The sequence below is a fragment of the Homo sapiens genome, chromosome 9 (genome assembly GCF_000001405.40).
Source record: "Homo sapiens chromosome 9, GRCh38.p14 Primary Assembly".
Lineage (NCBI taxonomy): Eukaryota > Metazoa > Chordata > Mammalia > Primates > Hominidae > Homo > Homo sapiens.
Genome location: NC_000009.12, coordinates 24,497,550 through 24,569,638, shown reverse-complemented (window position 1 = coordinate 24,569,638; position 72,089 = coordinate 24,497,550). Strand labels below are relative to the sequence as shown.

Below are 72,089 nucleotides of genomic sequence, written 5' to 3'. Positions count from 1 at the left end.
CCAATGAGTACTAGAAAAGGTGCTCAACATCATTAATTCCAGTGAAATGAAAAATTAAAACCACAATGAGACACTACTTTACTAGAATGGTTAATATTTAAAAGATCATTAATGCCAACATCAGATCTGTTAAGAAACTGATACAAATAGGATATTTTCCTGATAGATGTGCACAATTATACAAAAACTCTAGAATAAAATTTGCAGCTGGTGTCATGAATGTATCCCATGACCCAGAAATCTGCTTATTTAGATATTGACCCAACATAAGTAAAAATGTATGTCCAGAAAAATACATATACAAAAATATTTATATCAGCTTCATTCCTAATAGCTACAAACTATCAATCATCCAAATGCCCATCAATAGTATGAATATTCAACTTGTGGTACATTCATGCCATTAAATACTACTCAGAATTTTTAAAAAATAAACAGGCCAAAAAATAAACAACTGACATACACAATAACATGTATGAATCTCAAAAATATTTTGATCCACAAAAGAAACTAGGCATAGAAGAGCATGTAATCCATGATTGAATTTAAATAAAGTTCAGTTAACAGGCAAAACCAACCTATGGTGATGGAAGTCAGACCAGTGCTGCCTTGGTGTGGGAATGAAGATTGGAAGGGGTGCAAAGAAAATTTCCAAGTAGGTAAGTGCAAATGTTCTATGTCTTCACTGAGGCATAGTTACAAATCTATACACATTTGTCAAAAATCATAGAATTGCACACTTAAGATCTGTGCATTTCTATGTAAATTTTACCTCAATATTTCAAAAAGACACTGAAATACCAAAATATGTGATATGTACTATAAGAGAAATAGGAATTCAATAGTAAGTGCTAATATAATTAGGAAAGATTCAATGAGCGAAAGGAACTATGTTTTTCAAGCATACTTATAAGACCTAGAAGTTTTAAAAAGCCACACTAGAGTACGGTATGGACACAAATCTATTTTTACTGCACAAACAATAAAAATAGATGTCCAACACTCACTTTAACTATGGTAGATTACTTTATCAGTTTGTTTGTTGAAAAATACATTATTTATATGAAGAAGATTCAATATAAAATCTAGTGGAATAAAAATGAGTTGAAAATTGCTAGGTGAACATCTGTCTTTTACAGAGGCGGTTGTGGCATCAGGGGTGCACACCAAACAGCCGTATCTTCACCTAACTGTTGACCTGCTCCTTTAATAAAATGTTTTGCATCTGAACCCTGAACCAGACCATCTAGAATAGAGTCAGCAATAAGCTTAATCTAAATATTCCTGAGATTTAGGCAATGTAAACAGCTACAACACAGCTTATGTCCACACGGCTGAGCTTTTATCTAAATGCCCGTACCGAGCCATCTTGTCAGTTTTTGGAATTTAATCTGCTAAACTAGATCTCTGTTAGACACTGCAATTCTTCTGTGGTAGATCAAATTAGTAGCCTCATGATCATATGCACCCTTTCCATGGCACATTATTGGGCTTGGCCATGTAACTTGTCAATGGAGTAGAGTAGAAGGGAAAGCATGACACCTTTGAGATATGGCCTTAAGAAACCTTGCAGATTTCTGCTTAACTTTATGCACCTTTCTCATCACCCTAAAAATATGCCCCAACAATGCAGCAAATTCCATGTGAGGAGTAAGAAATACATGGAGCAAAGTTGCCTAGCAGAGACCAGCCAGGTGAGCTATCCTCCAGCCTCCACAGCCTAAAGCAGACCCATGATAATAAATTATTGTCATTTAAAATCACTTAGTTTTAGAGTGGTCTGTTATGCAGAAATATTACTGCAATAGTTAACTGAAATATTCTTCCTCAGAATAATGCATACAGCACTTATGCCCATCTGCTGAAAAAATGGAAATATACATCATCTTTCCCCTATTCTATAAGCTAAATTCAAATACAGAGGGATGATACATGATCCAGGAAACTGAGCACCTAAAACTCTGAGCTTTGTTGGTTTAAACTGAGCTTTGTTGGTATACTCTTATGGATATACATGGGTCCCATTTTTGATGTGCTATCTGTAAAGTTTTTGTGAAGTGACCTCCATTTCCATCATACAATTATCTATTTTTATTCTAAAATCACCTACTTCCTGGATTCTCACTTGTAAGATCTTATCTTCCCCAATAAATACTTTTGCAAGAGACCCTGTCCCAAATGAATTTTTCAAACTCTTTAGGAATGTTGTATTTGATTTTTCATAACTTTCTGGGAGGCATCACTATGAGTTTTTTGTCCTAACCTCAGCAGTACAATCTTGTATTTTCTCACCAGCTTTATGAGTGGAGTGCCAGGAACTTTATTCATGAACACATCTCCATTATGGCAACCTGAGCCTGGAAAAATTGAGTCTTCCAGTTATCTTTTGCTTTGGAACGAACCATGTCAAATGTAGTGAAATAAAACAACAATCATTTTATTAAGTTCATGAATTCTATGGTTCAGGAATCCAAAATAGGGCATAGGGGAGATTTTCCATTTCTGCTCTACAAGGTCTGTGGCCTTAGCTAGGAAAATTCATGCCTGGAAGTGATTCATAAAGAGCTCTGTGTTACATCCATCTGGTGTCTTCTTCACTCATGTGCCTGAAACTTTCTCTGTGGTTGGGGGTTGAGAGTGAGGGACTCATCTAGGATTACCAACCAGAGTTTCTATATCTGGCCATTCCGTGTGAGGAGGACTTCTTCACAACATGACAATCTCAGGGTAGTCAGACTTCTCATATGATTCTCAGGTTTGCAAGAATGCAGCAGAGAGCAGGACTTCAGTCCAAGTCTTTTATGACCTGGACTCAGAAGTCACATATTGTCACTTCCACTGAACTCTACTGGTCATTGTCAAAGTAGTCACAAGCACGTCCTGATTCCAACACATAATCTACCACTTTGTGAGAGCAGTTCAGAGCATTTGTGGCCGTGTTTTAAAAACCCCATAGACACTAGGAAAATTGATAGGAGAAAGAGGAAAGAAATTCCATGTAATAAGTCCATAATGGACAAATCACATGACCTGGAGAGGTAGTCCTATGGTTTTACACGTTCACAGGAAGTCCCTTCCCATCCTCAACCATCACTGCCCAGATCTGAGAACAGCACATTAGATTTCCTAGGAAGCTATTTTATATAAAATGATTATACTGCCCTAGTACATTTATTTTGTTAAGATAGGAAACCTTGACTAAAACTTGGTCAATTTATCTTTTGCCCAAGAGCCAGTGGTGTGCTGGCTCAGAGTGTTGATACAGGCTTGTGAGAGTGTACGGCATAAAATTTTCCCAGCTGCATGTTCTGTGCTGTCATTCTGGTAGCCTGAAGATTGGCCATGATAGAAGTATTTACACATGGAAATTTAGAAATGCCAAAAATCAGGCTTTTTTTTTTTTTCATCAACACACCACTGCCAAGATCCATCTCACTTGAGGTGACTGATGTTATAATGAGTCTGAGGCTACTGGAAGGCAGCTACCACATAGGCTAAGCAGAAGAAAAATTCTATCTGCAGTATGTGAGAGAAGATAAAAGAAACAGAGGCTGCTAGAGAATTAAGAATAAGAGACTGAACAAAATACTCAACAAAACTGAGAGGACAGTATCACTGATAGAAAGGAAACAATTAATGAATTCCAGTCTGATGACCTTAACTAGTTTCTGTCTTTCAGCTCACTAAAATATCTCTGAAGACTCACTAAAGATTAATTTCAGAAGACTATACTGGAAGAAGAAACAAGTTACAAAATGTCACTGACTATAAGACCAAAGGAGTTTATTTTATTCTAGTCATTTTATTTATAGCATCTATTATTACCTGACATGATATTATTTGCATATTTGTTCATTTTATTGCTGTCCCTCATTAGAATAAGGGAAAAAATGTTGTCAGACATATTCTCTAAAATAGCATCAGCACCTAGACCATGTCTAGCACACTGTAGTTGCACAATAAATATTACTAGAATTAATGCATAAATGAGAAAAAATTGATTTTTTAGATGGACGTTAGGGTAAATGTTCTGCTATCCAATAGGTCAGATCCTAGAAGAGGAGGAAGTCTGGTCATTGATAAGGGCTTCAATTTTGATCCTGCTGACTTTGAGATATAGAGAGGATAAGTGCTGGTGGAGATGTCACACAGAAGACAGTCAACTCTGTGGCTTAGAGTTTCTGGAGAATACCCAGAAACAGACACACAGATTTGTAGCATAAGTGATGATAGTTGTTGACTGAAAATGAATTTGCCCAACTATTTTGTTCTTTGTTATTTTATTTATTCTTTTATCCTTAAAGAGAATCTTTGGAGAGCCATATCCTATCAAGCCTAGGTTTTTTATCTTGTTTAATTAATACAGAAAAAATATTTTGAGTGTACATTAATTTTAAAAAGTAGTTACCAAATGATTCACTGAAGGAAGCTTTTAAAAACAAGAGAAGCAAGCACACAGATTCATGGAATTACTTGTTTTCAGTGAATTCTGGAGGAAAAAGACTACAATAGAATGCCAGTTATGCCAAAAGTGATTGATAAAATCCTGTTTTGAAACAGGCTGGTAATAATAGATGCTTTCTTTAGCCTCAACTGATATTGTTAACATTCATTCCAGACATAACTTCACTTCTTGACAAAGAGATAATCAAAATCTGAGAAAAAGGTAAAGTCCCCAAATTTCCCAACATTGTAGAATAAGCAATAGCTATTGCTTGTTGAACTTACTGAACTCAGCCTCTCCTGTTCCTCGCTTCCAACATAATCACCTCCATTGTGTATCCCTCAAGAAAAAAAATATTCTACCAAAAAAATTAACCTTATTGACCCCAAGATATGTTTTTGTTGTTGTTTGCTTTCAGTAAAGAGATGTTTATTTCTCCCTGAATAAATCTAAAAAAAAAAAAAAAAAAGACCTTAGAATGGGACCTTTTCATCTTGAAAAAATAAATTGTTAACTTAGACCTAAAATACCAAAATTTTTAGTTGGGAATGTGTGTTTTATTATTTATTGATGGGCTTGTACTTTTCATATAAATCCAATGAAGATGGTGTAAAAAAGTATATCTGGGCATTCATTTTTCCTCTGTATTCACAGTGGTTAAAAGAGAGGGAAACCCTCAATCTCTGTTTATTCTTTCCCTTTATCTTTCACAATGGGCTAGGTCAGAATGAATGCACATTACCAACCATATCCAAGACAATTTCCTAGGCCATTTCATATATGGTAACTCATCCACACCTCACAATAAGCACTGAGGTAATCATTTAGAGATCAAGTCAAAACGGTGGTGCCCACTGTTACATTAGGTTGGTGCAGCAATTACTTCTTCTGCACCAACCTGATATTTGATAAGGAGACAGATGGTACAGACACAGGAACCCTGAAGCAGGGGCCCTGAAACAGAGCCCCAGGCAGATTCCCCTGCTGTTGCCACTGGAAAAACATAGCATACAGTTAAATGGACAATAAAAGAACATGGTATTTCTATCTACACTTTAGCTCCACACTCCAGAATATTCCCAGGGGTGAGCTAAACTAGATCCATGGAGGAAGCCCTTTTGCTTAGAGTAGGTGCAGGAGAAGAGCAAGCCAGAAGGAAAGCTCTATACACATGGGTCATAACTGGATTTCCCTCCACTCCCACATTTTTAGAGCAGCACCAGTTGCCTTACCTACGTATTTAGAAAGGATGAGGCATGAAAAGATACAAAGACAGATAAAGATGGCTCAGCTAAAGAAGTGAACAAGAATTTATTGCCCACTTCTCAAGCAAGATCTTGCTCACTTCTCTACCTTCACAGAATTAAGTAGAGCATCAATGAAGAGGGTAATCATTGTGTCATTTCTAAGAGAGAGAGAGAGAGACATCTCTTACCTCCAGCTTCATTAAAAAAAAAAGCATTATATAGCAAAGACATGGAATCAACCTAAATGTCCATTGATGGAAGACTATATAACGAATATGTGGCACATATACACTATGGGATAATCAGCCATAATAAAGCATGAGATCATGTCCTTTGCAGGAACACAGAGTGAGCTAGAGGCCATTATCCTCAGCAAACTAACGCAGCAACTAAATACTGCATAATCTCACTTATATGTGGGAGCTAAATGATGACAACCCATAGACACAAAGAGAGGAACAACAAGCACTGGAGCCTAACAGAGGATGGACAGTGGGAGGAGGAAGAGGAGCAGAAAAATAACCATTGAATACAAGGCTTCGTACCTGGGTGAGAAAATAATTCATACATCAAACCCCTGTGACATGAGTTTACCTATGTAACAAACCTGCACATGTAGCCCCGAACCTAAAACACAGGTCTTAAAACAAAAGCATTAGAAAAGCTAGACTTATATATGAGCTGAATTCTAACTCTTTTCATTAGTACAATGATATATATAGAATGATTTCAAATTTATTTCACTGAAATATTTTGGGTTGTTTTTATTTTTACTACAAAGCAGCATAATCACTGGATTGTTGACATTAGGAACGGAACATATTAATTCATTGGAAGGACACTGGGTTTTCACACAAAACTAAGATCCATGAAAAGAAGAAATGTGAATTGCTTTTTAGTACCCTAAGACACGCAAGGCCCTTCACAGTCTTACTTTTCCACAGTCACACTTTCTCTCCAGATACCTGGAATTTCTTGAAGCCTGCAAATGCTCATTATGTACTTCCAGCCTTTGCACTAACCTTTGTCCTTTCCTCCTCTGCCTTTTCTGCCTTTCCTAATCCATATTCATCTTTCAAGTGTCAAGACATGTCCTGTTAATATTTCAGAAAGTCTTCTGGGATGTTTCATCTCCAGTGCTCTTTCCCTTGTCCAGTATCACTACGTGTATGCCATTCTTATACAAAAATAAACACCAATGTCAACAAAAATGCAGGCTGACATATTATATGCCAGGTACTGTGATAAACAGCTGAGTCATTTTATCTACTATTTACAGCATCTTTGGGTCTCAATTACTATTGGTATCCCACAGATGTTAAATGACTACCCAAGGCTATGTAGTCAAAAGTGATGGAATTTAGACTCCCAGCCTAGCTGTGTTGGACTCCAGAGCTTAGACTGCCAACTATTATGCTACATTCTCATTTATCACTATGTATTAAAACCTTTTATTTTCCTGTATGTACTAAATTGTAATAAATTTGAATACATGAAATGTGCCTTCGATATTTGAATTCCGAATAGCATGAAAATTACACATTGCCCAATAGGCGACCGTTAAAATGTGTGAAATGAAAAAGTAGATGAATAAATCATACTCTATTTCTGGAGATACCTATGGCTTCAACTATCCCATTACTAAGTGCTAGAGGGAGGTGGTGAGAATAAATGAGAAGAACTTAGGTAAAAGGCAGCAAGATCCAGCATCAAGACTCATATGTAGAAAATCAATATTTAGTGTTTCCTTTGTGCTCATCACTCTGTAATTATACGCTGACGTACTGGTACACTCAAGCAACTCACACATTGGATTTATGCTTACACAGTTATCACCCCCAATCTCTTCCCATTCTCCACTCACAATCGTTTAAGGTTGCTGAAGATCTAAAAATACATTATCAGTCCTAGTAGCATGAGATGGACTCCACTATACACTGGCTTCAGGATAACACATGACTTAAAACAGAAACTTACCCATTACTATTTAGAGAGCAGCAGCAGACAAACAAAAACTATTAAAAATATTTTTTCAGGATTTATCATTATGCCCATCTCAAAGCTGATTAACCCAAGACTGGTAAGAGGTCAGACTACCCGAATGGCACTTGGGGAATGGCATATAGTCCTGCGGAAAGACACATAGTCCTGGAAAGGGAACGGCATATAGTCCTGGGGAAAGACACGTAGTCCTGGAAGTATAACAAATGATACAAATCAATCATAAGTATATTCCAAACACCATGCAAGATGCTCCAATGTCACCTGTAAAATTAGGTATCACTTATCTGTAAACATTTGATAATGTGCTATGTAATTTGAGGAATTTAACACATTCATATTCAAAATATAGCATAATTCCTGCTGGGCAAATTCTGGGGAAAATTTTTCTAAAGTTCCTATATAGAGTGACATAGAATCACTCATAAAAGTGTACAAATTTGACCTACTGTGTGATCTTTAATTATTTATTCAAGCACTTAGATATACAGACATACATTTATCTTTCTGTCTCACCAAGGAGTAAGTTTCTTGAGGGCTTGGATTTTGTTTTGCTGTTGTTGTTGTTGTTCACTGCTGTATCCTAGTGCCTAGAAGACATTGAGTACACAGTAGACACTCTGTAAATATATAACAATAGATTGCCCATCTTTCAGGAAATGCCAAAGTATGAAACTAAATTACTAAATAATTTAGTTTAGTAATTTAGAAATAAATTACTAAAGGACCGGAGGTCCTGAAGGCCAAAAGAAATGAAGACTGAGTCATTGTTAACAATGGGGTATGAGGTCAAGATTAACCAATAAAGGAAGGGGTAGAAGAAAGTGGAAATTTATGAAGAAAGCAAGGAATCAGGGTTGTCATGTATACTTTTGTGTAAGGAATAAGGGTAGTCTAATGTACTTCTGGTGACTGGGATCTTGACCTATGAAGATGTTGGAATGTGACAGATGTGTGTATCTTGTCCTACTGTGTAATATCCAAAGGGATCACCATCTGACCAAATTGATAATGTAAGATCACTATTGAGATTCTGTCTTTTCGATATGGACACTCTGATGACCTATTTTACTCCTTAGTGACTGTCAATCCTTAATTTGTCTAATTGGAACTATATGTGGCCCATTAACCAAATAGAATCAATTTGAGGTTTTTCCCATTGTCTTAAAAGAAACTATCAGTTTTTTTCATTAGTAAAGTTCTTCCTCAATTCCACCTAAATAACCATTCTACTTCCCTCCTCTCCCTTCAATTAAACTTAAAAGAGCGATATCTTTTTGTTTTCATTTATTTACCTCAATATTATTTTTCAGTTTCCCCTGTTCTGGCATCTGATCCTATAACTCCATATAAACCACCATTGCTAAGGTCATTATTGACCTTAAATGATGATCGTCAAGTAACTAAAATCAATAGTCATATTGCAATGTTTGTCTTACATGATCTTACATTGGACAGTAGTAACCATTTCTCTTTTATTCACAATCTTCTTTCTCTTAGTGCGCATGATACAAGCTTCTTTGGTTTTCTTACTATCCATCTGGCCACTTTTTCTCAATCTTCTTAAAAGGCTCACCTTCTCCTACCCAGCTATTAAACAATAGTGTTCTTCAAAGCGGTTTTATTTCCTTTTCTGTTTTCACTATGTTTTCTCAGGGAGTCAATCTCATTTAGTCCCATTTCAATTACCATCTAAACACTATTGACTCCTCAGTTTATCTGCAGTCCAGACCTTTCCTCTGAACTCAGATGTATATATCTAAAAATTTACTCACCATGCCTTTTTGTATAATTAAAATGACCTAAAATTCAACATATCCAGAAATGGCTTATAATAGCAACTTACTAATTTCTTGCCATGGGCCATATAATGTTTCAGGTAAGTAGTTACCATCACAATCTTCTCCATTTTTATAGATGAGAGAAACGGGGAATAATAGGTATAAATAAATTGTCCACGTTCATACAGTTAATACATCTCAGACCCAGTAGTTAAACCCATGCATGCTGGGTCCAAAGACTCATTTATGAACCACTATATTACAGTGCTGCTGAGTCTGCCTTCCTAAACCTGGTCCTCTTTCAGTGTTATTTATCTCTGTGTGTGGCCCTTTACTGGTCACCTGTCATAGAGTACAATGAGAAGCAGCTTCCTTCTTTCTCCATCCCATTTGACTGCCAGTCAAATATACACAGTAGAGGCATTTTTTTCCTTGCTTTCCTGGAAAAATCTTCAGTGTAATCCGTACTTCATCAACTCACTTCAGACACAGAAGAGCCTAATTTCACTAGTTAAAGTACAAAGGCCCATGTAATAGTTCAAAATCCAAATTTTATTCATCTAGTCTCATGGCCACCACTTCCATACCTTGGGTCCCATATACCATTCTCTGGCCTTGACTACTGCTCAAAAGCCTACTGGTTTTTCTATATACACTCTGGTACCCTTAAATGTCTTGTATCCTGAAACTTGAGAAAATTTTTCAAACCTACATCTGATAATATCAGCTGCTGCAAAAACTCTTTCAATCAATTCTCTCTATTCTTAGGCCAAAGATCAAAATCTTTAACCTCTCCTGTGTGTAGTCTAGGGTTACTTTTTGTTCTCTGCCTCCACTCAATTCAAGTTTCTTTCAGTTTCTTGAATTAACTGTATTCCCTCTGGGCCTTTGCACATACTTCCTCCTTTATCTGGAATGTTCTGTCACAATTCTTTACCTTAGTTATGCCTAATTTTTCAGATCTCAGCTGAAATTTATTTCTATTATGAGAAACTTCCTTCTGTTTCCAGTATAAGCGAAGTTCTTGCGCTGTTCTAAAACCAGCTTCTTGTAACTTATGGCCTTTCTCTCAGTTATAATAATTCATTTTCTTGTGTAATTAGACTCTGAGCTCTGCCAGAACAGGGGCTTTGTTTCATTAACTGATATACCCCACCTAACTCAATGCTTACCATATTACAGAAACTAAATGAATATGCTCGTCCAGTGTGTGAATTAACTACGTTAATATGCTTTTTATGCTATAAAGCCTATTAGTATGCTAATATTCTATATATGAAAAACCTATCTTTAAAATGATCCTAGTATTATCTCAGCATGCTAATTATAAAGATAAAAATTATACATTTTCATAAATGCATTTAAGAAAAATATCTGAGTATACAAGTTATATTTTATTATGCTCATAAAATTTGTTAAACATAGACTGATTTTTCTTTTAGGTCATAACATCTTGATAATCCCCACGTGAATCAATCAGTATTATTCTTCAATGACCTCAGTTCACACCATCTGTCCCACTAACACGTGGTGTGGGCCATGGGGAAGATGGAGTTAGTCACTTTAAATGGATTAGCACAAAATTAACTTCCATAAGTTGAAAATCACCGGTTAGTGTTAAATCACATTGCATTATATAGAACCTTATAATAATGTTGCTTCACTCTGTAGAGAGGGAATAGGATGAGCATAGGAAAGTGGAAAGAACACAGGCTTGGGGCTCAGACAGATCTGGGTTTATATCTCACTTCTGCTGCTGACCAACACTGTGACATGAGCAAACATTGTAACATTCATAAACCTGGCTTTTTATCTTCATATACGAGAATTGGAAATACTATCTTCACAGAATTATGAAGATTAAATTAAATATAAGACCAAATGTTATAACTAAGGTTTTCAGCAACCAAAAAATTACACATGGAAATTTTATTGATTCCAAATCAACTAATAATTAGCTATGACTTTGGCTTTATCTCTTATCCTCAATTTTTCCCCATACTAATAATTTCCCAGTCTCCCATGCTTATTCCTTAAGCAATAAAGCTTATTTTCTATCTTTAATTTCCCTAGGTTTTTTGTTCATATTTTTTTTCAGTGGGTTCTTTTTAAAAAATAACCTATTTCTCTTTCTTTGCAGTATATTACCCATTGCTAACAGAAATTACAAGCAGTCTCAATGTCATATTCATATCGAAAATATAGAAATTCCACGTTTGTATTTTCTCAAGAATAAGCATTCTCGTTCATTTGGAATTCATAATTTGAATAAATCAGGTTGTTTGGCTTCTGTGAAGTGATTTCTATTGTCTTTTCTGGCTGGGGAGTTTTACAGCCTAAAATGAGGCACGTTTTTCTTATTTGTAAACCACCTTTTAATTCCTTAAATACATAAAATACTTATCTAGTGTATCAGAAAACAAAGACTGGCCAGTTATTTGTATATCAATCTAATTTTTCTGCATTTCTTATCTTACATAAAACTACCAGTTTCTAAGTAGAAAGGAATTAACTTCCAAAGAAGAATTATTTTCCAATTTAAAAGAAAATCTGTTCTTCAATTCAGGTTTATATATAATTTCCACCTGATGGAGTTAATTTTTTCTTTTTTCTTTCAGATTGATTTAAAATTAGAAGCAAGATTATCAAATGGAGTACTTATAAAGGGACTCAGTTTTCTAGTGTAATTCTCACTATAGTAAACCCCAAATTTAAAGCTAGTTCAAGGAACAGTTTCAATAATCTTCTTCATGCCCTATTATCATTTCTCCTCTTTCCTTATAAAAAAATCTTAGTATTCCGGACATAATTAGTGCTAAATAAATATTTTTTGAAGAAGCAAATGAATGAGGAAGAGAAAGATGCTATAAATTCCAGAATGATCTCTATCATAACTTAACTGGGCTGGATTTGCTTAGTTTGTCCTTAGAGGCTACTTATTTCTTACCAGAAACCTTCAGCCAAGAATGGTGATAAACACTCATTTTAATGTCATCTGATATTGCAGCTCAATTACTTCTATATCAATATCTAGTGGAATAATAGTGTTTCATATAGCTTTATAAAGTTTATCCAATATACTTTGAAGATCACTAATCATTTTGTCATTGTCAAGCCCCATTTGGGAAAACTCATTTTAAGATTAGAATAGTTGTAGTTCTAGGGCTAGGCGATAGATAGAGATTTAGACGTTAAAGTCATAGGAGTAGTTAAGATTCAGTAGAATGAGAAGAGGATTAAGAGGAGCCCTGTGGAACATTTAACAATTATGAGGTAAAAAGAGATATTGCATTCTGTAAAGAAAATGAAAAAGAGCTGGTCAGACAGGAACAGAGAGAAGTGCAGAAATGGCATTGAGAAAAAAGTGAATGATACTATTTTGCAAAAGGTAGTCTTCCTCTCTAATGCTACAGAGGCTAACGAGATGTGGAGTGAGATGACCCAGTGGATTTTTCTAGTGAGGATGTTAATATATCACTTCTTTTAATTTATTATATTTTCTAAAATACAGTAAGTCCTCACTTAACTTTGTTGATAGGTTCTTAGAAACTGACTTTAAGCAAAAGAAGCATAATAAAACCAGTATTTTTTCTGCTCAAGTTTAGAATGAAACAATTTTGAAACAAATAATATTATTCAAAGATTTTAAAGTATTTTCTAAGAACTTGTTGACAATATCAAGTGAGGACTTATTGTACTTTTATATGCATTTTACAGTTTAACCCTCAAAGCAACGTTAAAAGATTAACATGATACTATACGAGAGCCATCTTTATAAATAAACTAAGGCTTAAAGAGATCCAGTGAATTGTGCAATGTTTTATAATTACTAAATGAGAAAGGAAGAACACTTTTATTTGTAACAAAAATAACATCAATAACAACTAACATTTAATGAATGCTTACATTTAATAAATATAAGGTACTTTTTGGTAACATATTATCATCTCATTTAACCCTCACAAGAACCTTATAATGTGTATGTGTATATATTTTTTCCCATGTCTCAGTTGCAAAACCTTAGGTTTCTAAAGGGTAACTAACTTCCCCAAGGTTACACAGTTATTACTTTAAAAGACTAGCTATTTTGATGGGACAGACAAAGCTGTTTTTCCAAATTCCTTTGTCTCTCTAAGTCATTTGTTTGATGCTGTGAGATAGACATTGGTTATTTCACCTTAATAAAAAACTCAATTTTCCCACACCTGAAAGATTGGATGAGTCTCGACACATATTTAGGCCTTTCTCTAGCTTGCTAATATTCTCTAAGCACCTATTCAGGTCAGAGGAACAGCTTCCAGATTTATGCTAACCTTTATCATCAAATGCTGTTTTAGAACTCTACTTCGATATGTGTGAGAGTTAGTTCAACTGTCCCATGGCTTGCCCACTGATTCATGTTTTCTTTTATCTAAACAAAACTTAAAATATGTTTTTTCTTTAATTTTTATCTCACTTTGATTTGATTGGGCTAAGATGAAATATGCATCAAAATGTATAATTGATGTGATCTAATTCAGCAAAGTATAGGCATTAGAGTTGGACCCAAACTTTTGCCCTCATAGGACATATAAGCTTGAAAAAGTAACATTTCCTTCTGGAAGTTCAGTTTCCTACTTAATAAATGGAGTAGATCAGACCCTTGTCCATGGAGATTTCATGAAAATTAGAAAGCATAGTACTTACAAAGGTGCTCAAAACCTGTCAGGAGTTTATTAAATTATTAAGATCAAGCTTTCTTAATATTGTCAGTATATTTGTATAAAAATTAGCTTTAAAATGTGGACCAATATTTCTCCATTAATAATTTATGGTTGTATCATAATTTAAGTATAATTCCTTTCCTTTTGACATTGAATACATTAGATAAAATATTGTAGAATTTATTTCTTTGGTGTTAAGACCCACTACACTTTTATTTCTGCCTCAATAGCATTATATGCCTCCACTACTTCCCCGTTAATTAAAACAGAAATTCTAATTTGACCACACTGTTATTTTGGAATTTTCTTCTATTTTGTCTCTGTTCATAAGCTCAGTGGCTAGTTAGCTAGTTATTCCTGTAGAATGGCATATGTGGATTTACAAATTTTACTGGGGCAACACTTAATTTTACTGGAATGTACACTGCAAATTTGACTGGAGTAAATTTTATAATTGGAATCAGTGCACAGGTCAATACCACATTTTAACAACTTAACCTTTACCACTGTAGGCAACACATGCCTTCAACAACTAAACTGCTTTTTCCAAATTATCAACCCCCTAAGTGCCTGTCCACCAGATGTATCTTGAGAGGCAGATTTACATTTTCAAAACTGTCAATTGTTCTCTTAAGATTCCCAGTACACATACTGTCTTTTTCTGTAACCTCAATTTGCTTTTAAGAATTCTCTTGAAGTAATGCCAATTTTAGTATTCTACCTTCAAAAAATAATGTACATTGTTCATGAAACTGTTTATTTTTTGAAGAAGTTATATGCTCACATTAAATGAAAACTCCAGACCTAGGGCAGGTTTCTACTAAAGCTTGATCTGGTAGTTCAACTTACGGTATCAAGACCTAATTTCTCATGACTCTCTGCTGGTCTCACACTAAGTTTCCATATGACTCCACACTATGGACTCAGAGTAAGCTGGCTATCTGCACCTCCCTTAAAAAAAGGGAAGAAAAAACTTAAAGACCCTTTATTTGTATCATCTGCAATTTCTGAGATGTAAATTCTTCTACCATGGTCAGTTTCAAGCTACCACGTGCAGAATTGATTGTCAAATCAGCCGTCATAAACCACAGATAAGGGGAGCCCCAACATGCCTCTGGCAGTGGCGGCTTTAGTGTTCACATTTTCACATAAGGAGGTTTGGGAAAACAGTCAGAGTTTTCTCTGGTAACTCCTACAAAGGAGACAGTGTGGATTTTTGTTTGTTTTCCCGAAAGCTTCCATTAATATTTGCCAGTATCTCATGGGCTGTGATTGCCTTACATACCCATTCTTGATGCAGTTTCTGGAGAAATAGAATGTATTAACTGACTTAAGTCACCCTTTGATGTGTGGACCAACTCAGCCAAAACTTTCCCTATTTGTTTGGAATGGAGCAAAATTCCCATTCAGAAACATAAAGACTGTTAATTTTTTAAAATAAATATATGCATATATATGCATATACATAATCTGTGTGTGCGTGCGTGTGTGTGTGTGTGTGTGTGTGTGTGTGTAACAAAAATGAATGCTTGGGGGAAAAAGCCACCTCAATACATTAAAAAAAGTTTAGATTAAAATATCAGCCTTCCACTTGATTGCATGCCGTAGCAGAGGTATTTCTCTCCCATCTTCTTTCTATTGTTGCTACTTAGCATGGTTTCTGACAAATAATAAGTGCTCAATAAATACTTGTTGGATGTAAGTTAAATGTAGGCACTTACATACTTTTGACTGGATAAAGTCATACATTTTTAACAATAAGATATTGACTTCTCATTATTAAAATAATCCTTGGATTTTGATACATGGGCTAGTATCAGTGTCAATAGTTTTGTAAACAGCTCTGCTACTTAGGGTAATTCACTCCCCTAAAAATAATTCAGTGCCATCATATTAAATTCTAACCTACAGCAGGTTATACTGAAGTAGTGGTATATTTTTCTGGTTTTTACTCTGCGAATTGTTCCATTATCATTGCACTCAACAATGCTGTTGTTGTATAAGAATTTATTTTAGCATTTTAATAGGCATTTTTGCTCACTCTCACATCCAACCGTCTCATGCAGTTGGATTGTGCAGTTGTCAGCCATACATGTTGGAGAAAACAAAGATCAACCAGATAAAGACTCATTTCTGTGTCTATCACAGAGATGCTTCAACATCAGCAGGTCATTATTAAGAGTTTTTCTATCTTTGGGAGATTTGAAATAATAAAGGAGTGTTGCAATCAGACAAGCATCTTCTTTTTATTTCCTCTCCACATAGCATTTTGCAAATGTTAAAATAGCAACGTGATTGTTTTCTCCCTAGTGTCCTGTGTATTTTGTGAACTATGTGGAGATTAATAGCCGCCTACAATAATCTGTTGTCCCTTGCAGAAAAAAACTACGTTGCTGTTTCTGGAAAGAAATAATTGGTACGTAGCTTATAGAGTCAACGTCTGAACTTAATGGAGCATAAAGGGGTGGTATTTCTCATGAAGGAGGCATATTATCCGTTTAAACAGCTTTCAGTCTTGCACATAAATTAGACCTTCGACAAGCTTTGGAAAAAGAGAAACCACACAGTAATGAATTAACATGCTTGCATATTCCTAACAAAGAAACCTTCCCTTTTGAGAAGAAGAGAAAGCTCCCTTGTCTCTGTTACATTTGGAAATCTGAAATTAATTATTGACTTTTCCATATTGTTTGCAGCCGCTTTGTTTGCTCATTTATTGTAAAATGTGTATATGGTAATTGTTTTATGGGAGCTCATAAAACTCAGACTGCAAATGAGATAATGTATGACCAATTTATCGCATCTGCCCTTCAGACATAGAGCTAAACTTGGCAAAAATAAAAAGTGGTCAATGTATACTTTGTCAAGGTCTTAAATCATCACAGAGCAAAAGAATTTGATGAAGTATTTATGGTGAAATTCTTAAATAGCTACAATTGGAAACCATTTTATATTTTTCTAGAAAATATACCTCTTACCACTTAAAAAAACTGATTTGTAGTGTTTTTTAGAATCCATCTTGGTGAATGTGTTTAGGCAAAAAATGACTTGATAATGTGTAGAACTAGACAAATTCCTTTTTCATCTAGTGTATGTAGTACCAGAATTTTCATTTTTCAAAAAAATTATACATATATATAATATCTGCTGTTATACTTTCATTAAATTTAAAAAATAATATAAATCAGAAACTTCTCATGGTATCATTCTCTAAATACTCTAAATATTGTAACAGCTATGTCAGCTAGGAGGACTTCCAATTCAGTAAAGCCCAAACCTTGAGGGAGGACTGCCCAACACTGACTGCGGATTGAAAGAATGGAGATTCCACACCTTTTATAGCTTATTCCAAATATGGAAGTTAATGACATTTCATCAAGATTTTCTTTTCTCCACTGAACTGAAACCTTCCTGCCTCACCGTTGACCTTTTTGGTTTCCTCATTTATGTTAGTAAATAGGTAGATAGCAAATTTTGTTGAGGTCATTTTTCAGAAGACACTGCAAGATATAATGAAATTTGATTAAATTTCCAATGATCTTATAGATAAGCCAACACCTACAGGTGTAGTTTGAAGACAGGTTGTATTACACAGAAAATACTTACTTAGCATATTAGAAAGAATCAAGAGAAAACTATCCTAATTAATACTGCAAAACAAGATGACAAATACAAGTCTGCAAATAAAGGTCCAAATGCAAAATTTTATACTAAAGAAAAGTTGTATAATGTAAAAAAAAGTTAACAATAAAATTAGTTCTTGAAGGGTAGTAACCATTAAGTTCAAATTCCACTAAGAGTTCAACCCCTTGACTCTACACACTGCAAAGAGATCTTTTCCTACAAGGATCAGAATTAAAATTGAATCTAGTGCCATATATTAGTCCACAATGTCTCACCTACTAAGTATAAGTTTATCAGAAATAAGCCAGTTCATTACGTACAGGGAAAGGGTACATTTTTTCCTCTTGGCTACCAAAAACTGAGAATTTGATGGTTTAAAGAAAATAAATAGGGAATCATTCAAAACTATACAAATCCATGCTCTACTGCCAGAGAGCTCTATGGTCTGGTTGAAAATACTTAACCACTCAGTCTCAGTTCTCTCATCTCTAAATGGGTAAAATAGGACCAGCCTTTTAGAATAGAGATTTTTATAAGATCATGCATGTAAGAATTATAAAACACTATTTGACATAGACTTTTTGTTCAATGAAATTACTTCTTATTGGCTACTGGGTTCTCATTATTGGTTTTATTATTGTGTTTTTATTCCTTTTGAAGGTAGGAAAGGAGAAATTCTGCATGTACCTGGTATTTATTTATGGCGAACTAGGTTAACATCTGTATCTTTTATATGTGTCATTAAAGAAATTAGGTACTTTAATCAACAGGCAATTCCTCTATAGAAATAATTGGGAGGAATGGAGAAAAGAATTGGCTATGGGGAGAAAACTAAAAGATGGTTGAATTACAGACTCCATAATTTTTAAATAATTGAATGAAAAGAACACAACATCTTTCTATTTTTTTCAAATATAATTTCATAAGAGTACCTATTCTTGCTACTCTGAGGCAATGATGATGTGACCTTGGATTAACTCTCTTCAGAAAAGAAATTTTGGTGTTTTAGAAAGAACATGGATTTGAAGGCAGACAAATTTGTGTTACAACCCCCAAATCTTTATCCGACTAAGTGTGTGACCTTGGACAAGTCCTTTAATGGCTCCAAACATCAGGCTTGTATTTTATAAAATGGAAATAGTCATGCAAGCTTGTCTTGAGAATAAAATATGACATTTATGTTGCAAGGTCACACATTTTTTCACACTGCTCTCAGATACACGAAAGAGACATAGCTTCCTCATAGTCTATTGGTCTTAGCTTTCTCTGAACATCTTTTCACCTCCTTGGGTAAAAAATAAAAAGCAATATTAGCATAATATAATAAGCCTAATCTCACCAAATAATTTAAACACTTTTTTTAGATAACTCCATTTCTTTTGGAAGAATCATTCTTTCACATTTTTCCTCTTGTTTCTTTCCAAACAGGATGTAAGAATGGGGAGGTAGGAGCTGATGTTACCTCATGGCACTGTGTGGTTGAGGGGTCATTGTCTTGGATGTGTCTCATGTAGAAGAAAGTTTTTCACTTACAGTAGCGTTTGCCTACAACATATCAAAACTGTTATGTTTCATGCCAGCTAGCTTTAACCTCCCGAAATTGTTAAGAAACTATGAAGTCTGAGTAACTCTGGGACCCTAGACCTTCTTGAGCCAGGTTAAAACAAATTCATAATCACCAAAATCCAGGCTTGTTTTAACCAACTACAAGTCCAGTCATGGACTCAATCCTTCCTATCTAGCGTGTGAAAATGTAGTAAATATAACCACCATGGACTCCCTCTCCTTCTAGAGAGGGGTTTAAAAACTCCTGATTTTTTATCCTCTCAGTAAATTGTGCAGTAAATTTCTCCACTAACGTGTGTTTTAGTTTTTGACAGTGTGTTGGTATCTTCCAAGGTGAAGATGTAACTTTACCTAATACCATTCCTAAATCTATTTATAGTATTTGTTGAGAAACTCTGCACATGGGGCACTTTCAACCTGTTTTCTCTCAGTTGCATCAGTAACTGGTGGTCTTTCCTAATGATTTGGCCCAACAAGGCCCTGACGCTTGCTGCAGACTCCACTTCCTTTCCTGACCCTGGTACCAGGTCTGCTCTCCGGCTGTTACACAGGGTCCCTTTACCTGAAGCCTTGGTGATATGCCAGCAAAGGTGCCAGTCAGATCCTGAGTTGAGTTGTACATCCTTCCCCAGCACCCAGTGAAAGCATCTTAAGACATTCCATGCCACATAGGAACTGACATCGTCTCACGAGCCCTTTCTATTAACCTATTCTGTAAAAGCCCTTAAAGGGAACAGGGCAAAAGCTCATGGAATATGAGGATTTAACTCAACATTTCTAGTATAGAGAGAAAATAAGCTGTGACACATATCTTCTGCTTCCGCTACCCTCCTCCCCTCATTCTTCCCACAATCGCCTTGATGTGTTTAGCTTTTTAGTTCATTTCCTGTTAAAGATTCATTGTAAATCTTCTAGTCTACCCTATAATTTACCCACCCTTATGACTATTCCTAAAGGATAAGTGAAATATGAGGAAATAAATTAGCTTAATGACAATGGAATATAAATGGGGAGGTATATAGAAAATTAAACTTATTCTACATGTGGAATGTCTGGTATATAGTAATTATTTCAAATACGATTATTACACTACCTAGAAATATAGCTTATAACATGGCCAAATGTCAAGTAATGGCTTCTTGATCTCAGATTACAGTCAGGAATGTAGTTAACTGCATGTGACTATAAAAGGTATCTAAATTATTTGCCAAACTTTTAAGGAATCCTGTGAAGTGATAGGTAGGGATGGGTAATAGAGCAGAGCTCAATGGCATAAATAATCCATCAGAAAAATGGCTGTAAGAAGCTTGAGGATAAGGATTCATTATTTTTGTTAATAAATCTGAGAAATCAGATCTACCATGGGATGAGGGAGAATTTCTGTAAAAATCTTGCTCTTTATGAAACTTGTTCTTCAAATTTCAAACCTCAGTACCTTATGTGATTTGTAACAAAGGCCAAATGGTACCAAACAACTGATTCTAGCCCTTAAAGGAGGGACTCTCTAATTGCTAGTGTTTTAGTATAAAAACAACTACCCATGAATATCTATGTTACAACTACAAATGAGTCATTATGTAGTTGGTAAAAATATTATGAATGTATGTGCCATTATTTGTCTCATACTATTTTAAACAGAGTTTAGCTAGCTAGTCTGCAGATTTGTGCTGACTATAAATCATAGCTCTTCCTGCCAAGCCAAACCATATACTAACTTAATTATTCTAGGGTTTGGGTGTTAGCCTTTTGCTTTCCAGACACAGGCATTATTATTTTAATTAAGTAATGTGATCATTACATTATTAATCAATTTCCAGACAGCTCTTCTTTCCCAAAGCTCAAATATTTTACATTTACGAAATTCAAAGTGCTATCCCATGATAATTGTGGTTATTTTCTTATGTTATACATTTCACCATCAGTACTTTTAGAGTGTTCCCCCTAAAGGTTCCTGAACACTATTGGATTCTCACTCATCATGATATATTAATTACTGTCTCTAATCTCCTGGATCCAGCCTTTCTATAAAAATTTCTCTAAACTTAGCTAGTACTGCTCTGTTTTCTCATAAACCTCGATGTGTACCTCTGGGTTTACCATTAGCACATTGTGTTATCTTTCTACTGTTTACTCCATGAGACTGAGATTTCCTTCCTTGTTATTCCTTTTACATGGGATATATGTATTCTTTCAATTACAAGTTCTATCTGTCTTAATAAGTGACTTGCCTTTTTCCAGCCTTTCTAAGACTATCCAAAAGCCATTTTTTTTCTCTCATTCTAAAAACCTGATTGAAATTTAAGCTGGAAGGGTGAGACAATGATAAAAATGATAGATGGACCTCTAAGTCTGGGTTAAAGTAATGTGCCATTGAATTATTCAGTAATGTGTCAGAGGATACTCTTTGAACTGTCTAAGTGAAGGTATGGATCATTGACTGGAAAATATCTATAATGCATATCTTTTCTTGAAGCACAGTTTGTTCTCATACCTTGCCACTTCTCTGCCAAATTTTTTAGCCCCTTTAGTTTTCAACTTTACTATCTAGAGTTAATTTAATCCCATTAGCTCACTTGCCTTCAGACCTCAGCATGTGAAAATCTTTTGGGAAATCCTCTAAAAATGAGATCATCTAGCCAAGGGAATAAAAAAAAAATCTGAGCAGAGATATGCTAATTTAAACCATAAATCAAGTAATCTGTATTGGCCTTCATATTTTGACTTATCAAATTCCAAGAGATAATTTTCTGTGTTATCCCAGCAAGTTGTTGTTGAGAGGCAGTAAAATGTATAGGGTTTGGAACCACACAAGACATGAGCTTGAACCCTGAACTCATACTCTAAATTATTCTTCCAGCGAGGATTCTTTTACATCTCTGAGTCTCAATTTCTTACCAGTAACATAGAAATGACAATCTCCAAAGGATTGCGCGCCATGAGAATTTGTGACTACCTGAAATGTTTAGCACAATGTCTGTCACATGGACTTGGTAGACGTATAAGTAATGGTAATTCTTTTAACTTCCCGCACAACATTCCACTGTGATCACCCCATATCTTAAATATAAATTCTACCACTAACCCTGTAGATTGCCAGTGTTTCCTGGTTTCCAGAAGGTCACAGCCATACAGGCAATGTATTAGAAAAGAGGTAACCAGTGCTCTTAAGAGTCTGAAAAGCAACCTCAATTTATTCAAATAACACAGAATATTTTTATTCAAAGGGCCATTGAAAGGAGAACATGTTTATTTGGACATCTTCCTTGTAGGTGGTCTGAGAGGGAAGCCCATGATAACCACTATGTTTTTATATGTTACATACTTTGCCAGTATTTTAGAATGCACTTGTTAAAGGATCTGAACTTTATTGGATTCATCACTCAGTATTCCTCAACTATTGTTTCTAGTATCTGACTCCACACTCTCTATAAGAAGAATGCTATAAAAAGATTAGAAATCACCAGGCACAGTGGCTCATGCCTGTAATCCCAGCACTTTGGGAGGCCGAGGCGGGTGAATCACCTGAGGTCGGGAGTTCAAGACCAGCTTGACCAACATGGAGAAACCTCATCTCTACTAAAAATACAAAATAAGCCAGGCATGATGGCACATGCCTGTAATCCCAGCTACTCAGGAGGCTGATGCAGGAGAAACACTGGAACCCGGGAGCGGAGGTTGAAGTGAGCTGAGATCATGCCATTGCACTCCAGCCCGGGCAACAAGAGTGAAATCCCATCTCGAAAGAAGAAAAGAAAAGAAAAAAAAGAAAAGAAAAGAAAAGAAAAGAAAAGAAAAGAAAAGAAAAGAAAAGAAAAGAAAAGAAAAGGAGAAAGAAAGAAGGAAGGAAGGAAGGAAGGAAGGAAGGAAGGAAGGAAGGAAGGAAGGAAGGAAGGAAGGAAGGAAGGGAAAGAAAAGAGAAGAAAGCAAGAAGAAAAGGAAAAGATTACAAGTCATGTCTAGAAAATCATCCTAGTGATAAATGTAGCCTGAAATATGTTACTGTCTATTAAAATTGCCAAATATTATTCTAGATAAATGCTCACTCCTTTATTCTCAACAATACTGCCACCAGTATTTGTCAACAATACTGCCCCAGTAGGGACCGAGACCCGCAAGAAACTCAATATTCTTGGCTTTTCTTACCTCTAATGTAGAAGCAGAGTTTGAGTTAAGCAATCTCTCAGGTTCTATAGGATCACTTCCATAACCCATCTCTGATGATAAACATCTCTGAAGGTCAGGAGGGGGTTTAAGAGTCTCATGAGGATGCAAGTCAGGGAGAGGGCTAAAGAAACACTTTTTCTGAGACATCTCCCTGCACAGAACTCTGCTTGTGTGAGCTCAAGGCTTCTCTATCTCTTGGTGTTCTACACTCAGAACTCAGGTATCCGCTCCCCAGCTGGCAGTTCCCTCTCCTAGAATGAAGGATAATAGTCAGTAAACAACTAAAGATCATTAAACTAAACAACTAAAGATTGCCCGATAGTGGGATGGAAACAGCGGGAAAAGTGGAGTCAGACTATCCAGAACCAGGCTCTCATTCCCGGATTTTTGAAGGAAAAGGAACTAAGTGAACTAGTTGCCAGGACAACCTGCTGTCGGGGAGCGGGGGTGAAGAAAGAAATGGGTGACCTGTGGTTATTCCTGCTCCTGCCCCTCTCAGCCTTCCATGGAGTCAAAGGCTGTTTAGAATGTGACCCCAAATTTATAGAGGATGTTGGCTCCTTGCTGGGAAATCTGATACCTTCAGAAGTCCCCGGCCGAACTCAGCTGCTTGAACGGCAGATTAAGGAGATGATTCATTTAAGCTTCAAGGTCTCCCACAGTGACAAGAGGCTTCGGGTGTTGGGTGAGGGAAGCTTGAGTTCCTGAGAGTCCAGGGGCTTAAACGGAGAAGGGAGGCAAGGAAGAGAACACCTGGGTCTACATAACTTCCTGCATAGATGTAATTATTCCCCTACATGTACCTTTACTCTCCCTCTCTAGCTGTTCAGCAGGTTGTTAAGTTGAGAACATGGTTGAAGAATGAATTTTATAAACTGGGCAATGAAACATGGAAAGGTGAGGTACTGTTTCAATGTTAAAAGTTTGTATTGCTCAAGCAAGCCTCAGAAAATTTGGCTGGGGAAAACAAAGATAAAAACAGACATAATTAACTTCTGAAGGGAAGAGCTACTTCTATTTTTTGACACCCCTTCCACTCCCTCTTAGGTGTCTTTATCTATCAAGGCAAGCTTCTCGATGTCTGCCAAAACCTGGAATCCAAACTGAAAGAATTACTAAAGAACTTCTCTGAAATTGGTAAGTAAAACTTTCTATATAACAGCACTGAAGTTATATGAAGGGAATAGAAAATGCGGGATGAGGGAAGAAATGCAAGTTCATAATAGAGTTATTTAGAATGGGTGGAGAGGTAACTGGAACTTAAAGGGTAAACAAAGACTACTTGGGTATAAATATGGCAAACTGTAGCTGGTTTTAAACTCATTAGAACTTTCTGATTCTCTTCTAGCTTGTTCTGAAGATTGCAGTGAGTACAGTACATGTGACGCCTTGAGGTTTCAGCCCATATTTTCCCATCTCCTTTGCTCTATATGGCCCTATCTCTCCCACCTGTTACACTGGGAAACCAATTCCTAGAGCTGTGGTTACAAGGGGTAACGTCAACAATACCTGATAACGAAACCTAGCTCATGAAATCTCAGACACCCCACATATTTTTGAGGTACTAGGAGGCCTTCTAACATATGGTTTACAACCCATTGCCCCAGTATAAGCTGAGGCATCCTTTTCCCGCTTTTTCCTGGAGATCAGACTTACAGATTTTGATCCATCAAGAAACTTGATTTCTAGGAGAAGAAGAAATTCACAGCAATGCAAACTTGAGAGTCCTGGGAATGCTTGAGATCAAATCCTCCACACTTGATGTATGACTAAGGAACCCTCGTGCCATGCCCTCTTTCTGATTATCTTTCTTCTCCTCTTTATCAGTTGTGGTTGAAGGTCCCATTCTTGATTGTTGGACGTGTCTTCGCATGACTAACAGGTGCTTCAAAGGAGAATATTGTGGAGGTAACAAAGATCATGGTATGGAATTTTGAAGGGACAGGGATTAAGGAGCAGGGTTGCTCACTGATTTATTCTACATGTATTTGTTGGGTCACTACATGACCTTTAATGGAGGTCATGGTAGTGTTACAAAATGGAGCTAGGGTGTTGGGTGAAATTTTGACCAGTATAAATAATTTGGCACTGAATCAACTGAAAGGCTGAGAAATGAAGAGGCTAGGCTTGGAATGAAGAAATTAGGCTGGGAAGAATTTTGCTGACAGCTATCAGCAACAGTTTTGTAGAACCTAGGAGACTAAAAGTAATAAAGGTCAAAATAAGCATGGAACAGTGATGAAGTAGTAAACAGGGCAAACTGAGGTTAAAAGAGTTTTCTATTCTGAATAAATGTCACAAGCTATTTCTCTTCTCCAAAACTCACTTTCATATTTTCCTGTTTCTCCTTCCAGACGAGGATCCAAGAAAGGCTGAGAATCGAGAGATTGCTCTATTTCTCATATTGCTGGCAACAGCTGTAATACTGGGAAGTGCTGTGTTACTGTGAGTTTCTTCTCTCCAAATAAACACTGGGTCAAATATTCCTTTTGCCAAGAGACTGCCCAAATTCCCTCTTCCTCCAAATGGAAATAAAGCAAAAGAAGTCATTTTAAATTCTGGGATACTGAAAGGAATAAAATGCAAAGTTTGACGGGATAATAGTTGGAACAAAAGGAAATGGAGAAGTATCCAGCAAAAAAAAAAAAAAAAAAAAAAAAAAAAAAAAAACAATGTATAACTGGCTTAAAGAATGGGGCTACTGATATTGAAGTTGGAATTATTTTCTTTTCCTACTCTAGATTCCATTTTTGCATCTTTCATCGGAGGAAAATGAAGGCAATACGAAGGTCGCTAAAGGAATATGTGGAGAAGAAACTTGAAGAATTAATGGGGAAGATAGATGAGAAGGAGGAGAAAGACTTTAGACTCAGAAAATAAACACATCAACATGGACAAGAAGTCTTTCATGATTCTCTTAAGTGTTGACTCTAAGTACAAAACTGGGAGGTAAACCCTTTCTTGGTCATAAAGTCATAGTATTTTAAAACTGAAATAGAACTTAGAGTTTCTCTAATGAAAATGCTTATTGATATCCTGAGACAACGGAAGTAATGGGAGAGCAAATAATTTGGCCAGAGTTGTACAGAAAGTAATGCTGGTATGTTGCAATGCACAGGAAAGATAATATGCTGGATAGTAATAAATAATGCATCGTTAGTAACTCTGATTAATGGCTGTAACTAGGATAACTTTCACATTTCTAAGGCTGTTTTTTATTTTATTGTTTTGTTACTGTTTTCATATTTATCATTAGGTTCAAGGTGGACAATTTTCCTTGATAATACACAACACTTAATCTTCATTATTACACACACACAGAGGCAGAAAAAAAAAGGCCCAAAGTATTAGTCCTGGGTAGCTGAGGTTTGCCCCAGTTATTTCCCCCTAGACCTATGTTCCAAGGCCACGTTGGATACGATTTTTTTTTATTATTTTTGGTTGTTTCCACTGAATACTTTTTTAGTATGTGTAGCACTCTAAATAGTGCTTTACGTGTGTTATCCATCTGAATTCTCACAACAGCCCTATGGATAACATTGCTATTATATCTGCTTTGGGGATGAATAAACAGAAGAATCTCTAACTCAAGGTCACACAGGTAAGTAATCTAAGCTATGACAAACTCCTCTCCTCTAGTGGCTGACCTCTGATCATCCAAACCATTTGACTGGTATTGACAGTTATCAGCATATAGTTATGACACATTAATGGAGAGATAATTGTGGCTTTATTGTCTTTATATACCCTTCATTACACAGTTGGTATGTGGCAAAGCCTGAAATAAAGCTGATGCCCAGTTAACTGTAAAATTCATGACCTTTTCACCCTATGTTGTTTCCTTTTATTCCGGAACTTATTTTAGAAGATAAAAACCATCATTTAGCAGCAGGAAATAGTTTCGAGAGTCCTGCTTCAGGGGGGGGTACAGGTATTTGTAAATCTTTCACACATAGATCTCTGAGTGCTTGCTTACAGTTGCCGTTATAATAATGAGATAAATGAGAATGCATTTGATGAGGACCTGAACCCAAATATCTCTCAAGTGCTAAATTTAAAATTCATGTAAAATTCCCAGATAAGAGTGTTTGTCAGGCATCTACCATTTCCCAGTGATTTAACTTTAATCTCCTCAAATATCTTGTTGAGATATATTAACTTCATTCACAGTCTTAATTATTGCCTTTATATTGTTTTTTTCATTATAACTATATGTAAATGGAGTAACATACGTTCTAGATTTTTAAGATATTTTTGTTCCGTGGATTTTTATTTATATACTTTATTTTATATCTAATTTTATTACTTTGTTATACATATATTTTATTTTATATACTGAAGGTATTAACATATTGGCTTGTCGTTCCTTTTCCCCCCTACTGCTACTCCACACTCCTCACTCCTTTCTAGCAAATATTGGATAACAATTTAGGATAGATCTTTCATGGTTTTTGTTAAAGCCTAAATAATTAAAAGTAAATAGACATACATACATATGAAAACATTTATGGATGATTTTTTTTGCAATTAAAACAATTATAAACACTTTTTCATATGTTGATTTTCATACTTAAGTACTTTGTGGAAATTATTTAAGTGATGTAAGTCTAATTCACTGTTTTGGTAGTTATGTACAACACCATAGTGTGGGGGCACCGTAATTATTCCAATATTCCTCTACTGATAGGAAATCTCTTAATGTTCCTTTTTATTACTATGAATAATGCTGCAGTAAATATCTGTGTACATATATCTTTACTTACTAATAATTTTATTTATAAGAAATAATGTTACAGAATTGGGATATCAAAATGAAAGTTATATGTACTTTGAAATGTTATGACTGTGACAGAAATGATGTAATAATTTGCATGTATATCAGTAACAACCAATTGTTCACGTTTGCCACATCCCCACCAGCAACAGGTAATACAGCTCTTTTAAATTTTGCAGTCTGATAAATATGATAATGAATTTACTTATATTCTCTAGTGTGTCAGCATCTTTACATAGGATTCAGTGCCATTAGAATTAGTCCCACAGTGAGTTACCTATTCATACACTCTGCTAATTTTAATCTGAAAAATTTTTGTCAATTTAAAAGAGGTTCTTCCATAACATAAATATTAACTCTAGCATCTCTTTTGCAGATGTATTTTTCCCCAAAGCTATCACTGGACAGTTGAATATTTAAAGCGTTATTTTATCTATCTATACATGTAACCACTCCAGGTCTTTTTACCCATATTACATAAAATAAAAACCCATTTATTTTCACACATTCACTCTATAACCAACTTGTTAAACTTGTTTTTAAATTTTATTTTAAAGTCTCTTGCATTTTTTAGATATTCAGTCATATTTCTATCCAAAACAAATGTTTTCTATTTTCTTTTCTATGAGTACCAATCATTTTACTTTTTTAATTATAGTGTATTTGTAAGAATCTGAAGTCAGTCCTGAATAATAACATAGTTATTATTTTAAAAAGAATGAGAAGTCAATCATTATATAACTGTAAGTCTATAAACAGCAAATGCAGAGAAAGTTAAAACATTAACTCTTAAGCAAACTGTAAATTGTTATATTGGGATTATTTCATAAAACCTAAAATTATATTAGAACACCCATTATGGTTACTTTGAGGTTAAAAAATTCTAGTCCTATGGAGAAGAATTTTAATGTTCAAGTTTCTTTATATAATATCACTGCCTTGAGATGGTTGAATATTAAAACCCTTCATGAACTGGTTATATTTTATAATAAATTAGTTCAGTCCTTATCAGTAATATCATTTCTTTGTCTTCTTCATCTCCGAATATACAAAAGATTTTCCAGGAACCAGAAAAAGAAATACCTTAGAAAATAAGAAAGTACCTAGGAAACTGTCACAAGGAAGAAAAATGTTCTCTCCCTCAATCTTGCTTAGCTCTGTTAATAATCTCGTTATCTCTTTTCGTGACATGCGATTTTATGTAAAAGAACAGAAAGAGAAGCAAAATTGCCAAAATAAAACAAACCATATTATGATTAAATATTGACTATAAAATCAAACAAGTTTTGTGTCCAAAAATTAAGGGGAAATAATTACATGCCTTAAGAAAAAGGAAACTAAAAGTGGATGAAGGATAAGTAAGGGAGTTTAGACAAAAGCAGTAGATGCCAAGGTCCTCGTCAAACATACATGTACATGCATACATATGATACCTTTATTCTTTGTTATGAAATATTGGAGTGTGACTCTTTAGGGATGAAAATACAATATATGACATCCATAATTTCAAGAAGAAAAGGAGGGGATAAATCCTACTGATTCAATAAAAACAAGAAAGAGGAAACAAATCAACAGAGCAAAATGTAACACAATAAGCATAACAAACGTAAACGAAGTAAATATATTAATCAGAAGATCAACTATTAGATTGGATATTTTAAAATCTAATCATAGGCTACTTGTAAGATAGCAACCTAAAATAACATGAGAAGCTAAATGTGAAATGAAAGAATACCTAGCAAAACTTACCCAAAATAAAGCAGGTGTTTATTGATATTAGCCAGAAGAGAATTTAAGCCAAAGAACATTAACAAGAATAATGTGATAATATAATATGAAATCATATGAGCCTAACAATATAGTCTTCTGATTTTAAAAAAGGAAAAAGATTTTCACATTCATGATGGGAAAGTGTAGTCCTCTCATTTAGAATCTGATAAATCGAAAGAAAAAATGTTAATAAGACTATAATTCATAGAACACAATGAACAACTTTAAATGACATGATGCATTAAACCCCACAATCAACTAGTAAATAGATTTTTCTTCTTTCTAGTGAAGAAGGAACATATATAAAAATTAACAACATGTATGGCTTGAAAGACACCAGCTGGTTTTCTCCTAACTACATCCCTTTCCTTTTGGACACATGGTTAAACTACATTTCTCAGTCATCCCTACTGTTCGATGGGCTATGAAGCTGAATTCTGGCCAATGGACTGTGGGTAAAAGTGTATTAAACATTTTCAGGAGCATCTAAATTTAAGGGACAATCCTCCAGCCTCTTTCTTCCCTGATTAGTGGTAGGATGCCAATATACAGCAATATCTTAGAATCCTGAAGATGCCTCTTAGTTGGAGCATGTGTTTTAGATTTCATGAGTGAAAAATATTTATTTGATTAAGCTTCTGATATTTTTAGAACTAGCATTAACTGATCTAATACGTAGGCCAAAAAGGAAATTTTAACAAATTCCAAAGAACTCATAAAGAACAATCATTCAGACCATGAGCAACAAAATTAAAACCACAAAGGATATTCCCTTATTATATATATTGGAAACTGAAAAATTCTATCTCTAAATAATTCCTGAATTAAAAATGAATCTATAAAGCAAATTATAAAACACTTACAGCTAAATAACAATAAAAATATTGCCTATCGAATCTTGTGAAATGTGCTAACTATGCGTTTAACAATATAACATTCTAATCATATATAGCAAAAAGATTTTAAAATACATACATATTTATGTATTTATATATATATATGTATATGTATTGAACAGGGTGTTTAAATTAAGCAGATAGAACGGCTGGGTGCAATGGCTCACGTCTATAATCCCAGCACTTTGGGAGGCCGAGGTGGGTGAATCACTTGTGGTCAGGAGTTCAAGACCAGCCTGACCAACATGGTGAAAACCTGTCTCTACTAAAAATACAAAATTAGTTGGGGGTGGTGGTGCACACCTGTAACCCCAGCTACCTGGGACACTGAGGCAGGAGAATCGCTTGAACCCAGGCAGAGGAGGTTGCAGTGAGCCGAGGTTGCACCATTGCACTCCAGCCTGGGCAACAAGAGCAAAACTCCGACAAAAAAAAAGTAATAATAATTAAGCAGGTAGAAAAAGAACAAACTAAACTCAAAGCATGTAAAAAAGGGAACATTAGACTATATCAAAATGAAATGTTAAGCATAAAAAGGTAACTAACACTGAATGCTAATAAAAAAGTTTTCATCCACACTGAACAAAATTTTTAAAATAAAAGATAATTTTTATAAAACAGAAATTTTTAAGTAGCAAAACTTAAGATAGATTTGTTTTTATATCTTAACAGACTCTTTTAAGCTAAATTGCAAAAATATTTAAAACTTGGGTGAAAGGGCTATTTAAAATAAAAGTAAAAATTACCAATATCAACATTGTAAGATAAAAGAACCCCCCCACCAAAAAAATGTCAATATTCTTTAAATAAATTTTAAAATGAGTCAGGCATAGTGGCTTACACCTGCAGTCCTAGCACTTTGGGAGACTGAGATGGGAGGATTGCTTGAGCTCAGGAATTCAAGACAAGCCCAGGCAACATAGTGAGAACCCATATCTACAAAAATAATAATAAAAATAAAAATTTGGCCGGGCGCGGTGGCTCACGCCTGTAATCCCAGCACTTTGGGAGGCCGAGGCGGGCGGATCACGAGGTCAGGAGATCGAGACCATCCCGGCTAAAACGGTGAAACCCCGTCTCTACTAAAAATACAAAAAATTAGCCGGGCGTAGTGGCGGGCGCCTGTAGTCCCAGCTACTTGGGAGGCTGAGGCAGGAGAATGGCGTGAACCCGGGAGGCGGAGCTTGCAGTGAGCCGAGATCCCGCCACTGCACTCCAGCCTGGGCGACAGAGTGAGACTCCGTCTCAAAAAAAAAAAAATTTAAAAATTGTATTAACACAATTGAAAACAAATGCCATGCTTAGAGAAAAGCCCAGAGTAAAATAAAATATGTTGACTGATTTTACCTTGATGGTGGAACTATGGTTTTCTTCCAGTTTAACTCTTTTTATTTGGTTGTGTCCTTCAGTAGGAAATACAGGAGGACAAATAAGTTTCACAGAAAAGGTTCAAGTTCAGTTTTGAAATATTAAGTATGAATCCTGCTGGGATATTTAAAAAGATATGCCTTCAGCGTTTGGACTTACATACATGAACATAGCTAGTGAAACTCATTTCAAAGGCACTAGAACACAATAAATAGCAAAGCTGAAAATATGACTGAGGCCACCTAGCTAGAGGCTGGTGAAGAAGAGATACAGACCAAGGACAGAATACTAAAGATCATTACATCATGGTAAAATCAAAATAAAACTCTAAGTGAACTGTAAGGCAAAGCGAGCAAGATAATAACCATTAAGATACTTATAATATTAAGATAACCCAAAATCCAAGCTGTTCTATGCAAACTTATTCCTTTCAATGACTTTGAGATGATGCTGACTTTGAGTGAGAATAATGAAGAATTCCAATCAGCTTTGGACTATGTGGTTTTTTAAAATTTTTCATTTCCATAAGTTTGGGGGAAACAGTTGGTATTTGGTTACATTAGTAAGTTCTTCAGTGGTGATTTGTCAGGTTTTGGTGTACCCATCACCCAAGCAGAATAAACTAAACCCAATTTGTAGTCTTTTATCCCTCACCCCCCTCCCACTCTTTACCTCAAGTCCCCAAAGTCCATTGTATCATTAGTATGCCTTTGCATCTTCATAGTTTAGCTCCCACTTATAAGTGGGAACATACAATGTTTGGTTTTTCCATTCCTGAGTTACTTCACTTAGAATAATAATCTCAAGTTCCATCCAAGTTGTTATGAATGCCATTAATTTATTCCTTTTAATGGCTGAGCAGTGTTCCTTCATATATATATCACATTTTCTTTATCCACTCTGATGGAGATTTGTGCTGGTTTCATATTTTTGCAATTGTGAATTGTGCTGCTATAAATATGCATGTACAAAGTATCTTTTTCATATAATGACTTCTTTTCCTCTGGGTAGACACCCAGTAGTGGGATTCCTGGATCAAATTGTAGTTCTACTTTTAGTTATTTAAGGAATCTTCGCACTGTTTTCCATAGTGGTTGTATTAGTTTACATTCGCACCAGCAGTGTAGAAGTGTTCCCTTTACACCACATCCATGCCAGCAGGATATGATGCTATACTTAGAAAACCCAAAAGACTCCTCCAAAAAGCTTTAGAACTGATAAATGAATTCAGCCAAGTTTCAGTATGGAAAATTAATGTACACAAGTCAGTATCTCTGCTATACACCAACAGCGACCAACCTGAGAATCAAATCAAGAACTCAACCCCTTTTACAATAGCTGCCAAAATTTAAAAATAAAATACTTTTGGAATATACCAAACCAGGGAGGTGAAAGACCTCTACCAGGAAAACTACAAAACACTGCTGAAGGAAATCATAGACAACAAAAACACATGGAAATATATCCCATGCTCATGGATGGGTAGAATATTGTGAAAATGACCATATTGCCAAAAGCAATCACAAATTCAAGGCAATTCTCATCCAAATACCACCATCATTCTTTAAAGAACTAGACAAAGCAATCCTACAATTAATATGGAACCCCCAAAGAAGAGCCTGCATAGTCAAAGCAAGACTAAGCAAAAACAACAAATCTGGAGGCATCACATTACCTGACTTCAAACTATACTATAAGGGCACAGTCACCAAAACAGCATGGGACTGATATAAAAGTAGGCACATAGACCAATGGGACAGAAGAGAGAACCCAGAACTGATCTTTGACAAAGCAAACAAAAACAAAGTGGAGAAAGTACACCCTATTCAACAAATGGTGCTGGGATAATTGGCAGGCCACAGGTAGGAGAAAGAAACTGGATCCTCTTCTCTCTGCTTATACAAAAGTCAATTCAAAATGGATCAAGAACTTAAATCTAAGACCTGAAACTATAAAAATTCCAGAGGTTAACATCAGAAAAACCCTTCCAGACATTGGCTTAGGCAATGACTTCATGACCAAGAATCCAAAATCAAATACAACAAAAGCAAAGATAAATAGGTGGGACTTAATTAAACTAAAGAGCTTCTGCAGAGCTAAAGTAACAGTCAGCAGAATAAACCAACGATCCACAGAGTGGGAGAAATTATTCACAATCTATACGTCCAACAAAGGACTAATATCCACAATCTAGAAGGAACTCAAACAAATTAGAAAGAAAAAAACCAAATAATCCCACCAAAAAGTGGGCTAGGGACATGGATAGACAATTATTACAAGAAGACATACAAATGGTCAACAAACATGAAAAAATGTCCAACATCACTAATGATCAGTGAAATGCAAATCAAAACTACAATGCAATACCAACTTACTCCTGCAAGAATGGCCATAATCAAAAACTCAAAAAATAATGGACTCTTTTTTTCAAATGGGTGCTCTTCTATCTACACAATCTACTGCAATTGCTTCATCATATAAATCCAGAATCTGGACTTTATTATTTCAAAAATCACCAGAATTAGAAGAAGCCTTTTATGTTTATGTGCTTATCATACAATAAAGTCAAGATGATCTAATTAAACTATGTGTTCATTCACTAGGAAAGGTCTTGTGGTACTTCTGTTTTTTAAATGTAAACATGATACAAAATTAATTGCTTACAATTCTAATTTAAGCTTGAGCTAACAGTTAACATAACAAAGCATGGCTATGTAAAAACATCCTTCCAACAAGCAAATGCTCAAGCAAAACCTCATTTATATCAATAAATAATACAAATCATTTTATTCTGAAACAGCTATATTTAACACATACTCCAATGTCCTGATGTCAGTCCTTCATGAAGCTTAGTTCCAAGGTTTCTTGAAGAGCTACAAATCATTAGGGAAAGATATTTATCTGATAACATTCAACCCTAGCACTGATGGTATAGTCTCTGAGATCCTATTTTTCTTGGGGCTACTTTATTAACAATCAGTATTTTCCATGTATATATGTGTATATGTGTGTGTGTGTGTGTGTGTGTGTGTGTGTGTGTGTGTGTGTGTCTGTAGGAGGCAGCAGACAGAGATGAGGTTTCACTTAGCTTTTATTGGGTGATAACATAATAATTTATTTTATCTAAAGATAACATTAAAACATGATAGCAATTAAGGTACTTATGTTATTAGATAAAATATCAACACATAAAGTATCAGATAAAATATAAAAATAAAAGTGAATAGTATCAAACAACAGGTGAATTAATACTGGAAGCTTCTTAATTTCCATTTACTAATATTCTTTCTAAACTTGCTCCCTTACATTTTGACTCAAAAGAAGGTTTCACCTTCTTCCATCTTAGATTAATGCTTCCTGTTTTGTTTGTTTGTTTGTTTTTAGACGGAGTCTCGCTCTGTCGCCCAGGCTGGAGTGCAGTGGCGAGGTCTCAGCTCACTGCAACCTCCACCCCCGGGGTTCAAGCGATTCTCCTGCTTCATCCTCCTGAATAGCTGGGAATACAAGCGCCTGCCACCACGCCCAGCTAATTTTTTGTGTTTTTAGTAGAGACCGGGTTTTACCATGTTGGCCAGGCTGGTCTCAAACTCCTAACCTCGTGATCCGCCTCTTCCTCCCAAAGTGCTGGGATTACAAGCGTGAGCCACCGCGCCCTGCCTCCTTACATGTTTTTTACATCCTGAACTGCAGTCACTTCTAGAGCATTCCTTCATCATTTATCTCCAATCATTACCCCCTTTGCTCGATCCTAGGTCCTTATTATTATTATCTGTTACTAGGAATTCAAGCCTCTTTATCCTGTACCCAGCCCTGTATGACTAACTTCGTACAGGAGCACTGTATTTCTCTTGACTGTTTCTATATTTCTGTTCTCCCCTTAAATCACCCCAATCTGCACTCTTCTCCTAACCATCATATGGAGATTTCTCTCTCCAAGGCTGACAGTGATCTCTTTGTTGTTATATTCAGAGTTCTCTTCATTCCTCAAGCTACTTGTCAGCTATAAGATTTGCCAGAGTGCTAATGGTTCCTTCTTAAAATACCCCTTGTGGTACACTAGGCACATGTTCTTACTTTTGTTCTTGTTTTTTAGATTTTTCTATGTTTAAACCATGTTTTAGTTGATTTTTTGAGCTCTTCCTCTTCTTCTGCATACTTATTAGATACTGCAATAAGAGAACTCATTTCAAACCTTTTCCTGCGTTTTACCTGGAGCAATCACACCCACTGGTGTGATTTCCAAGATCACATAATAATAATATCTCCAAATTCTTAGGCTTCTGTTTGCACCCCCTTCTCAAGTCCTCAGTCCTTATTTCTGAATACCTACTGGACATATCCATCCAGAAAGACAATGCTAATTTAAAAATTGGCATGCCTAACACTGAACTTACCTTAAACCATTTGATTCTATATAATTTATCTTAATTGAGGATTCTTGAAGGATTTTTAGTTATCTTCCCAAGAATCTCTCAAAATTATTTTAAGCCACTTTTGTACAGATAAGAAAACTGAGGCTTGTCACATTTAAGTAACTCCTTCCAAGCCCCATAATTCACAAGTTGTAGAGGCAGGATTCAAACCCCAAATCTTAACCTTTTCACTAGCTAGCAGAGGTCTCATGGATAATATAAATAATCCAGAAGGTAGAAATCTCAGTATTTTCTAGAGTCCTCTCTCTCCTTCATCTGTCCTAGCCAGTCACTCTTCAATTAGCATTGATTTTTCACTCCTAAAAATCTCTTGAATCTCCCCAGCTACTGTTAAATTTGAGGTCCTTCATTCTTCTCTCATGGCTACTACAATGGTCTCCTACTCAGTTTCCCTGAGCCCAGCCTATCTAGGAGCCAAATTCTTCGTTCCTTTTGCACTCAGAAATATCAATCTTAAATCACAAATCAATGTCAAATCCTTGATTAAAATACTCCATTGCCTCTTCTACTTCAAAAAGAGAAGTGTAAACTCTTTCATACAACATTTCACATGTTTTATATTTTACCAACTTGCTTTACATATAATTTCACCTTTGGTCAATTGCCTTCCCAAACCTTAATCTCTACTTAGAGTTTGCCAAACATATTAGGCATTTTTTTTTTTATCTTACAGACAATACTTGCTATATTCTTCCTTGTCTTGATTGCCTGGTAATCTTTGTCAGCCTTCAACATTATTGTCTTTCAAAACTCACATTTAAAGTAATCTCTTTTCATAAGGTCTTTTCTGAGATGGCTAGAATTGATCACCCACAACCTTTGGAATCCACTACAATTCATATGCTTTTGTAGAGGCTTTTTAATAAATGACTGTGATTGGTTTTCAAGTCTCTTTCCTAGACATGAAATTCTCAGGGATAGGGACTATGCTATGCTTATCTTTATAGTCATAGCATCTAGCAATGTATCAGGGAACATTTCATCGCTTAAATGTCACCTACTCAAGGAAGATTTTTCCTGAATCTTCATATTATGCTAGCACTTCCAATTACACTGTGTCATTGCTTACTTTTCTCGCTCCGTAGGAATTAAGGAATATTATATAACTATAAATTAATGTCTTACTTCAAGAGGTCAGAAATCACATCTGCTGTTTGTTCATAGATGTACCTATCCCCAGAGCTCGTTAAAATACCTGGCACAGAAAAGATGAACATTGGATGAATAAAATTATGAAAATACAAATAAAATATTGATGAATTCTATCACTTGAAATTGAGTATAACCCAAATATTCTTAATAGCATCGTATATATCTTGTCTGCCACATTGTCCACTGTAGCAGTCCCACAGTAGACAATGTGGTGGTATTTCATTTTATGTCCTTTATTTAAAGGATGTTAAAAATCCTTTGCAGCTTGATGGCCAACATTGCCATGAAATAAAGGCTATATGTACCAAATTCGCAAATCAAGCACACAGATTTCTAGTGTTTAACCTAGTTCAGGGGCGCGCAAATGAAGTTTTCAGCACCTCCACTTACTTCTCAAGGTAGCTTGGTTGACTCTTCCCCTTCAGCCTGCCTTCCTGCCAAATGGACCAGAAACTCAAAGAAGCTGAGAACTTCCTAGGAGTTCTAAGAACTTTTGGCATTGATCTACACCTGGAGATTAACTCGGAGATAAAGAATCTGCAGCATATTCCCCAAAGTTACCCTTATTATAGGGATAGGGTGGGAGTTGGGTAAGGGACAGTAGAGACGTTGGTATTTATGTAACAAATTATCTCAAAATCAATAAACACAGAAGATTCTGGAACAGGACACCAAGCCATTGTTTTTCCTAACTTCAGGATGCATGTTTTTATTGTTCAACTGTCCTAAAAATAGTTGAATATCAAGACTGAGTGAAAGGACAATAGAGAGAATGAAAATCAGAGAGAATGGAGGCAACTATCTGAAGAATGGACGAAGGACACTTTGCACTCCACTTCATCTCAAGTGGTCTGCCAAACTTTAGGTCCTCAGGTTTGCATTCCCAGATACAGCACTGCTAAATTGTCTGTGTAGTTTCACACTTGGGTGTGCATCTTCCTCTTAAAGAGGAAACACAAACTCTCGCCAATCAAAGGTCAACATGGGCAGGTAGGCATGTTTGTCTAGCATTTGCTTAGGATGGTTATAAGGCTTTCTATGAGGGATTACTCTTGAAACATTTAAAGCCTTTACCTAATGAGGCTTCATGAATCTGCTGATGAGGTGACCCTTCATAATTTCTGCTGAAAGTACTAATAAGCACAGGCTCTTCAAGATTCAGAATTCTTCATTCTTCTTTCATCTTCACTCTCTCCATTGTACTAATAATGTCAGAAAATGTTCAACAAGATTTTCTAGTGAATAAAGAACTTCCTGGCTTTATGTTTGGTGCTTTGGAAATCTATATAAAGAGTACTTTCAAGCCAACAAGACATCATTTATTAAGTTGTTGTTCTACAACAGATAACCTCAGTCTGGGCTATGAAAACAGCCCAAAGAGAGTTCAAAGAAAAGGGTGAAAAGTATTAAATACAGAGTTTGTGATGCAGTGCTTATTAAGGCATACCAAACCCTGGCTAAAAACCAACAATGTTTCCTTGAAGAAAATGCAAGGAAAAATTACAGTCATTATCTCTGGGTGGTATGGGTTACAAGTGATTATTGTTTTCCTCTTTTTGCTTGTTAGTATTCTGATTTCTCTGCAGTGAGCTTGTATTTCACTTATGTAGAGAGAAAGGCTATTTTAATTCAACATGAAGGCAATAAGACTTCCATGGCAAACACAATGTAATACAATTTGTTCCAAACTGTCCAAAGGATTAATCTAATCCAGTTCTTAGCTATGGACTAGATTTGATATAACAAAGTGCCCCAAGTTAATGTTCCATTAGATTTCTACCCTGGGAAATGAAATTTGTTTTAACATTCTTTTTTCTGTCCTATAATTCTAGGAAATCACTTTTGTTTTAAAGGTTATTATGGTAAAATCCTTTATATGTCTCCATGTAAGGCATTTAATACCATATTGTAGGCTGAAAGAAGACTGAAATACAGTAATACTTTTAAAAAATAATTAAATTTGTTATTATTGGCCAGACTGAGTGGCTCAGGCCTATAATCCCAGAACTCTGGGCAGGCTGAGGTAGGAAGATTACTTAAGCCCAGCAGTTTGAGACAAATTTGGGCAGCACAGCAAGACTCCATCTCTATATATTAAAAAATGAATAAAAAATTTAAATTATAAAAATAATTGTGTTATTATTAAAGCAACATAATAATGTATTTGTCTGTCATTGATCATAAGACACTAAATGCTAAAAAGTCACGTTCTTGATCCTGAGCCCTATGACAGTTCAGGAATTACAAGCTACTGACCTGCCAACAGAGCAAGGAGCTGCTTCTCTTTTGGTCCATTTGCTACCCACTCTCACTCTGCTGGCACTAGTTCCTCATTCTGGTCACTATATCCCATCTGTAACCTTGTTACCTCAAATATATTTCCATGTATTTTCCTCTTCTGTTTCCATAGAAATTTAACTTAAACCACATATATAATTTTAAACGTTCTAGTAGCTGTATTAAGAAAATAAAAAGAAACAGGTAAAACTAATTTTAATATATTTTAACCCAAATATCCAAACCATTTCAACATCCAATCTATGTAAAATGACTTAGGAGTTATTTTGTTTATTTATTTTAGCACTAAGTCTTCAAAATCTGCTTTGGGCTTTATACTTTCAGCACATCTCAATTTGAAATTTTTTGGCTGCAAATACTCAATCTGTATTTAGATAACATAAAATGTATTCCTGAAAAAGTAAATCCAAAGTTGTTCCAAATATACTTAAAAGTTTTTCAAACACTGAATCCAGTGATGGTTTTTAAATTTACCTTAATTAACGTTAAATAAAATTTAAAATTTAGTTTGTCACATTAACTATAGTCCAAGTGATCTACACCCACATGTGGCTAGTGGCTACTGTATTGGACAGCAGAGGTTTAGAATTCACAGGCTAGTTTCTGCTTCAGACCTGCATATGCAGGATACTTATTTTTAACAGGAATTAACCTTCAGATCTGGCCCCCACATACAAGCCCAGCAGTGGCTCTTACAGACTTACAGACGACTTCTACGAAGGACATATATGTGAGAATAACCACATCCAACACATATGCATGTGAAAAACGTTTCAGAATACATTCCCTTCTGACAGTGATTCCTGGTATATAATGGCTCCATTTCTAGGGGAACAACAATTGTACTTTGAATTTATATGGAATAATTCCTGGAAGAACACAGTATTTTAAAAATATAAATGAAGAATCTTAGAAAATGTAAATGAAAACATAAATGACCTACTTGGAGATATGTATGCATTCTATCAGGTATTAAAGATTCATTTATTATGAACCCAAAGATAGTCTATTGTAGTACTCCAAAGCAATAAATCCTGAGAGTCACTTATTGTATTTTTCTTGCTTGTGACTGCACTGGGGGCTTTTTCTGTCTTTAACTCATTCCCCCTTTGAAAAACACATCTAAGAAAAGAAAACAGAAGGAGAGAAAAGGAGATGTTCCATGTAGTCTTTGTTGGAACAGACAGAGTACTGTTTTGTTTTGAATTTGCAGGGATAGATGGAAGGGACTTGGGCAAAGATTCTTGCATAAATGATTTGTATTGATTTCTGCATTTAAAATTCATCAGTGAGAAGATAAATTTCCACAAACGTTTAAACCATATAGGGGGAAGAGTTTCCTTTATAATCACAATGCCTCTAATAATATAATAGAAGAATAATGCAGCAATTACTGGTGGAACATATGCTTTATATAAGAACATGAACATACATGTTTCACCTAACAAATGGCTATTCTGCATTTCAGATTTTGCACTGTTATCTATCCACACATTTATGATTTTATATCATTTTTCTTATCGTTTTTAAAATGCATAATATATTTTGAATTATATGGTTTCTTTACAATGATTTATACATAAACTAAAACAAACATGCTTATGGCCACAATGTGAGTAATTTTAATGTGTTTCTGAGGAGGTCAAGATTATTTCTTCAGAATATTGTTTCCATCATCAGTCACTTTATTCATGTACCACAAAAAAACAGCACTGTTTGATAGAAACATAACAAATCACAAATGGAAGCCACATGAGTATAAATATTTTCCTCTCTCTGTTAAAAAGTTAAAAAGAAACCAGTGAAATTGACACATCTCATTAAAACTTATATATCCAAGTACAATATTTTACCTTTTTTTAAAGAAGATAAAGCATAAAAATAATACAGAAATATGGCCTGTATTTTACACTTATAGCCTAAATCAATTCAGATTAACCACATTTCAAGTACTTAGTAGCCACACATGACTAGTGGCTGCCATATTGGACAGAAGCAGAAACAATATTTATAGTGAAACTCGTCCAGTTTTCTGAATATGTTACTTTGTCAAGCAAACTGAACACAAGGCCAGGTCAAAATTAATTTTCAACAATCTCTTCATGGTAAAATTGTACATTTACGAAAACAAAATTTAAAGAAATCTTAATTCTTTCTTTAAAAAAAAAAAGTGTTCCCTGGTCTACAGAACATAACACTTTTCCATTCTTTTCTACTTCTGTTATCAGCAAATTTTCAGGTCCGGCTCACTAGATCCATATAGAACAGACAGTTAAATATCCTTGATCACAGTTTACATCAGTCCGTGCAATTAGTTCACATAATTACCTGTCAGTGGACTATGTCATTAGTTTCTTTTTTTTTCCAAAACATTTTTTAAAATCTAACATCTTCAAAGCTCCCTTAGAAAACTGAATGAAATATTAGAATGACATACTCTGAGTGAAAAATGTTAATTTCTATCTCACGCTTTCTTCTATTCAAATGCATGATTTTTTCCAGTGTTGAAAAATCTTCAGCATTAATGTCTGTGACTTAAAGAATAACCATATTTTACAGCACAGTTCAGTAAGACATAAGATATGCAGCAGACATATTTACAAAAAGAATATATCCACAAGCTATTACACTGTCATACACTAGAGCACTTGTCTGCCTATGTGATATTTTTTCTCCATGTTCAATGGTGCATATCAAGTTAACAACCACAATTTATTATCTAATGTACTGTGTGATTAATGAGATAGCTCATATTTTAATCAGCAATAGATTTCTTCTCAATGAGATCTACTTGCCTTAAGCACAATATAGTCATAGAATCTAAACTTTTTACAATACCTTTTTGCCTACTTTCCTATTTGTTTTTAACAAAAGAGATTTCATGTGAATGCTGTTAACAGATTTAATAAATCATTTCATGATATCCCTGTATTTTAAGAGACCTATTGGTTTAGCTCTACTAGGGTGCTTTGTATTTGGAATTAGCAACAACAATGGTAAAAATAATAACTACAGTTTATTGATTATCTTCCACTAAGTCGAAAGGTATCTCTCTTTTCTTCTTACCACTAGAGAATTTTTTCCTACTTGATTTTACCTATCGCAATTATAACTTATATTGCATTCACTAATGTATTATCAGTGTACCTCTTGCTTGATTAGAAGCTACTTAATAAAAAGAATGACATTATACCTATTTTTAATATTTTATAAAAACTAGCAGAGTAACTTACATAGTAGATGCTTCATAAAATATGTGGGCTTTGTATATGAATCACTGTAAGTAATCCAAACCAAAACACAGAGTTATAATAGCTATGTCAGCTATTGTATGTTATACTACAATAGGAATATGCAGTGGTTACTCTGTTCTAGATATTTTACACATTAGCTGAAGTGTTTCACTTAATTCTCCTGTATAGAGTATTAAACGCCATTAGCTAAGCACTGTGAATAGCCCTGCTGCGTAAATGAAGAAACTGAGTTTCCAACAGAAAAAGATACTTGTTTCAGAGAAAAGAGTGATAAGTCAGAGTTCAGAAATGAGTCTATCTGATAGCAAAACTGGAGTTTTGAGCTACTGTACAGCACTGTATCCTGAGGCCTCCAGTTCTGGAAACCTTAGAAGAGAATGCCTTTGACAATGGAGCTCCTAATTTGGGGGATGCTTCCACTAAATGATATGCATTAGACATGCTAAGCAAATAAAACAATAACATATATCATTCATAAGTGTAAGAACAATAATGGCAAATGTCTGTTTGTCTGTTACTGGTATATAAGAATGCTTGTGATTTTGGCACATTGATTTTGTATCCTGAGACTTTGCTGAAGTTGCTTATCAGCTTAAGGAGATTTTGGGCTGAGACAATGGGGTTTTCTAGATATACAATAATATCATCTGCAAACAGGGACAATTCAGATTCACCAAAGTTGAAATGAAGGAAAAAATGTTAAGGGCAGCCAGAGAGAAAAGTCGGGTTACCCACAAAGGGAAGCCCATCAGACTAACAGCTGATCTCTCGGCAGAAACCCTACAAGCCAGGAGAGAGTGGGGGCCAATATTCAACATTCTTAAAGAAAAGAATTTTCAACCCAGAATTTCATATCCAGCCAAGCTAAGCTTCATAAGTGAAGGAGAAATAAAATCCTTTACAGACAAGCAAATCCTGAGAGATTTTGTCACCACCAGGCCTACCCTAAAAGAGCTCCTGAAGGAAGCACTAAACATGGAAAGGAACAACCAGTACCAGGCACTGCAAAAACATGCCAAACTGTAAAGACCATCAATGCTAGGAAGAAACTTCATCAACTAATGAGCAAAATAACCAGTTAACATCATAATGACAGGATCAAATTCACACATAACAATATTAACCTTAAATGGGCTAAATGCTCCAATTAAAAGACACAGACTGGCAAATTGGATAAAGAGTCAAGACCCTTCAGTGTGCTGTATTCAGAAAACACATCTCATGTGCAGAGATACACACAGGCTCAAAATAAAGGGATGGAGGAAGATCTACCAAGCAAATGGAAAACAAAAAAAGGCAGGGGTTGCAATCCTAGTCTCTGATAAAACAGACCTTAAACCAACAAAGATCAAAATACACAAAGATGGCCATTACATAATGGTAAAGGGATCAATTCAACAAGAAGAGCAAACTATCCTAAATATATGTGCACCCAATACAGGAGCACCCAGATTCATAAAGCAAGTCCTTAGAGACCTACAAAGAGACTTAGACTCCCACACAATAACAATGGGAGATTTTAACACCTCATTATCAACATTAGACAGATCAATGAGACAGAAAGTTAACAAGGATATACAGGAATTGAACTCAGCTCTGCACCAAGCAGACCTAACAGACATCTACAGAACTGTCCACCCCAAATAAACAGAATATGCATTCTTCTCAGCATGTCGTACTTATTCCAAAATTGACCACATTGTTGGAAGTAAAGCACTCCTCAGCAAATGTAAAAGAACAGAAATTATGACAAACTGTCTCTCAGACCACAGTGCAATCAAACTAGAACTTAGGATTAAGAAACTCACTCAAAACCACTCAACTATGTGGAAACTGAACAACCTGCTCCTGAATGACTACTGGGTACATAACGAAATGAAGGCAGAAATAAAGTTGTTCTTTGAAACAGCGAGAACAAAGACACAACATACCAGAATCTCTGGGACACATTTAAATCAATGTGTAGAGGGAAATTTATAGTACTAAATGCCCACAAAAGAAAGCAGGAAATATCTAAAATTGACACCCTAACATCACAATTAAAAGAGCTAGAGAAGCAAGAGCAAACACATTCAAAAGCTAGCAGAAGGCAAGCAATAACTAAGATCAGAGCAGAACTGAAGGAGACAGAGACATAAAAAACCCTTCAAAAAAAATCAAGGAATCCAGGAAGCTCCTGGATAGACTGCTAGCAAGACTAATAAAGAAGAAAAGAGAAGAATCAAATAGATGCAATAAAAAATGATAAAGGGGATATCACCACTGATCCCACAGAAATACAAACTACCATCAGAGAATACTATAAACACCTCTATGCAAATAAACTAGAAAATCTAGAAGAAATGGATAAATTCCTCGACACATACACCCTCCCAAGACTAAACCAGGAAGAAGTCGAATCTCTGAATAGACCAATAACAGGCTCTGAAATTGAGGCAATAATTAATAGCTTACCAACCCAAAAAAGCCCAGGACCAGATGGATTCACAGCCGAATTCTACCAGAGGTACAAGGAGGAGCTGGTACCATTCCTTCTGAAACTATTCCAATCAATAGAAAAAGAGGGAATCCTCCCTAACTCATTTTATGAGGCCAGCATCATCCTGATACCAAAGCCTGGTAGAGACACAACAAAAAAAGAGAATTTTAGACCAATATCACTGATGAACATTGATGCAAAAATCCTCAGTAAAATACTGGCAAACCAAATCCAGCAGCACATCAAAAAGCTTATCCACCACGATCAAGTGGGCTTCATCCCTGGGATGCAAGGCTGGTTCAACATACACAAATCAATAAATGTAATCCAGCATATAAACAGAACCAAAGACAAAAACCACATGATTATCTCAATAGATGCAGAAAAGGCCTTTGACAAAATTCAACAGCGCTTCATGCTAAAAACTCTCAACAAATTAGGTACTGATGGGACGTATCTCAAAATAATAAGAGCTATTTATGACAAACCCACAGCCAATATCATACTCAATGGGCAAAAACTGGAAGCATTCCCTTTGAAAAGTGGCACAAGACAGGGATTCCCTCTCTCCCTACTCCTATTCAACATAGTGTTGTAAGTTCTGGCCAGGGCAATCAGGCAGGAGAAAGAAATAAAAGGTATTCAATTAGGAAAGAAGAAGTCAGATTGAAATAACTTCTGATCTTTCGGAATGTGGTCAAGTTTGTTAGTTTCTAACTGTAGTTGAATTTTGAGTGGCCACTATTGATTTTTTAAACTTGACTAGACAATTCCTGTCTCACTGACCAGAGGCTATTAAGAGTTTATTTGATTAGAGTTACTTGCATTCACTTTTGCTCTGGGTTGAAAGATCACTTACTATCAACCTGGCACAACATCTGTTGAAACATATTCCTGAGGAAAATAACAAACTAAATTAAACAATAATAAAAACACCCATATAGAAAGTAATTCTCCTATACTTTCCTTTTCACATATTTCTCAAACTTGTTTCCTTGGGAAATTGCAAAATGTGCTTCTTTTTCTACAGTCATGTGTGTTTGTGTATGTAATTTGAATTGTTGAACACCAGGTGAGTAATATTATAAAACTATCAGAACATAGGTTAAAAGTTAAAGATCACAGCAAAAGCATTCCCTACATATTATATAGTAATGCCTGGTCTTCATATTATAAGCTCCGCTGGTTTGTTCCAGAGATCCTAAAAGCATGATTCTTTTAAATGCCTCCATCTGGACTAAAAGGAAAACTACAACATCCATTTTCTGCTCTGCCTCTTGCAAGTTCCCAATTGAACAATGCTCTTGAAATCTGTATTCAGAGAGGTTTTTTGTTCCCAAGTACTTTGGTTTCCTTTCCATAATGTAGAGATAGAACTGAATATGGAAACATATTGGCAGCTCTTTGGTATTATCTTCTTAACAACTGACTGTAAGCAAATAAGTACTTTCAAGTGAGTTTATAAAGTGGTTTGCTTGCCAAAGTTCACATTTGTGTCAAATTGGGCTATTATATCAATTATTACCCATACTCTTGAATTGGTCGTCAAAAAATGAAGGAACAAGGGAAGGAAAAAAGGAGAGAAGGAATTAAGGAAGGAGGGAGAAAGGGAGGGAGGGAGAAAGGGAAAGAGGGAGGGAGGGGAGGGAGGGGAGGGAGGCAGGAAGAAAAGGAAGGAAGGAAGGAAGAAAAGGAAGGAAGGAAGGAAAGGCAGACAGGCAATTTGCATTTCTGATTAGAAAACTCCTATCTCTCCTTAAATAATGGCATCTTTAGAATGAAAGTGAAATGAGAAATGAAGGATGGAAGAACCAGTGTTTCCTTAGAACAATTATTTTACCAGAAATGTCATCCTTTCATTCTCAGAAGTCTTTCAGCCAGGTCCATGAATTAGTCCAGTTGCATGTCCCCCTTATTTCCTATTTAATGCTAAGTGATCTGAGTTTGACTACATTGCTCAGCACAAGGAAGCAAGTTCAAGAAGTATGTGAAAAGGAAAATACAGGAGAAATACTTTCTATTTTTGCGTGTGTGTATGTATTTTTACTGATTTAATTTAGTTTGCTGTTTTCCTCGGGAACATGTTTCAACAAATGTTCTGGCAAGTTGATAGTAAGTGATCTTTCAACCCAGAACAAAAATGAATGCAAGTAACTCTAATCAAATAATCTAATTATTTCCTGTACATTCATTTTCCTTTCTCACCGTTAATCCTTTCATAAGACATCATCAGCAACTCCTTTGCATGTAGAAGCATAATGAATTCTATAGAGAAACATGTTCCATATGTATTTATTTCAGCCCTCTTCTGGGGAGAATTTCTTCTCTGCCACTCCTCTTTTATTACACTGCCACTTGGAAGTGCACCACTACAATGCTCTTGGCTAGATATCTTATATGTATTGTCTTGAATATCCACCAAAAATCTGTACCATCGAGTTTATTACTCCAATTCTACATGTGAGAACTAAGTCTCATCCAATTTAAATAGCTAAATATCATGAAGCTCATAAATGAGCATTATACCCTAGTCAGATATGCCACTAAAATTTAGTATAAGTACATCTTTTACCCCCCTTTGTAATCAGGAGAGAAAATAAATGGAATGTACTAGTCTCTAGATGCTCTTCATTGTTTCAGACTGAGCCCCCTGCACAGGAGGGTTGGAATTTAACACAATTTGAGACACACTCCGCAATCACTGCAGTTGCTGAATTCAAAAGGTATCTCAGAAACACAAAACCCACCCTAAGTTACAGTTTATACTACTCTATTTCCCATGCCAACCGATACAACAAACCACCCATGATGTGTCCCATTTCCTAAAGGTGAGTTTAATTTGAATAGAGTAAAAACGAATCCTGAAGGGGAAAAATAATAACCACCACAAAAAACCATGCCACTTAATCTGAATTCAGAGGTGCAGGCTAGTTCAAACAACTAATAAAGAAAATGGGAAGAATACAATTTGCAGCAATTTTGCAAAGGGGGAAAAACCTTACTTTACAAATAGCTTTGGCTTCATATCTAGCCGAGCAAGTAGCAAGGCCGAGGCAGATAATAATGTGATTACTCTGGTAATGATATGCATTAGATACATTATGGGAAACAATAATGCTCCCTACTGAATGCAGTCAATCCAGTTATTGATTTTTCTTAATGTTAAAAGCGCTACTCTAAAACTGAAAAGAGATATCCTTTATTTATTCTCTTTCCCTTTCATTCTCCAAGTCCATAGATCCTTTGATGCAGAGTAGTCTACCAAGATAATGGAGTAATGTATATCTAATCTGACACCTACTGGGCCAGGCTAATGTTTCAGATAAAAACGTCTAGGTTACTGCTGCTCATGGAAAAAAGCAACGTATGATAAGAAAAAATATCTGAACTTTCATTTTTGTTTGGCTTTGTTTTCTAAGGAATCCTTGCAGACCAAGCGTATTTTCCTTTTATATCAGAATAACATATTGATTAGTCCACAGATGAAGTTCAGATGTACATTAAAATGGTCTTCTTCTGAGAATATATGTTTCCTTTATTTAAGCTTTTAATACATTATTATTAGAAACAAAACAGATGCATTACACATGCACCTGGATATAGTTCATTTCTTCTATCTTCTACACCTACTGTTCAAATCACATTTTTCTACATACACCCACCTCTGCCCACACACACACACACCTATCCTATCTTGCCCTGTTCTATACTTTATGCTTCCTCTTAATTACAGCTCGGCAGTAGCTGGAACCATGTATTTCTAATGAGCATCAGAAAAAAAAGATTTCAATAAATAAGAGGCAATTTGGCAAATCCTGACTTTTTTTTTCACTTCACACAATAGAGAAGTTTTTCAGAAATCTTTACTAAATATTATTTCATGCTGTCTTTGTCAAGCAAATAAGCAACATACATAGACTGATGTCAAAAATCTTTCATATGACTCATCAGTTCCATCAGAAAAAAATCAAACAATGTATTTGTACCAACCTTTTGGCTGATGTCTCATACCCATTTCCCTCATTCACCTTATGTCCCCACTAAATTTCTTTTTCTTTTTTTTTTATTAACTCTATAGGAGAATAAAAAGCATTTCTTCTTGTCATATTTACTTGGCCAATTTCATTTAAACTGCCCCCAGTGGATTTGAAACAGCATGTGCAAGGTAACAGACCTATAAACAGCTAGGCAGAATCAGTAACACAGAAACTAAAAAGCATTTCAATATCTTCCTCTATTTAATCAGATGAAATTATTTGTGCATTTCTAATGAAGCATTTGATTTATTTTTAAAGTTGCATGAGCCAACTAAACCTTATTTAAAAAAAGAGAGAAAAGCTAAAAAGTAATTCAATTTTATCAATGTGCTTAAGATGAGAACTCTGTATCTTAAAATTAATTATTAAGAATGAGAAAATTGCTTAATTTTTGAAGATCTTTCCACATAACAAACTTTTCATTTGGCATATTGCCTGCTTGGCCTAAAGTCTTTAGGTGAATAAAATAAAATATGTTCACCTGGTGAAGGAAAATAAACAGCAACAGGAATTAATTATCAGTTTTTCTAAATGGCCCTAGGCCCACTTAAGGTAATTTCTCCCAAATTTTAATAAGGAGATGCAAAGTATAAAACACTTAGGATAAAAAATAGTTTCTTTTTTCCCCAGTCCACTAACACCACTATTTTTCCCTTTCCAACTCTGAAAGTTGACAATACGAATTGGGTTATCCTCGTCATACCCAACTAAAGCAGAGTCAATAAATCAGGGACAAAAAGCACTTAGGACATATAATATTGCTCCACAAAGGTAGCTCTCTGAAGTCTAGCTGGTAAAAGTGCCTAGTGTAACATAAAACCAGTTGTATCCAATGGCTTCTGAAATAACCTGCCGAATCTTTAAGATTGTTTTTACCCACTGTCTTCACTCACCAATCAAAGAATGCCAGCTCAGCAAACTTTACTAGTGTCAATAAACTTTTTTCAAACAGCAATATACACAACCTCCAACCCTTCTGTGTTCTTCATATAAACCAAAGACCACCAGGTCTGTGTGTATGCTCCAAATTGTAATTCTGCCTTTCCCAGTAAAAGATTAAATTTAGATATCCATCTCTATATATTTTATTTGACGTTGACACACCTATAAGCCTTTGTGAATCAAAGACTGCTTCTTCAGCTATCTAGACATTCATTTAAATGGTTTTCTATGAAGACTTCATGTTTTGTCTCTTATTTTCATATGAAAATTCTCTACATAACAGATTTTGGGATCTCTTCTTTGAAAAAACAATGTTGAGACCTCTTATTTATGTACTTAAATTGGCCAAAAAGTCTTGGGTGTGAGAATCATTCTCCATCTTGTTTCTCGAACACTTGTCAAACCTTGTGCTACAAACATTGAAAGACCTTTGAGTTATTATAATAGGTCCATCAGTCAATATGCTTAGCAAGTGAACAAAGTAGAAATTAATTTGAAAGCACAGTCAAAATAGTGCTAACTGGTCCTAATAACTCTTTTTCTAAAAAAAAAAAAATTAAATTAAGTGGATCTACAAAAAGTTGTATTACAAAAAGCTTTAAATATTTAGGGAATTGTTGCTCTCAAGTTATAACAGATCTCTATAGAAAGTGGACACTATAAACTTTTCAGCAATCAGATAGTACCATTGGTAATGTACCCAAATGAATTGTTTTACTCAACTCTTATCCATGTCTAAAGTTATCATAAAAATAAACAAAGTGACCTAACTATACATTATTTCCACCTACCAAATTATAGACTGGCTTATAGCTATTTATTTATTGCTAGTTTATTATAAAAATATAACATATTTTAAAGAGTTTATAAAGAGTTTTATATTTCTAATATTTCTTACAATTTCATAGCACTGGATTTTATGAGTCACAATTTTAAAATTTTGAATTTTACATATTTATGGAGTACAAAGGTTAATTTTATTACATGCATAAATTGGGCAGTGGTAAAGTCTGGGCTTTTAGGCTATACGTCACCTAAATGTCATACACTTTACTCATCAAATAATTTATCATTATCCACCTGCCTCTCCTCCTTCTGAGTCTCCATGATTTATCATTCTACACTTTATACTCATGTGTACACATTATTTAGCTCCCACTTATAACTGAGAACATATAGTATTTGACTTTGTTTCTGAGTTGTTTCACTTAAGACAATAATCTCCAGCTCTATTCATGTCACTGCAAAAAATCCACATTATTTCACTCTTTTTTATGGCTGAATAGTATTTTATTTTGTATATATACCACATTCTCTTTATCCAGTCATCTGTTGATGGATACTTAGGTTGATTCCATAACTTTGCTATGGTGGATATTGCTGCAGTAAACGTTTAGGTGTTCACGTCTTTTTGGTATAATGACTTCTTTTCCTTTGGGTAGATACCAAACAGTGAGATTGCTGAATCAAATGGTAGTTGTATTTTTAGCTTTTTGAGGTAACTCCATTATGTTTTTAATAGAGGTTGTGCTAACTTACATTCCCACCAACAATGTATAAGAGTTTCCTTTTTTCCTTGCCTATGCCAAAATCTATTGTTTTTTGTCTTTATAAAAAGAGCCATTCTGGCAAACTCTTTAAACCGTGGTTTCTTAATCTGTAAAAATGGGAGGACCAATAGCCATCTCATCTTTTACTTACATGCAACAAACATGAAATGCAAAAATGATTGACTGACATGTCCATTTTAATATAGTGAGGAAAAAGTGTAACCCAAGTATTCTGCTCCTAGCACAATTTGCTCACTCATTTAATCCATAGACCATAACTCTTGAGGATGTAGCAATAAACAAAGAGAGAAAATCCCTGTTCTCATGAAGCTTGTGTTTTGGTGGGAAGACCATAAACAATTCAATGCATCATATGGTAGTAATGCAAAATAAAGCAGGGTAAAGGGATAAAAATTAATGTGACTGAGAACAGCAGGGCATTTTATATACAATTACGGGGGCGAGCCTCTGTGATGAAGTCATATTTACTCAGAGATATGAAGGAAATAGGGGAATGAGGCATTCTGGTATCCGGTAGATCATTCCAAGTATGACCAGTGTGTTCTAGAGAGAGCAAGGAGGCCAGTGGTCATAACTTCATAGGGTAAGGTATGAAGATGAGATCATAATAGTGGAGGTGGGGGTCAGAATTTTTAACAGCCCCCAGTCCCTTGTTTTTAACACATTGCTATCCTGCTCCTCAGACAATCAGTGTAGTTTGCCTTTTTCATTATATGAACTCTTCTAGTACTCTCCTTTTCACCCATTCATCAGTAGGTTTTATCAGTGTTCCAATTCTAATTATATAAATTACAAAGTTTATCATATTCTTCCAAATACATTACTTGTCCACCATCACAGTGAAGGTGTTGTCAGTAACATTTGACAGGTGAGGAAATAGAGATGCTGAAGCACAGGATGCTTTATCCAGAGCCATGATACCAGGAAACAACAGTTATTTTTGAAAACCCAGTACTGTTGCACCATGCAGCCTTTGCTACACCTCTTACCTGTCAGCATGTTCTTTGAATGAAAGCTCCAATTAGAGTCTTCTGTTAAAGTGAGAAGCCTTGGTTTATAAAGATGTCACACCACAATGTCACTAAGTGCAATTAAATATAAGGCATATGAAGTACTATGTATCAGGATGCTAAGAATAGGATTTTCTCAGAGGAGAAAACAAACTTTACTAGAGACAGATTTTTAGAAATCATTCCAGTGTTACTATCTTAACAAAAATCCACCTCGTTATATTGACTGAATGTGGTTCTTTTTCACATTTTCTTTAGAGAATATGATATCTAATTTTGGACACATAAATGTGCACAAACAGAAAGAGAAAAACAGACAGAGAAATACATTTAAAAAAATAAAACCCCATATAATTTTTATATATCAAGCCTGCTTAAAAATGAAGTATCTGTAAAAGTACATTTTATAATACATCTCCAGTAACCCTGACCATGCTGTACTACCACATCTGACTATTGTTAATAGACATGCAACATAACAGCAAGACAACACACATAATTTGTTCCTCAACTCTCATACCTAAAAGTTAGAAAAGTTACCTGAGTGACATAAATTGGCATGGACTTCCAAAAATATTTCGCCCGCAGTGAGAAAAAAACATTTAAATTTTGTCCATAGAAGGAATTATCTACATGCTGGCCAGCCATCACACTTAATTAAATTCGTAAGGGTCACATCAGAGGTAAAAAATATATTATCCATACAGGTAATGCTATAGGAGTACTAATTCACTCAAAGGGGTCTCAGTTGCCCTTTCAGCTTCACCCTTATAGAAATTCTTACTATTTGTCAGAATAAAAATACCAAGCTAAGCAGATCCACTAAGTCATAACTCTTGTCTAAGCCTAATTTGAAAGTCTCATAAAAGCATCCTTTGCTATGGGCAGTAAGTATATTGAGGCTTCATCCATCTGTTCTCATAGAGAGAATAGAGGAGGATACTGTTTGTATGTAAGGAAAAAATTGTATCCCAAAGAAATGTGTTTTTCAATTTGCTCACCACAATTAACACTCAAAGTACAATAGTTTTGGTGTGCTTTGTAGTTACCAGGCAGGAGCTACATATTTATATATTAAAGTTAGCAACTGTCAAAACTCTTAGGAAAATTCACCACCATACTCTGGTAATTCCTTAAGGCAGGTTGTCCTTTAAGGATACCTTTTTTCTTGTCAAGCTGCTACTACAGACAAGCTAGTTCTTCATGTACACAGCTCAGGTTCTACCACGGACTAAGGCTGATCATAATTTTCAAACGAATAGATTAAGATCATTTATATTTTGAAACTGTCAACATTTGCCAATAGATAATGAATGTACTAGAACTCCTCTTCACTGCTCGATTTCTTCAGCAGAGAGTCAATGAGAAAGAGTATGGAGCTTTGGAAATGTGCAGATTTCAGTTAAAATTTTGGATTCTAATATTTGTGTGAAATACATCCAACTTTCTTAATCTCACTGAGCCTCAATTTCTCTAATGTTAACATGTTAATATTCCCTCCCTAATGGAGCTGTTGTATCAAATGAGACAATGTCTATAACATGATTGATACTTATAAATATTATATATATATTTATAGATGTATATATTAACTTCTATTTCCCTAAGGTACATACAGCCTGTAAAATTACAAAAAAATTATAAGTCCATAAATACCAAATGAATTAATATAATCCAAAAATCATTAACCATAAGTCAAATAGTGAGTAGAAAAAGTTATTGCATCCAACAGATATGTCGACATTAAGTAACACATGCATTAGAAAATGTAGTTTTAAGTTTGGCTCTTTGTTTTTAACCTATATCACTTTAATCTATATCATAATATAAGTGATTTTCATCCATACTTTGCCATCCAAAAAATATTTTCTAAATCTGATTTAATTTTACTCAGTAAATATAAAATGGGAATCAGTTTTACACAACATAGTACTAACTGCTGAAGAATGAAGAAAAATTAGGAAAACATTTTCTGCTTAACTGCGAGTAACTGTCCTTTAGAATTGTACAGTCACCCTACTGTTTCACACACAAATATGAAAGGATTATGCATATAGACAAATACTTTTCTAATCACCCAAACCCCTTCACACTGATTTTAAAGCACTGCTTCAAGAATGAAACAATAAATATTATCATCAGTCTGATGAACTATATGTTGACAGAAAAGAATTTAGGCTCCGTCAGTTTACTGCTCTGGATCTCAATTCAACCATTTGAAAAATGATGAGTTTGGAACATCCAAGTTAGCTTCTTAGATTTTTAACTAGAATTATAACTGTTTTTCTCAAGGTGTTAAATATTTTGCCAATGAAAATGTAAATTTATTACTTTTGTCTAGTTAAATGGGAGAGTATTTCAATCAAACACTTTGACTAATTGTGATGTTTTGCGACTGAAAATATTTTTTCTAGTAGTAATCACATAAAAATTTTATTATAAAATTAGTGAATACTCATTAAAAATACACGAAGAGCAATTAAAACTGGAAACTACAGCACTATAAGATTTTTTTTCCAGATAATTATTCAATTTACCTATGTTGAAGTATTTTCTAACCAAATGTAATAGGAAACCTTTTTCTAAATGATTATAATCATAGATGCTTTATATAAAAGATTTCTTAAAATTTGCTTTGTGATTATCTAACATTGAAAGTTAGAATGGAAAATGTATGCTGAAAATTTTTCTACTTAAAATATGTGCAGGACTAAAAAATGAACACATTTTAAGTGTAAGTAAATAAGTTTACTAGAATTTGATTTGCATTGCTATTCAGATCAAAGATGTTCTAGAATTTCTCTCTCAGCACTCACAGTTCATTTTTAGAAAAGACAATACAAAATCCTAGTACAAAGTTAAAAGTGAAACTGCCAAGATTGACTTCTATTTAAAGTTACATTCTTCCCCAACTGCTAAATGTACCATACACAATAAAAAATTGTGAGTGGGATTGTGTGTGTTGTGGGAGTGGGTGTGCGTGTGTGTGTGTGTGTGTGTGTGTGTGTGTGTGTGTGTGTCTGACTGGTGGCTGATATTTTAAAAAAAGATAAACCTGCCAGGAAAAAAAGTCTTTACCCATAAGCTTTGAGTAAAGAGAGTGACTATTTCATTATACTTGCAACTGTCATTTCAAAGCCCTGTCTCTAGTTTCTTAAGGCTCTGCTAGCTCTGTGATATAACTAGATGGAGATCATTCTGCTGTGACCAAGTTACATCTCAATATAGAACTCTCATTTTTCATGTCTCCTGCTTAAAAACAAATAGTGTGCTTCAGAGAAAGACATGCAGTTAGCTGATATGAATCTAGACTAGAACAATGGAATGCTGAGAAATGAAATAAACAATTCTGAAAGGATTCACACCTTAAATATTTTTTTCTGCAGAGAGCTTTCTAAAATCTAGCTCTTTGAGGTACAAACAGTTATTATCTTCCAGAACAGGTCAACACTAAGCTGTTTGCGATCCTGGTTTAAATGGCAATCTGAAGGGCAACAATTATTTTCTACTGAATTCCTCGTCTATTAGCTATTTTTTTTTTTTTTTTTTGCTTTTCACGTGAACATCTGTGAACATCGAAACCAATGCATTATGTGAGCTAATAATTCACATGTACTCAGAACTTGCACAAGAATGACACCTGGAATGCAATCAAATTGAAACTTAAATTTTAAATGGACATTGGGAAGCAAAAACTATCTAGTGAGAAAAGCAATTCCCTTTACATTTTGATAATAAATAGTTATACAATAACTTTATGTTACAAAGCCCTGTCTTGATTCAGTAATTTGCTACATCCCATCAAAGTTATTAATTCATCACTTTAATCCCTTTGCTCTTATTTTCTTCCTCTGGAGCAAATCCTGTACTTGGTAACCTGCTGGTCTTCAGGGAGCGGATGTAATAAACTCCTACTCTCTTTCTCTGCTCAGCTTTTTCACCTTTTCCTCAAATTATCTGCCACTGTTTAAATCTCACCAAGGTCAAAGAGTACAAGAAAGAGATGCCAGGACAGGAAAGTACTTGCTTGTTCTCTGGGTGAGGAAGATGTTTATGCGACTTCCGGGAGCTCCACAGTAGTCTCTTGCTCAGCCTCTAGCACTGCAGCCTCCTGGCCACTCCTCCATCCTCAGCCCTAGTTCTCTAGTTGTCTACAACTCACACTGGCTATTGGAGTCCTCTGACCCTCCATAGGGTCCCCATTAACTAGATTAAACTCCTGTTCAAATTACTATGTATTGCATTCAGTGTAAGTGTGTTTACTTCTTGAGTGCAGCTTCCTACTTTCACATCTTTCTTCACCAAATTCAGCTTTAGTTTTCAGTGGTACATTCAGGAATCACAGCAGGGTTCCTCAACTGCAAAGAATGCATAGCAAGCCTTCTAGTAAGTCCAGTTGAAGCTCTCTACGTTTCAAGATGAAACAATGGTGTGCTATCAATGCTTCATTCACAGAAAACTCTACGCAAGAGCCATGAAAGCCATTCTCATATATCCCATTTCATGATATCCCATTCCAAGATATGCACACACTTTTAAGGATCTGACAATTTTGTTGTCTCAGTGACTGAGCTGAACTTTAAATTTATCTTGTTACAATTACACATATAAAATACATTTAACACATAGAATGTGATACAGTCTGATACAGCAAAAGCTTACTTAATGACAGTTACCATTATTATCATCATCATCAATATAATGCTTACTGTATTAGTCCATTCTCACACTGCTATAAAGGACTGCCCAAGACTGGGTAATTTACAAACAAAAGACATTTATTGATTGACACTTCTGCATGGCTAGGGAGACCTCAGGACACTTACAATCATTGCAGAAGGGGAAACAAACACGTCCTTCTTCACATAATGGCAGGAAGAAGTGTCAAGCAAAAGTGGAAAAGCCCCTTATGAAACCATCAGATCTCATAACTCACTCACTATCATGAGAAGAGTAGCATGGCGGTATTCTGCCCTCATGATTCAATTACCTCCCACTAGGTCCCTTTCATGACATATGGGGATTATGGGCACTAAAATTCATGATTAGCCAAAGCCAAACCGTATCGTCACACACCTGGCCCCTCCAAAATCTCATGTCCTCACATTTCATAGCACAATCATGCCTTTCCAATAATCCATCAAAGTCTTAACTCATTCCAGCATTAACTCAAAAGTCCAAGTCCAAAGGTTCATCTGAGACAAGACAAGTCCCTTCTGCCTATAAGCTTGTAAAACTGAAAACAAGTTAGTTACTTCCTAGATAAAATGAGGGAACAGGTGTTAGGTAAACACACTCATTCTAAATTGGAGAAATTGGACAAAACAAGGGACTACAGGCCCCATGCAAGTCTGTAATACAATAGGGCAGTCATTAAACTTTAAAGTTCCAAAATGATTTTCTTTGACTCCATGTCTCACATCCAGGGCACATTGATGCAAGAAGTGAGTTCTCATGGCTGTACGCAGCTCCACCCCTGTGGCTTTGCAGCATACAGTCCTCCTCCCAGCTGCTTTCATGGCCTGGCGTTTAGTGTCTACAACTTCTCCAAGCGCAAAGTACAAGCTGTTAGTGAATCTACCATTTTGGAGCCTGGACGACAATGGCCCTCTTCTCACAGCTCCACTAGGCAGTGCCCCAGTGAAGACTCTGTGTGGGGGCTCCAACCCCACATTTCCCTTCTACACTGCCCTAGCAGAGGTTCGCCATGAGGGCTCCACCCCCACAGCAAACTTCTGCCTGGACATGTAGGCATTTCCATACACTCTCTGAAATCTAGGTGGAAGTTCCCAAACCTCAGTTCTTGACTTCTGTGCACCCACAGGGCCAACACTACATGTATGCTGACAAGGTTTGGGGCCTGCACCCTGACAAGCAATGGCCCGAGCTGTACCTTCGCCCCTCTTAGCCATGGCTGGAGCTGAAGCTGCTGGGATGCAGGGCACCAAGTCTGAGGATGCACACAGCAGAAAGTCCCTGACCAAGCCAAGGAAACCAATTTTCCCCAATAAGTCTCTGAGCCTGTGATGGGAGGAGGTGCCTATAAGGTCTCTGACATGCACTGGAGACATTTTCCCCATTGTCTTGCTGATTAGCATTTGACTCCTGGTTACTTATGTAAATTTCTGTAGCCAGCTTGCATTTCTCCCTTGAAAATGAGTTTTTTCTTTTCTACCGCATCATAAGGCTGCAAATTTTTCAAATTTTTCAAATTTTTATGCTCTGCTTCCTTTTGAATACTGTGCTGCTTAGAAATTTCTCCTGCCAGATACCCTAAATCGTCTCTCTCAAGTTTAAAGTTCCACAGAACTCTAGGGCAGGGACAAAATGCCACCAGTCTCTTTGCATAGCAAGAGTGACCTTTACTTCAGTTCCCAACAATTTCTTCATCTCCATCTGAGACCACCTCAGCCTGGACTTCACTATCCATATCACTGTCAGCATTTTGGTCACAGTCATTCAACAAGTCTCTAGGAAGTTCCAAACTTTCCCACATTTTCCTATCTTCTTTTGAGCCCTCCAAACTGTTCCAACCTCTTCCTGTTATCTTGTTCCAAAGTCAATTCCATATTTTTGGAAATCTTTACAGCAGCTCCCTACTCTCTGCACTACCAATTTACTGTGTTAGTCTATTCTTATGCTGCCCAAAGCTGGGTTATTTATAAAGGAAAGAGGTTTAATTGACTCACAGTTTCACATGGCTCGGGAGGCCTCAGGAAACTTACACTCATGGCAGAAGTGGAAGCAAACTTGTCGTTCTTTACATAATGGCAGGAAGAAGTGTTGAGCAAAAGGGAAAAAAGCCCTTTATAAAACCATCAGATCTCATGAGAATTCACTCACTATCATGAGAAGAGCAGCATGGGGATAATCACCCCCATGATTAAATTACCTTTCACCAGGTCCCTCCCATGATATGTGTGGATTATGGGAACCTCAATTCAAGATGAGATTTGGGTGGGAACACAGCCAAACCATATAACTTACCACCTAGGGAGGAGTATATCCGATTCATGCCTTAACTTCTTATACACAAATGTTCATTGATGTTTATTTGTAATAGCCAAGAACTGGAAACAATCCAGTGGCCATTAGGTAACTGGATAAACAAATTGTGGCATATTTCCACAATGGAATACAAATCAACAATTTTAAAAATGACTGTTTATATACACAATATAGATTAATCTCAATTATGAATAGTGATAAGAGCTATATTCTTCTTTTTCTTGAGATAGAATCTCACTGTGACACCCAGGTTGGAGTGCAACAGCATGATCTTGGCTCACTACAACCTCTGCTTCCTAGGTTCAAGTGATTCTCCTGCCTTAGCCTCCCGAGTAGCTGGGACTACAGGAGAACACCTTCATGCCCAGCTAATTTTTGTATTTTTAGTACAAACGGGGTTTCACCATATTGGCCAGGCTGGTCTCAAACTCCTGACTTCAAGTTATCCACTCACCTTGGCCTCCAAAACTGCTGGGATTATAGGTGTGAGCCACCGTGCTTGGCAAAAGCCATATCAAAAAAGAGTTCATAGTGTATGATTCCATTTAAATAAAATTCTAGAAAAGGAAAACTAATCTACAGTGACAGAAAACAAATGAGAAGGTGCTTAAGAAAGTAGAAGCAGTCAAGAAGGGAATGGTTGCTAGTATTACAAAAGGCATGGGGAAACTTTTAGGGATAAATGTGTTTATCCTGACTCCAGTGATAGCATTATTGGTATATATTGGAAAACAAAATTGTACATATTAAACATGCCAATTTATTCATATCAATTATACACTAAGAAAGCTGTTTTTTAAAAAGTTAAGCTACAACAACATACAAGAGTAGGGAACCCAGTGAAAAATACCAAAATACTATGGTGATTTCATTAGTCTTCTCCAACTGGCTTATGATCATTGTATTTATAATACTTAATATCAGTGACTTGTCTGTTTCTCCACTGATCCAGAAAGTCAAGTTTCATATCACATGCAACGTTTTACTTCTTTTTTATTTAGTATATTTCTGAGCATTTTTATGTATTTTATTGCTAATTTGAATACAATAAGTTTCTTAAGACAGTTTCCATCTGATTATATAAACCAACAATGTTTAAATTTGCCATTTTGCTGGAATTTTACATAAATTCTTATATTTTTTCAGTGGACTCTCGGTTTTCAGGGACAGCTATTTAAAATGTTTACGTTCTAATAGTTTAATAGGTATTTTTATTAAAATATGAATAGAGGTGTTTCAGTCATTGCTGTTCTTCCAAAGTTTGGCTAAAATTTCTTTGCTGTTTTTCACATCATATTAACCTATTGAAAGCTCTAAGAAAGAAAATATATTTGCCCCATATGATAAATATTTATGATATTCTACATTATTTTTTAAGATCAAGTCTCTTGCATTCCTACATATACCTGTGTTAGATGAAAATTATAACATAAAGGTCCTTGCATTAAAGCTGTGAAATTTTCAATGCTACTTTTAAAAAGCAATGCATTGATTTTTAAAAATTTTTAAATAACTTTATCTGTTTCTCATTTACTTTTTAAATTATAGCCTACTGTGTCCAACAAAAAAGCTTGGCAAGAAATTGTTTTTTAAGGAAATAATAAATGAAACTATATCTATTTAGCTAGTATGAACATTTTCAAGGCACTTTTGCACATATTTGTCTATTTTTTTCTTAATATTCCTGTTTTGTGAGTCAAATAACAATATCTAAAATTATAATGCTGTTAAAATGAGGAACTGCCAATTCTGAATTTCATGTTTTCTCCACTAGTCTCTAGAAATGGCATAAGTTTGGTGTCTGTTCTCAAGTCACCTGCCTAATCTTAAGCCCACCTCTGGTTATGTAACTTTGGGCAAGTTTTCCAACCTGATCAACCATGTGTTTATTTTCTCTCTAATAGGCATTATCATAGAATCTTCCTCACAGGAGTGCAATGAGGAGGAAATGAGATAAGGAACACAAAGCTTTTAGCCTACGGCCTAGGATATGGTGTAATTATTACATATTTTACTATCATATTTTAAATGTATGGACAGTAATAATCATTGTGTAAGTTCTGAGTAAAATATGAGAAGAATGCAATGATAAATGCGTTCCTCATCTGCTCAGCTACAATTTGTTATTTTTTTTCTGGTAATCTTAGCAAGCATGTGAAGAATTTAAATGTATGATAAATCTACTACAAGATTAAGATTAATAGATAGTACGAAATAAATTTTATTTGTTGTTGCACAAAGCTTTTTTAAAAAACTATTCAGCATTTTATCGATTTTAGTAAACATCATTAAAATAGCAAAATCCTATCAGTTCAATGAGAACTTAAAATAGAATTGAAGGATATTATAATGTATTAAGAGAGATATTACTGCAAAAGCCAGTGAAATCTGTTATATAATAATGACACACATACCTACAGCTACACTACCCTACCCCCTACACATACACACTAAAAACACAAAAAGGTAAAATTATGTGTTTGATGTTTGAATTTTAGTAACTCAGATAATCTTTCAGAACCCTGCATTGAGAGGCAGACTGGCCAAATGAGCCTCAATTGCTTCATCAGGGAACTAAGGGAAGTATTACCTCTCGTAAGAGTTTTCAATCTGGCTTAAAAAATAATTGCTGATGCACATATACATGTCCTTAGACTTCTTCCTTACCTTTTTGAAGGCTTTAGCTCCACGCCTGCCTATTCACCAAGTACAAGCAACTGGTGCAAGACCACCTAGCATGTTCCAACTGAAGATTAAATTACCACAAAACTTTTAACTATTTGTATGGAAGACTGTGTATTTCTTTATAGGTAGATACAGCAAGCAACCCTAGGGTTTGGTGGTAGGGAAACTAAAGAAAACCCTTGGAAAAAATGTGCAGAATGCTAATTTGGTAGTTCCACAATTAGGCATAGAATTCAAAACAATAATCGACACTGTGACTTGACAGATTTCAGGTTTTAACTCGAAGAGAAGCATGCCATGATGAATTCTGCAGACTGATGACTGCATCCACCTTGGAGAGTAAGGGGTGGGGGGTGGAGAGGAGGAGAAGAAAGCATAGGGAACAGGCAAAGAAGTAGAGATTGAAGTATCTCAAGGACTCTGAAGTCAATATTGTTCCTGAGCTCAATAAAGTGATGGCAAAATTCTTCCAGGCTTTCTTTAATGCTGTGAAATATTCTGAATCTCAATATTCCCAATTGTGGCCTGTAACTGATGTGACAAGGAACTGGTGACAGATTTCTTTGCTCAAGGCTCCGTCGCTCAAAATTATGCCATATTAGAGAGAGAAAAATGTCCGATTATGCCACTTTGTAAAATGTCGTGCTCTAAAACGAATAGAGGTTACCCATTTTGATATTCCTCTAGGTCTGGCTTTCCAAATAAGCCAATAGCAAACATTTAGCATCAAGCTCCTTACCTCTAACACCATCTAAGCTCTCATCACCACATATAAAATAGCAGCCCTCTTACCCACAAGTCTGTCTCCACTGTGCTGCTTGGTATTCCTTCCTGGCACTTATCACTAGACATGTTATGCAATAATTTGGTTCAATTTATGTCTTCCCACAATAAAAGGCGAGTCCCAGTCCCCAGATGTACATCTGATGGACAGTAAAAGTAGGCATTCAATAGACATCTAGACATTAATGAACACTTTCATGAAATAGGAGAAAACGAACCCAATCTTTTTCTCTATAAGAAAGAAATTCCTTTATCAACTCAATGTTTCCTCTAAAGTGAGAAAATTCTACTAAGGAATCATTGTAGTATCAAGTAGAATAAAGCCAAGAGCAATGATAATACTTAGGAGAAGTTGTTAAATAATCCAAACCTCACAGTTAAAATGTATAACTCCCTATCAGTATCCACATTCAAATCATGAAAAGAATTTATAATTTCAGAAGAAAAGATTGAAAAAACTCTAGTCATCCTGTTTCCTTTTTTATAGGATCTGGAATAGCGAAATATTTATTAATAGAAACATCTGGAGAACTTATTGGCTCCATCATTTTTACCTGAATAAATGAGATTATGCAGAGACAATGACTAGAACTATTCGAAGAATATTTCTGTATTTTAAAAACTGCATTTTCTAAAACTAGTCATACTGGTAAAGCACCACCAAGAAGAACAGTTATATTTTTCCTCCATTTTTCCTTTCCCAGCAAATACCAGAGAGAAAAAAAGCTCAATTTGTCTTGTAAAAAGCTATAGATTTGCAAGAAGGAAGAGTTATTTTAGTGAGATCAGTCCCATCTTGCTTTTCACAGAAGTCTCACATTCAACACCAGAATCTGTCCTTTGTCAGGGCAGTGGGATTTAACATGTGTAGCTCCATTAGCATTAGTGGCTGTTCTGCAGGCATCGATCCCCCAGCTGTCAATGACAGAGCTGACCAATAGCAGACACTTGTGGAAAAGCCAACAGGATTGTGCCGAAGTTGTCCGCTATGGAATAACTGATACCCTTTCCTTTTTCTCCTTTGTACTCAGGAAGTCAAGGGCTGGAATCCAGTCTTATTGCAAAATACATGGAGTAGTAGAATCTGAACCCACCTGATCTCTCCCAAGACACATTATCCAGAACATTTGGCACAGTTCTGTCAGTACTTCTATAAACATTAAGTTCCCAAATCATGTAAGTTTCTGGCTACATGGAGCTTAGTAATGAGCTTTTGCCAAAGAGTCTTTAAGGCTTGTCCTTGATGCCTTCTTTGAGTATATAAATATTAAATATTTCTGTTTCAGATTTTTCTTGAGCTTTTGTTCAAACAAACATACAAAAAAAATGCCACCTGTCATTACAGAGAGCTACATCATATGAAGGTACTATATGGAAAAGAGATAAATTCTATTTTCAGAAGCTACTAACAATAATAAGAAAACAAAAACCTGGCATTAAAATTATGTTTCTGATATTAATCTTTTGAGGCTAAGCTTACAAAAAAAAAACCCATAAATGCGATCCATATATGGAAGAACAACTTTAGGCGACGTATGTCACTAAAGGAAACAAAGATATACATGATCTCTACCTTGTTTACAAAAACTGGATTGTAATTAACTATTCCTACATTAGATGTATGCCAGAAAAAACATATTCATTCAAGAAATGTTAAACATGCAAATTTTTAGCACATGTATATGTAATATTCACTTTACTACATATTGCAATGTACTTGAAGCTTTTATATTAACATATATGTTAACAAGAAAAGGTACATGTCAGATTAAAAGATTTAAGACCGAAGTTAAAATTCCTGACCCTGTAATGTATGAGCTGTGTGACCTTGGGAAATTACCAAACCTTACTGAGTCAGCTTTTTCACTTATAAAATGGGAATAATAGTACCATCAAAATTTCATATTTCAATGTCTATCATGAAAAATCCTTCATATAGGAAAGGTATTAGCATTCATTATTAAGTCTTCATTTAACACCTTAGAAATAAATTGTTGAATGTTTCGGAGGGAATAGTACATAGCGTGTTTTGCATATGTGTATATATATGTGTGTGTGTCTATACATATATGTATATATAGATACATACATACACAGCAAAAAGATATATGTGTATGCATCTATACTCATACATACATAAGCATGTACATAAGCAAGTAGCATGACAACTTCTTTTTTAAATATTTTAGGATTCCATTATATAATAGGACCAGGAATATCAAATATATTAAAAAATTACTGATACGTAAGTAAAAATCACAATTACTCTTTCAACAGCTAAATTACACAGCCAAAATATTGAAAGTAGAAAAAGACTTGTTTTTTTACAATAATTTTAAATAGAGTTTTTCATTCCACAATTAAGAAACATCACTGAGAATCATTAAAGATATATCTTATCCTCGCTTATTTTCTTCTATTCATTCTAGAAGACTTCAACATCGCTTTCTAGCAGCAACTTTCAAGGAAATAAATTTCTATTAAAACACCACTCCAAGTAATTTCTCACATTGTAAATCAGCCATTGAGCTCTTCGTAATTCTTCACCCTAAAAGTATTTCCTGTTTTCAACCCCCATTCTGGTAGTCATTTCATTCAAAGCCAATAGGCTCCCAGCACTGATGTCCTAGGGAGCAAAATCATGAAAACCATGACTTCCCAAGATGGCTTGAACTATGAGTACCAAAGTGCAAAATATGCTTGTGCACTTAAACCTCAAGACTGAAATCTGCAATCCTGATTATAGAACTGGTCACTCTGTAATTAACTCAGTGTTGGTTGATTTCCTGTATTTGTCTTTCAGCAGAAGGGGATATAATGCAATAGCTTGAAAAATGAAAAGACCTTCTCATTTACACATGAAAAACCATCTTATGTGGTAGCTCCATGGGGCTGTCTGCAGAGCTCTGTGTATACATTACATTCAAGGGCTTAGATCTCTCTGCACCTGCTGCGTCACTACAGACCCCTACTAGCTTGAAGCCTGTTAGAGCAGGAGACTTTTCAGGCTGTGTCTACAGGACACCAATACAGCTGGTCAATTCAATTCATTTGATGAAGGAAAAAAAAAAAGATTCACACTAGTAAGGAGAATACTCATCAAGCCATTTCTTTAGTGTTGTGTAGACAAATAAACAGGTTACCTTCACTTTCCATTTTGCCACCTGTTCTGTGGGGTGTATACACCCAGCTCCAGGCTCACCATTTGTTTTAATCACACTAAATGCAGCATTGAATCAAGTTTCCAATCAGGGAGCTGCCATCTGTTCAACTCTGGAGAAGAGATTAGAAGATGCTACCCAGTTGCAGCCCCACAGGAGCCTGAGGCAGCTTTTCCCAATGAAAAATATAGTGCTAGTTACTGTCTGTGAGACTGCCCTTAAGAGACAAAGCATTTTGTGTATTACTATATAAAGAGATTTATGTTACTGACCAGTTGTTTATAATGGGGATGTAGTGTTACTGAGCTGATAAAAGGACAGTAACCATTATCCAGTTAATAGAGTTATTAACTAGAGCTAAATTGGTTCAATGATCTGAAAGCAAGAGGGAGTAGCTTAGAAATTCTTTGACCACCCACACACTGCCAAAGACTTTAAAGGTAGTCACCTAAATGGTCTAAATAAAAGCAGAAATCACCAATGATACAACACGCAGCCTATTTACATTTTATGCATTGATTTGTCTGTGATCTACTTAGAGTATAAATCTCTCTTGAAGATGTCTTCTCAGTAGCATCATTATCAGCTACTGCTAGCAGGAAAGTTATCCTTGAAGGCTAACACATTAACAAAAATGTTTCATTATTTAATATAAAGGGTAAATACACATTATCTATGCTTCATAAATTGCTTGTATTATAGAAAGTTATTTAATATTTGTGTAATATAAGTATGTATTTTACTATATATTTAAATTTTATGTTAATAATATTTTCTACAAGAACCTGTGTTCAAAAGTTAACCATTTTTTTTTCAGGAAATCAGGTCTTTTAAGTCTTTCTATATATGCTTTTGTTTCTACTTACATAGGAGAGAAAATAAATCAACAGTGAATATTAAAATCATTTAACATTAAACTCAGTTTGACTGAGTGAGTGGTTAACAATATAGTCCCATAGACATGGCAATGACAACAGAATAGGAAGTTCCAGGAAGGTAGTTCATTCCAAGGGATAGAAAGCTAAATTAAATTAGTAAGACTTCCAAAGGTCAGTAAATAGCCAAATTCTCTTCATATTTACATTATTCAGAGAAACATTATGCTACAGAATTATGCATCAGAGGACTACAATTGGTGAAAGCCATGAGTTGCCCTAAATTAGCTTTCAGAGTATAGTCTCCTTCATTTTGTTTTAAAGATACCATGTCAAAACAGCAGCACACCAGCATGGCACATGTATACATATGTAACTAACCTGCACATTGTGCACATGTACCCTAAAACTTAAAGTATAATAATAATAAAATAAAATTAAAAAAAGAAAAAAAACAAACGAAAAATTTTCACTTTGAATTTGAAGCAAGCTTGATTAGAAAGGGAGAGAGAAACAGACAGGCAGAGAGACAGAGAGAGCGCACACACATGCAGGCATTGGTTAGTTGGTATCCATAACAAAGCACCAAAATGGAAAAAATAATAAATGCACTTAAGTAGCAATTTAAGAGATTTAACTGAGACATAACAAAGAAATTCTTAGCAGTGGGAAATTGTTAAGTGTTAGAATGGGTCATACAGGGAAGAAGGAATTTTCTTGTAAAAAGCAGATTTTAATATGTCTAGAACATTTAAGTGCAATTCTGACAGAGGTAAGAGGCTGAATTCTCAGGGTCTTGCTGGCTGGCGAATTAACAATTTGAACTGACAAGTAACTCAGCACTATTAACACCCAGTATTTATTAAATATGAGGTATCCTGGACTTTTAAAATAAGTAATCTGTAAACCAACCCTCTGATTTCAATAAGCAGTTATTCTTTCAAATACAGGTGGTAGAAGATGATGTTATGCCACTAATATTTTGTGATAGTAGCTTTCTAAGAAGGGGTGCATGGAAAGTAACTGTTTATCATCACGTATGTCTGCAAATGTCTTTATTCTGTCCTCAAATTAGTTGAAAGTTTGGCTGCATATAGAACTATTCACGGAAAATGTTTTATTCCAAATTTTGAAGAACAATCTTCTAGCTTCCAGTATTGCTGTAGGGAAGTTCTGTGCTTACATCATGATCCATATCATGATCTACATGCTCTGTAGCATGATCCATCATGTGTAACCACATTTTTAACTCTGAAAACATCAAAAACTCATTAGTTTTGACATTTGACCATGTTATGTTGCCTTGAAGTGGGTTTTTATCACCCATTTTTCTGAGAGCTTGGCGGGCTCTTTCATTATAGGAACTTCTAACTCCCACTTCCTGAAAAATTCTTCTCATTTCTTTGATGTTGGCATCACTTGATTTTTTTTCCTTCTTTTTCTCTTTCTGAAACTCTTATTAGTTGAGTACTGAACTTCATCTCTTTGTCTCTTTGTTCTACAGTCTAGAAGATTACATTAACTTTTTAACACTTTGATTTTTTAACTATTATATTTTCAATTTCAAATGAATCCTCCTTATTCCCCGAGAATTTCTTTGATTAATAGCATACTGTTTCTGTTTGATGAGCGCGACATTTTCCCTTATCTCCCTGAGAATATTAATCATGGCTTTATGATGCTTTCTCCCTTTCATAGTGTGGACTATTTTCACTGAGCTTCTTTTTGTTTTTGTCTCTATTTCCCACGTTGTAATTTTTACCCAGATTTCTAGTGGTCTTTATTCACTCAGAGTGAGTAATTTAAAAATTGATCTTGAATTTTGTACATGGGCTGGGTTCATGAATTCATATGCTACCCTGTAACTTAATGGAGTCCCTAGCTAGATTTTTATAGGGAGACTCACAGATGTCTGATTCTGACAATAATAATTTACCATTATAGGAGACAAAGTTAAAAGATGGGTATTCTTACCATTAGCTATGCAGACATTTGGGGAAGCTCCTGGCTTTTACGAAAAAAGCTAATCTCACCTCTGCTTTGCCTGGAATCCCAGTTCAAAGTCTCTTCCAGGTCAGTTTATCTGAAAAATGGATTTAATTTCTCTTTCAGGTTTGAGAAGGAAGTAGTTGTCTTGCTGTGAGAAGTGGGAAAAGGCATCTGACATTTCTAATCGCTTCTTTTACAAAAATAAACCAATTCTAATTTTTTTATCCTCCAAATTTTGCCTTTCACGGAATCTGATTCCTGTAATTCCTTAGAGCCTGAGGGACTTTCCAAGGCCCAGGGGGGACAAAGTGACCTTCTCCTCTCTGGTGTCCTTCTCTATAGGCACCCAGGGTTCCACTCTGCTCTGCCAATTCACTCATTACTCACCCATCTGCTTTCATCTGAAGTTTTGTGTCATTTCTCAGCTGCTGTTGTCTTCACTACTGATTGTTCCTGTAGATTTTTAGCTCTTTTATTTTTTTCTATTATTTTAGTCAGGTTTCTGGAGGAATGGCATGCTTTCAATGCACCAAATTTAACCAGAAACTTCAACTCTTTCTTCATCTGTGAAATGAAGAGAGATAATGTCTATAGACTTTCAGATGCCAAAGTCTAAATCTCAGAGGTAAGAGAATGCTGTATGTAAGAGAAGCTCGAGTAGTGTTTATAGATGGAAACAGAGGAAGGAAATCTATAGAAATGATCACTGTTGTCCGACCCCAAATAAAGGAGCAGCCAAAGTCAAAGAAGTTTGACCTCCAGGAATGTAAACTACTCAGACAGAGGCAGAGTGCCAGCAGGGAGAAAGCAAGGGGAAAGATTCAAGGAAAGACAGAGAGACAACTCTGAATTCATTAGCATTTACAGTGTTCTCTTTAGCCCAGGTTCAAGGACAAGAGAAGATCCAGGTGCAGAGGAAGTATATGATATGACTAAAGAAAATGATAAAAAATAATAGAAATAGAAAGGGTCAAGAGCAGAAAGGGCCTGCAGAAATAATTGCGGCAGGGCACTGGGATTCTAGAAAAACTATAAAAACAAAACTAAAGGAGATATCCATAAAGATTAGGAACAATCAATTCCAACCATGTTAAAGGTTAGAGAGGTGGCCATTCATTTTTGAGAAAAGTCATAGGATTTTTTTTTTTTTTTTTAGAATGTAAACATACAGTAAGAAGGAGATTTGAAAATACTCCAAGGGTCTGCATTTGGAAGAGTTCCATGTGCGTATTTTAAGGATACTATCTACTCTTTTGTATTACATGGCATAGTCACTTTTTGAAACTCTAGTTGAAAGCATAAAATATTCTATCTGGTCCATTTCTTTGTCAAAACACATGTGATAATTAACAAAGCTTTGGAGATGCAGAATTGTGTTATAAAAGAGTTTTTGCTGCAGATTGGGGGATTTTTTTTTGCTAATTTATTCATCCTACCACACAACTAATATTTTTGAGTGCCTACTACATGCTAGGCACTAGAGACTAAAACATTAACAAAAAAATTTCAAATTTCAAAAGAAGTCATCATTATTTTATTTTGACAGTAGTAAGAAAAACATCTCAAAAGTAAACCGTTCTATAAAATGAGTAGTTATCTACAAGGAAACGTACCAGTTGGGATATAATACTTCTTATACCTAAAAATCAGGAATTGCTATAAAATTCCTTATAACACAACTACAGTAGGTCCTTTGTAAAGACGTATCCTGAAGAAAATTCTTTGCAAACATTCTCCAAATGCAAATACAGGGCATCTTTGCATTTGAAAAGAGCCAAGATTTTAGCAGCTCCAGTATGAAAACAACTATATACACTAGCAAATTGAAAGAGAAACAGCCAGGGAAAAACAAACTCAGAAGATGAAACCGTGTGTGGCAAATGACAAACCTGTGGGCTTCAAAAATTAAATATTTGACAATTGCAAACAGGCAGAATGACTCTCTTTAATAGCACTTTATGTCTGATACAAAATATTGACCAACACTTAGCTGAGTGAAGAACTAGATTAAATATTTGTTGGATGAATAAATGAATTAAACAACAATTCAGTAGGAATTTGTGAAGACCAATAG

At 35.3% G+C, this 72,089-nt stretch overlaps 1 protein-coding gene and 1 long non-coding RNA gene across 5 annotated transcripts, besides 1 other annotated feature; one reads left to right on the top strand and one right to left on the bottom strand.

Annotated features, from left to right (window-relative positions):
• Window positions 1-23,741: 23,741 nt before the first annotated feature.
• Window positions 23,742-26,687, top strand: IZUMO3 (IZUMO family member 3). 3 transcript variants are annotated; one of them, NM_001365008.2, is made up of 7 exons: window positions 23,742-24,215; window positions 24,353-24,427; window positions 24,578-24,667; window positions 24,879-24,896; window positions 25,358-25,438; window positions 25,885-25,975; window positions 26,272-26,687. In NM_001365008.2, the coding sequence occupies exons 1-7, from the start codon at window positions 23,990-23,992 to the stop codon at window positions 26,408-26,410; spliced, it is 720 nt and encodes a 239-aa protein (NP_001351937.1). In that variant the 5' UTR covers window positions 23,742-23,989; the 3' UTR covers window positions 26,411-26,687. The 3 variants fall into 3 exon arrangements, with proteins under 3 accessions (NP_001351937.1, XP_006716777.1, NP_001258635.1); NM_001271706.1 differs by lacking the exon at window positions 24,879-24,896 and having other exon boundaries at window positions 23,963-24,215; window positions 26,272-26,424; XM_006716714.5 differs by lacking the exons at window positions 25,885-25,975; window positions 26,272-26,687 and having other exon boundaries at window positions 24,879-24,924.
• Window positions 24,093-25,292: an enhancer, noted in NCBI's record as "P300/CBP strongly-dependent group 1 enhancer chr9:24544345-24545544 (GRCh37/hg19 assembly coordinates)". NCBI's record gives its function as "activates an origin of replication core promoter dependent on BRD2, BRD4, P300/CBP, MED14 and CDK7 cofactors, with strong dependence on P300/CBP, by STARR-seq in HCT116 cells {active_cell/tissue: HCT116}" and the evidence as "EXISTENCE:reporter gene assay evidence [ECO:0000049][PMID:35650434]".
• Window positions 25,969-38,358, bottom strand: LOC105375994 (uncharacterized). Of its 2 annotated transcripts, none has more exons than XR_929522.1 (3): window positions 38,314-38,358; window positions 37,897-37,966; window positions 25,969-26,049 (listed from the first exon to the last, which is right to left on the bottom strand). It is a non-coding gene; the product is annotated as an uncharacterized LOC105375994 (long non-coding RNA). The 2 variants fall into 2 exon arrangements; XR_929523.1 differs by lacking the exons at window positions 37,897-37,966; window positions 38,314-38,358 and adding exons at window positions 30,054-30,237; window positions 32,318-32,446 and having other exon boundaries at window positions 25,974-26,049.
• Between the last annotated feature and the right edge of the window lie 33,731 nt (window positions 38,359-72,089).

Excerpts from the sequence above, each read along its gene's own strand:
- IZUMO3 (NM_001365008.2), top strand. The coding sequence starts at position 23,990 with ATGGGTGACCTGTGGTTATTCCTGCTCCTGCCCCTCTCAGCCTTCCAT. Across the intron at positions 25,439-25,884 it reads CAAAGGAGAATATTGTGGAG|ACGAGGATCCAAGAAAGGCT; the intron begins GTAACAAAGATC and ends TTCTCCTTCCAG. Across the intron at positions 25,976-26,271 it reads CTGGGAAGTGCTGTGTTACT|ATTCCATTTTTGCATCTTTC; the intron begins GTGAGTTTCTTC and ends TTCCTACTCTAG.